Source organism: Physeter macrocephalus, chromosome 11, assembly GCF_002837175.3.
Source record: "Physeter macrocephalus isolate SW-GA chromosome 11, ASM283717v5, whole genome shotgun sequence".
Lineage (NCBI taxonomy): Eukaryota > Metazoa > Chordata > Mammalia > Artiodactyla > Physeteridae > Physeter > Physeter macrocephalus.
This window is the reverse complement of record NC_041224.1, coordinates 97,602,154-97,655,449: the sequence shown is the minus strand read 5'-3', so window position 1 is coordinate 97,655,449 and position 53,296 is coordinate 97,602,154. Positions and strand designations below refer to the sequence as shown.

Genomic DNA, 53,296 nt, shown 5'->3' with positions numbered 1-53,296 from the left:
GTGGCGCAGTGGTTAAGAATCCACCTGCCAATGCAGGGGACACGGGTTCAATCCCTGGTCTGGGAAGATCCCACATGCCATGGAGCAACTAAGCCCGTGCGTCACAACTACTGTGCCTGCACTCTAGAGCCCGCAAGCCACAATTACTGAAGCCCGTGTGCCACAACTACTGAAGCCTGCGCGCCTAGAGCCTGTGCTCCACAACAAGAGAAGCCACCACAATGAGATGCCTGCACACCGCAACGAAGAGTAGGCCCCACTTGCTGCAACTAGAGAAAGCCCGCGCACAGCAACAGAAGACCCAATGCAGCCAATTAATTAATTAATTAATTAATTAAAAATAAATCTATTAAAAAAAATAACTAATCATGCCAAGAAGCAGGACATGTGACCTATAAGCAGGAGAAAAAAATCAATTAATAGAAACAGATCAGATATGACAGAGATGATGGAATTATCAAATGAGGAAAACATGAACATAGTAATGAGAGAAATGGAAGACATGAGAAAGAACCAAGTGAAGCATCTAGAGATGAAAAATAAAATATTTTAAAGAAAAATTTTACTGAATAGAATTAACAGCATATTTGACACTACAGAAAAAAAATACCATTTAAACTTGAAGAAATAACAAAAGAAACTAGACAAAATGAAGCATGGAGAGAAAAAAACTGGTAGAAAAGAAAAGAACAGCATAGAGCTTTGGTGACCTGTAGGACCATATCAAGTGGTCTAACATACGTGTAATTGGAATCCCAGAAGGTGGATGCTGGGGCCAAATAATAAAAATACATTCTAATGATTAGAACTCCACTTCTAAAAAAGGATTAGTCCTGCTCCCAAAACCATTTTATATAATTTATGACATTAACTATACGTATATTGAACATAGGGTATGTATATCACTGAGAGTCAGATTGTCACTGCAGTCTGGTATTGAGAATATGGGCTCAAATCATAATCCAAAATATTCTTTCCCCCAAGTATTTTTTGAATTCTCAGAAAATGAGCAGATATATCAAACAACTCTGACCGAGGTGAACAAGTGTGGTCATCTTGTGACTCTGTATTACATGTGGTGGTTTCCTGACAGATGCTGCCTGATTTGACCCCTTTCTCTGCTCCACTCCACACTCTGTCCCCTTACTACTGATCTCTCTGCCACAGAAACCAGCAATCGAGTAAAGTTCAGAGATGAGCTAACAAATGTTTGTTTCACATTTCATTGACCATATATATATAAGTATATATATATATATATACACACACACACACACACACACACACACACATATATATATATATATATACTAGGTTTTTTTCCTTTGGCCTCACTGCTTGCAGGATCTTAGTTCCCTGACCAGGGATCGACCCTGGGCCCATGGCAGTGAAAGCTCCGAGTTCTAACCACTGGACCGCCAGGGAATTCCTGACAACACATTTTTAAAGTTGTAAGTTTAATAGATTGTTTCTTAAAATGCCATCACATCAAAAGGGCTGCATCAAAATGCACGGTATCATGTAAGCTATAGGAAAGGAATGTTTCAAAACTCTGGGGTGGTCAACAGTGTCCCCTGCTGATGTGTACACTAGATTTAGCCCCAATATGGTGATTGGTGACTTTGCCAAGAGGTCTCAATAGAGTGGTGGGAACAGAAGTCAGAATCCAGTGGTTTGAATGGTGATAGGAAAGGAAAAAGTAAGTAAAGCCTCTGAGTTGGTACAAATCCTTTAAGGGGCCTTGTAAAGGAGACAGGAAATAGGAGATGGTAACAAAAGGGGGGCATATTGTTAAACAAAAGTCTCCTTAAAATAGGAGAAACTCATGAGTGTTTAAGTCCCTGCTTAGAAGCCAAATCCATACTCCATTTTTGGACAACAGGAGCTCCAGGCCCCCAAGTCAGTTTGTTTTGTTGAACCCAGACTTGGCTTTTCACAAGACCCTAAAGCAGGCTGCACACCCAGTGAGAAGAGGTGGGGTCCTCCAACAAAGGAAGGTTGGGTCCCACTAAACTAAACTAAACAAATAGTGACACAACCCACTCCTGGAACCATTCCCAGTGGTGCTACCCAAGGTGGGCATGTGGTGGGGAGTCCCAGTGGGTGGAGAGGGGCTCTATGAAGGAAGAACTGAGGCAGGGTAAGCCTGGAGACTGGGTTGCCTCAATCTCTGCCCAAGATGACCAGCCACCTGGGGTTTCCCCAGCCACTTGCCTGCTTCCTGCTGAAAAGGGCAGGGATTAGAAGAGGAACTGCCACCTGGCACCTTTGGACAATTGCCATGACAACTGTAGACCAGGTATTTTATTACAATCATTGCCTGGGAGCGGTCCTCCCACATGTCCTGTTTTCCAATGTTATGAGCTCATTAGTTTACAGCTTTTCCCCTGCCTTGATCTCTGCCCTGAGGTGTCTGAGATATGAGACTTTTTATGTAAGGGAACAACAGTCTGAAATTGAAACTGATCCAGAGAGGGAGGGTGCTGGCAGGAATGAGGGCAGTGGAGATGTCCTGCAAGGTGAGAGTACACATAGGCCAAGAAAGTTTGCCTCTCCTGCTCCCAGTTCTAGGGTATCTCTCTCCCCTCTGCGAGTGGCCCAGGATGCTGCCAGGGACACCGTCAACACCTGGACCAAACCAACACATGACACAGTGAAACTCACAAGACAGACTGGGCCACAGGCATCACTCTTCCCCTCCCCCAACCACAGGACCACTGACACAGCACTTACCTGGAAGAATCACAAGCCCTTGCTGCCCCCAAAAGAAAAGACAGGACCTGAGTAAGGAAGGAGATAAACAAGGACCATGGCATGTGGACAAGGAGGATTCTGGTCTCTGGCTTGGTGCGTGGTTCTCGCCAGCCACACGCTACAATCAGCAGTGGAGCTTATGAAAAAGACCAGTGCCTGGGCCCCACCCTAGTAGACTGAAATTCAGTTGAAATGCAGCTGGGGCATCGGATTATTACTGAAGTACTTCAGGTGTGGAGAACCACTAGCAGCTTGAATAAACGCTCAGGCGCTACAGGCAGAGCCCCAGCTGCAGCTTCTGGTCCCTGGGCTTCCTAGTGGTGTGACCTTGGGCTAGTTACTCAACATTTCTAAGCCTCCATTTCCTCCACGGTAAGCCGTACCTACCTAATGGACTTGTGGGGAGGGCTGCATGAAATAACACAAGTCAGGTGCTGGGCACTGTGTCTAGTGCAGAGTTAAGTGTTCAAAATGTTATTCTTTTTTTTTTTTTTTTTTTTTTTTTGCGGTACACGGGCCTCTCACTGCTGTGGCCTCTCCCGCTGCGGAGCACAGGCTCCGGACGCGCAGGCTCAGCGACCATGGCTCACAGGCCCAGCCGCTCCGCGGCATGTGGGATCCTCCCAGACCGGGGCACGAACCCGCGTCCCCTGCATCGGCAGGCGGACTCTCAACCACTGTGCCACCAGGGAAGCCCCAAAATGTTATTCTTGTTGGAGCAGCATTTGTTACTACACTAGGATCCCAATTAGGAGGTATCTAGGTAAAAAAAAAAAAAAAGGGCTACTGTCTCAGGGTGGGGTTGAGGGGAGTCAGTCAGAGCCAGGGCCAAGGCTAGGTCAGGCGCTGGTATTAGCGTTCACTATTGGTCACTTTGACATTCTAGTCCAGCACTATCTGTTCTGAGATGATGGAAATGTTCTGTATCTGTGCTGGCAACTTGGTAGCCACTAGCCACCTGGATGTATGGGGCACTTGAAATGTGGCTAGTGTGACTGAAGAACCGAACTTTTAATTTAATTTTCATCAGTTTAAAGTTAAATAGCTACACATGGCTGACAGCTACAGGAATGAACAATGTCGCTCTAGACGTGTATGTGTGTTGAGGTTGAAAGTAAATAAAGACATAAAATAAAGAAAAATAACCCCTCTACTATCTCATCTGAGCCTCAAAAAGTCCTATGAAAGGGATATGACAGGCATTGATAGCCCCATTTTATAGATTAGGAAACTAAGTCTCAGGGATGTTAAAAGACCTGCCCCAGATTATGTAGAGAGTGAGAGGCAGAGCCCAGACCAGAGGGAGGCAGATTGCAGGACTGCAAACCCATGCTTCACCTGTGGGGAAAAGCTTTGTCTCCATGGGAGCATCTCTCATCTGCCCTCCAGCTCCTCCTGAGCCCTCGGAGCAGGCTCTCTCCCAGTCCCCCAGCCTGCAGTGTCTTACCCACCTGGAAGAGATCCTGAACCTGGGCGTCCACCCACTGCTCCATCTCCAGCCAGCTCTGGAGCTGCCCCCAGTCATACTTCACCGTCAGCCGGCTGAGTTTCGGGGACCTGGACGCTTTGGAGGGGTCGGACTGGGACTTTGAGTCTGTGGATGACGTCCTCCTCCTCCCAGAAGCCCACTGGACCTTCTTACTTGGATTCTCCTTGTCCAGGTTGGGAGATGTGCAGGAAGCAGGGCTTGAAGACAGCATGGAAGGATTTGTTTGGTCAAGGAGCTGGGAAAAACTGCCAGTCAGAGCCAGAGAGCCAGGGAATGAGGAGAAAGAACAGAGGGCGAGGCCGGCAGGGAAGAAAGGAAGGCGGGCAGGAGGGAGGGCCAAGGCTCCTGGAGTGGTGGGGGTCAAAGATCAACAGGCCTTTGTCTAGTGCTGGGAATGCCAGTCTTTTGGCTCCTGGCTGCTGGTGAGTGGCACTCCTGAGCTGTGCCCTGGCCTCCCTTTCTGCAGCTGCTGGGACCGAGTGATATACCAAGCAAAGGTCAAGAGGATGCCATGCCTCTGGAGGAGGAAGAGGCCCTTGGGTCCTGAGGGGTGGGGGGCTCTGACCTGAGTCATACTCACCTGAGAGCCCTCAGCATCCCACTTTCCTGGTCTAGATCCACCTGGGCCCCCAGAAGCTGTGGTCCCATGGATCCTGCAGGAGTGGGGTCCCTGGCTGGCAAGGGCGTCTGCTCAGAGTGGTGCTGCTGATGGCAGAGTCGCCTCAGGGATAATTAGAGGGGTAGTTATCTCTGGCCCTAATGGGGTCAGTATCCTCTTGTGTCTGAGTGTGAGCTGCCTTTACGGATGTGAGGGAAGAGGCACTACCCTGGCCCTGTGTGTTTGCAAAGGCAAGCTTGTCTCCCAAGCCCATTCCCCAGGGGCAACTGCTTAGGAAGCCATGTTTATCATCACATGACCCTCCCCTGACTCACGTCCTTCCTGACGCAGAGGAACCCTGCAGACCTAACATTTACTGAGGTGTCAAGGACTATTACTTCTAGGCCTACTTGCATTCTAAAGGAAGGGTGTAAAAAAATAAATAAATAAATAAAGGAAGGGTGTTTTTGGACTTCCCTGGTGGTGCAGTGGTTAAGAATCTGCCTGCCAAGGCAGGGGACACGGGTTTGAGCCCTGGTCCGGGAAGATCCCACATGCCGTGGAGCAACTAAGCCCACGTGCCACAACTACTGAGCCCGTGTGTCACAACTACTGAAGCTCGCTTGCCTAGAGCCCGTGCTCCACAACAAGAGAAGCCACTGCAATAAGTCCACACACTGCAACAAAGAGTAGCTGCCACTCGCCACAACTAGAGAAAGCCTGCACACAGCAACAAAGACCCAACGCAGCCAAAAATAAATAAATTACAAAATAAATAAATAAAGGAAGGGTGTTTTTGTTTGTTTAGTCTTTTGTAACAAAAATTTCAAAACTTTTTAGAAAAGTTACACAACAGAATACTACTATAATTTTTGTTTTTTTAATGAACAGCTCAGAAGGACAAATGAAAAATGAAAGTGTCTCCCTTCTCCCCAGTTCCACTCCCTAGAGGGAACCCAACCAACAGCTTCTGCTTTTAGTTCTTCTGAGATCACCATTATCCCTTTGTGTAATATCATAAATTTGTCCATTTTAGACAGTATCTCTTCTCTCCTCAGTATGAACGATGAGAGATTTAACTCCCTCACTCATGCTCCCTCATCCCCTTTCCTTTGCACATTCTAATTTTTGTTTATGTATTTCTTTTTTTTTCTTTTATGTACTTCTTTTTAGGTCTTGTAGTGGTTGCCTTTATGATGCTGAGTTTCTGTTTCCCAAGTATCAACTTCATACACTGACTCCTAAAAGAGAGTTTTAGACACAGGCCAATGGATGAGTCTTTAATGATGAAATTTTAGGCCCTAAGTTAACAGGGTGAGGGAGATGTTTGAGGGCTGGAGGCCAGGAAGGTAGCCTGGAAAAGCCCAGGCTTCAGAGGAAGGCTGACAGATCCCAGTTCAAACCCAGCTTTGCCCTGCATTGGTTTAATAATCCTCAAGTTTCACAACCTGAGTCTGTTTTCTCATCTGCAAAATGGGGTTTTGGAGAGGATTAAATGAGATGATGTATGTAAACATTCAGCCTGATATCCAAAACAGAGTCCCTTCTCAATAGACATCCCTTCCCTTCCTTTCTTTGCCTTCTCATCCTCCCTGCCTTCCTGGTGAGGCTCTGTCCGTCAAAGGCTGGCTCTGGAATTTCTCTGCAGTGGCTTCCTTCCTGGTCCTCTTTGGAAGAAGGTGGCAATGAGAAGGGGGTAGGGAGGCCTCTAAAATACAGCCTGTAGACTCAGCTCTTACCTTGATGACCTGTTACATTCTGTGATAGGCATTATTATGGCTGTTCCCTCCCCATTCTGTTTCTGTCTTCTGAAGCGTTTGGGAGCCCTTTCAGGAAAAGGAACCAGATCAGAAGAGTCTATGGGTTTTGTTCATTCATTAACTCATTCATTTAACAAAGATTTTATGAGCTCTTCTTGTAGGCCAACTATTATACTCAGTACTGGCGATTGGTGATCCAAAAAAGACACAGTCTCTGTTTTCATGGAACTTACAGTCTAGTGTAAAAATAAACAAACATTAACCAACTAATCAAATAAATGTAAAACTGCAACTGTATTTAATGATCTGAAGAAAAGGTAAGAGGAGATATAGAATGTCCAGTGTGGGTGTGACCTAGCAAGTAGTAACATTTGGACTGAGTTCTGAAGGATGAGTAGGAGTTAACTATGTACAGGGGCCAGCAGGAGTGGAATTGGCAGAAGGCACAGCATATGCAAAGGCCCTGTGACAGGAGTTAGAGGGTGAGTACAAGAGACTAGAGAAGGTCAATGGAGATGGAACAAAGAGATGAGGGAAGCAAAAGCGAACCATGAGGCAGACAGGGTGGAGGTATCTACATAGGGCCCTGTCAACCATGTTAAGGAGTTTTGTCTCTATCCTAAGAGCGTTGGGAATAACTGCAAAATCTTAAGCAAGGGTGGTTGGGTAGACTGACGAGTTCAGATTTAAATTTCCAAAATATCACCTTAGCTATTGAATACAGAGAGGATCAGAGGGCACAGAAGTCCTGGAGGTCAGTTGGGAGGCCATTGCTGTAGGGCTTGACTAGGGGAGGTAGCATTGGTGATAGTGAGAAGTGGACAGATTGGAGAGCTATTTAGGGGGTAATATTTAACAGAAGTTGGCGATGGATTCGAATATGCAAACTTCATGAATGCCTACACAGGAACACAGACAGGTTCATGCATGGGGCCTCTCTGAGCATATTTCCTCATCTGTAAACTGGGGGTTGGTGAGATTCTGCATGAGCACACAACATGGCCCCAGTGAAGCTCGATGGTACACAAATGAGTTATGCCCATTATTTACAGTGTAAGCCTCCTTATTTACATTCTTCCATCTCAGCATTGCCCTGCAAGTGTCACTATTCATCAGTAAGTTTGCCCAAGATAAGGGAACTCAAGTTTCAAGATAAGATGTGAAGAAAAACCACCAGGACCACAGGGTCATATCAGGGTGGGGAAATAAAGAGGGTGCAGGCCTGGGCAGAGGCAAGGGTGTCTGCCCTGCTCTCCTGGTCTGGCCTGGGTCCAGTGGTGGGATAAAATAAGCAGCAGGCAGACCCCATCAGAACTCGACAGGATTTTTGTTTTTATTTTTATTTTTTAATTTTTCAGCCACATCATGCAGCATGTGAGATCTTAGTTCCCCCACCAGGTATCAAACCCATGCCCCCTGCAGCAGAAGTCTTAACCACTGGACCACCAGGTAAGTCCCTAAACATTTTTTTTTTTTTTTTTTTTTTTTTTTTTTTGCGGTATGGGGGCCCCTCACTGTTGTGGCCTCTCCCATTGCGGAGCACAGGCCCCTCCGCGGCATGTGGGATCTTCCCAGACCGGGGCATGAACCCATGTCCCCTGCATCGGCAGGCGGACTCTCAACCACTGTGCCACCAGGGAAACCCCCTAAACATTTTTATAATAAAAGAAAAGCATGTTCATTTTAGAAACATTTCTAAATTTTCTAAAACATTTAAAAATTCCCATAATCCTGACATACAAAACCACCACTGCTAGCATTCTGGCAAGTCTCTTTCTATTCTCTCTTTTTTTTTTTTAATGATTTTTAAAAAAATTTTATTTATTTTTGGCTGCTTTGGGTCTTTGTTGCTGCACGTGGGCTTTCTCTAGTTGCGGTGAGCAGGAGCATTCATTGTGGTGCACAGGCTTCTCATTGTGGGCTTCTCTTGTTGCGGAGCACAGGCTCTAGGAACACGGGCTTCCGTAGTTGCAGCATGCGAGCTTCAGTAGTTGTGGCTCACGGGCTAAGTTGCTCCGCGGCATGTGGGATCTTCCCGGACCAGGGCTCGAACCCATGTCCCCTGCATTGGTAGGCGGATTCTTAACCACTGCACTACCAGGCTATGCATATATATTTAACATAGTTGAGAAAATGATATATAATATATAATTATTTAGAAAACTTTAAAAACTATCATTATTATTCAAGAAATAAGTTTAACAGAAACAGACTCACAGATATAACAGACTTGTGGTTGCCAAGGGGAAGTGGGTGTGGGAGAGGAATGGACTGGGAGTATGGGGTTAGTAGATGCAAGCTATTACATATAGAATGGATAAACAACAAGATCCCACTGTCTAGCACAGGGAACTATATTCAATATCCTGGGATAAACCATAATGGAAAAGAATATAAAAAAGAATGTAGGGCTTCCCTGGTGGCGCAGTGGTTGCGCGTCCGCCTGCCGATGCAGGGGAACAGGGTTTGCAATGCAGGGGACACGGGTTCGAGCCCTGGTCTGGGAAGATCCCACATGCCACGGAGCAAATAAGCCAGTGAGCCACAACTACTGAGCCTGTGCGTCTAGAGCCTGTGCTCCACAACAAGAGAAGCCACGACAATGAGAAGCCCGCGCACCGCGATGAAGAGTAGACCCCGCTCGCCGCAACTAGAGAAAGCCTGCGCACAGAAACAAAGACCCAACACAGCCATAAATAAATAAATAAATAATAAATAAATTTATTTAAAAAAAAAAGAATATATATATGTGTATAACTGAGTCACTTTACTGTACAGCAGAAATTAACACAACATTGTAAATCAACTATCAACTATACTTTAGGGACTTCCCTAGTGGTCCAGTGGTTAAGAACCCACCTTCCAATGCAGAGGACACTGCAGGTTCAATACCTGGTCGGGGAACTAAGATCCCACATGCTGCGGGTCAACTAAGCCTGTGCACTCCATGCGCCACAACTAGAGAAGCCTGTGCACCACAACGAAGAACCCACACACCGCAACAAAGACCCTACTGCAGCCAAATAAATAAATATATATTTTAATTTATTTATTTTATTTATTTATTTTTGGCTGAGTTGGGTCTTTGTTGCTGCACGCAGGCTTTCTCTAGTTGCAGTGAGCAGGGGCTACTCTGTTGTGGTGCGCGGGCTTCTCATTGCGGTGGCTTCTCTTGTTGCGGAGCACAGGCTCTAGGAGCGCAGGCTTCAGTAGTTGCGGCATGCCGGCTCAGCAGTTGTGGCGCACAGGCTTAGTAGCTCCGCAGCATGTGGTATCGTCCCTGACCAGGGATCTAACCCGTGTCCCCTGCATTGGCAGGCGGATTCTCAACCACTGCGCTACCAGGGAAGCCCCAAATAAATATTAAAAAAAAAAAAACCTATCGGGACTTCCCTGGTGGCACATTGGTTAAGGCTCCAAGCAGGGGGCCCAGGTTCAATCCCTGGTCAGGGAAATAGCTGCCATGTGCATGCCACAACTAAGAGTTTGCATGCCACAACTAAGGAGCTGGTGAGCCACACCTAAGGAGCTCACTTGCCACAGCTAAGACCCGGCCCAACCAAATAAATAAATAAAATGTTAAAAAAAAAAAACTATCAATACTTCAATTAAAAAAGTTTTTAAAAAGACATGTTCATTGTAGAAAATTCTAAAATATAGATATAAGAAGTATAAACGATATGTTTGGTGTATTTTCCACTTTTTATATAGAGTTACTTATTTTGGATTTTCACGAAATTGGATCATTTTGTAACATATGTGTGCTATTTTGTAACTTATATTTTGAATACTCTTTGTGTCATTAAGTAATTTTATACACATCTTTTTTCAACACTGCAGATTTTCTCAAAATTTGGACCATGACTCAGAGTAAGAAATTCATTTAACCTCATGACACACACACATACAAACACAAAATGAAAATTTCTTATGAAGCAAAACTTACCTTTATTTTTTCAAGTGCTGACGGCAAGTCACTTTGCTTTCAAGACTCACTAATAGTTTCCAACCGGTTCTGTTAGAGGCAATTCCATGATCTAGTTACTCAGTCCCCTGCTGTTAGATATATAGATTGCTACCAATTTTTTTGCCATTACAAATATTGCTGTTCTGAACATCCTTGTAACTATTCCTTTTTTTCGCATCGCATGCTTCCCACCCCCACTCCCCCCTCCCACACTTTAGCGGATTTTCTAGAGGCAGAACTACAAGGACAAAGGAAGTGTGAACTTGTAGGGGAATTTGATGTTATGACCATATTAGCTCCCTGAAAGGTTGTACCAAATAAACTGTTTATAGTTTGAGACCCTAATTTTTTTAGTATGTTAGTTTTATATTGCTGCATAACAAATTATCCCCAAATTTATCAGCTTAAAACAGTAGGCATTTATTATATCACTGTTTTAGTTGGTGGCTTAGCTGGCTCTTCTGGCTCAGGGATTCTCAGAAGGATGCAAGCCAGGTGCGGGCCAGGGCTGTTGGCCAGACATCTGTTCCCTGCCATGTGGAGCTCTCTAGAGGGCTACTCACCACATGGCAGCTGGTTTCCACAAGAGCCAGAGCACTGAGGGGCGGGGTGGGGGTGGGGTGGATAGGCAAGACGGAAGTCACAGTCTTTTTTTTTTTTTTTGGTTGTCAAATAACCCTTTATTATTTTTCTTTGCAGTGCTTAACTAGCTGGGCATTCCACAGCACCACTGTGGATGTCATCTATGATGTCGTGAGGGTGGCGGCCATCAACATTGCAGCCCACAGACTGGATGGCCCCCAGGATCTCTTTAATGGTTCCAGAGAGTTCTTTAGCTAAAGATTGATGCCGCATCTGCCGGGCAATGTTGACAATCTCATCAAAAGTCATGTTTCCACTGTGCTTAATGTTTTTCTGCTTCTTCCTTTCTCTTGGTGATTCCTTGAGGGCTTTGATGATCATGGCAGAGGCAGAAGGTATCACCTCAATCTGGGCCTGTCGGTTCTGAATGGTCAGCTTCACTGTAATCCTCAGACCCTTCCAATCACCAGTTGCCTTGGCGATGTCATCACCAACTTTTTTTGGAGACAAACCCAGGGGGCCGATCTTGGGGGCCAGGGCAGACGTGGCACCGACTGCCCCACTGGTGCACCTCAGGTACACGACTTTGATCTCGTTGGGGTCGAACTTAGGCAGCATGGTGGAGGCAGCTGGTGTCGGATAAACCCAGATTTGGGACGACCAAAGAAAGTTGCACCTTGGCCTCCTCCGATCCGAAAGACAAAAGCAAGTCACAGTCTTTTTGTAACCTAATCTAGGACGTGACACCCCATGACTTTTGTTGTATTCTATTCATCAGAAGCCAATCACTAGGTCCAGCCATGCTGAAGGGGAGGAGATTACACACACAACAGCATGAATACCAGCAGGTGTGGACCACTGGTGACCATTTAGAGGCTATCAAACACGCTGAAATATTGTGAGCATTTTTTTTTTAATTTCCCAAGCAGCTATTTAACTTTTTTTTGTTGTTTTTTTTTTTTCGGCAGGCGGACTCTCAACCACTGCGCCACCAGGGAAGCCCTATTTAACTTTTTAAATATTTATTTATTTATTTATTTGCTGCTCTGGGTCTTCATTGCAGCACATGGGCTTCTCTAGTTGTGGTTCATGGGCTTAGTTGCGGTATGTGGGATTTTAGCTCCACGACCAGGGATTGAACCCCGGCCCCCTGCCTTGGGAGCAAGTAGTCTTAACCGCTGGACCACCAGGGAAGTCCCATGAGCATTTTGGACATTAGCAAAATTCTTCAAAAATTCCCCTTTGAGGGAATTCCCTGGCAGTTCAGTGGTTAGGACTCCATGCTTTCACTACCAAGAGCCTGGGTTTGATCCCTGGTCAGGGAACTAAGATCCCACAAGCCTCAAGGAGTAGCCAAAAAAAAAAAAAAAAAAAATTCCCCTTTTAGGGCTGCAGCAGTGTGTATCTGAGGGGCCTTGTCTCCTTTACATAAAGATTGAACCAGTGACAGCAGCCTTGCCTTGAAAAATAGTAATGACTATTTCAAGGGTCATTACTTTCCCCAAAATTCCTTATCAAAAATCCTTGGGCTTCCCTGGTGGGGCAGTGGTTGGGAATCTGCCTGCCAATGCAGGGGACACGGGTTTGAGCCCTGGTCCGGGAAGGTCTCACATGCCACGGAGCAATAAAGCCCGTGAGTCACAACTACTGAGCCTGCGCTCTAGAGCCCACAAGGCACAACTACTGAGCCCACCTGCCACAACTACTGAAGCCCACACGCCTAGAGCCCGTGCTCTGCAACAAGAGAAGCCACTGCAATGAGAAGCCCGTGCACCACAACGAAGAGTGGCCCCTGCTCCCCACAACTAGAGAAAGCCTGCGCACAGCACGCAGCAACGAAGACCCAACGCAGCCAAAAATAAATAAATAAATAAATTTTTAAAAAAATCCTTGACTCTGCATTATCAAGGGAATTAGAAGGCTTTTATTTAGATCATTAAAACTAAAATTTATAAAATTTATTTATAATCATTAGATAATTAAAACTAAAATTTGTTCTGTAAATATATTATCCTTCTGTTTCAGTTATTATTGCCGCAAAACAGTTACCCAAAAACTGGGTTCGCCTCTTGGTGGGTGCTGAGCCAACAGATACGATCAAGCCAAAGACTGGGAAAAGGAAGGATTCATTATTACTTGCAGTAAGTAAGGAGAACACCAGGGATCTTTCCCAAAGCAGCCTCTCACCGAACAGCAAAACTGTGGAAGTTCTGAGCTAAGGGTACATGCATAGTCATGAAGAGGCTTGAGCAGAGGAGAATTCAGCATAGAATTATGGCAAAGGTTGACAGAGTCCAAGTCTTGGTGGATTGAAGTCAGGAGGGTCAACATCATCATTCCGTCCTCCACCTGGGTGGGGGCCCTAGTTCCTGCTGAACTCAAAGACATATAATTGTGTATTGAATATATCCCTTGAGGAGGAACTAGGACTTTGTTTTATCACTGCACTATTGTTTGACTGCCTTCTCTGTTCTGACATTCCTTTGTTCCCTCAAGATCCTTGTTACTGAGACCTGTTTGAGGGCAAGCATTGTGGCCAGGCTTAGATCACAAAATGGCTTCTCTCTCTTTTTAAAAATTTGTCCCTGTAGCGCAGCTTGTGGGATCTTAGCTCCCCAACCAGGGATCGAACTGAGGCCCCCGGCGGTGAAAGCCCGGAATCCTAACCACAGCACTGCCAGGAACTTCCCCCCAAATGGCTTCTCTTATGTCAAGAATGCCATTCCTGATTATCTTTCTCCAGGGACCCGCTAACCTAACTGCTTACGAAATCACACCAAAATTTAAAGGCTTAAAACAAACACATTTGCTCACAATTCTGCAACTTGAGCAGGGCTTCACAGGTGTAGCTAATCTCTGTTGGTGCAAGTCGACTGGGGTAAGGATGCAGGATGGCTTCACGAAGCTAGTCAGCTGAGGTGACTGAGAGATAGCCAGATGCCTCTCTCTCCCTTCTCAGTCTCTCATCCTCCAGGGTCTTGCTCTCTTCCGGTGGCCTCTCTCTTCCTCAGGGTAGGCAAACTTCTTTACATCACAACTGGTTCTAAGAGGGGAAAAAGCAAGCCACAAGGCTGAGGCCTGAAAGTCATGTGGCACCACTTCTGCTCTGTCCTACTGGTCAAAGCAAATTAGGATTCAAAGGGAGGGGAGGTCCTGTCTACCATCTTTGATAGCCATCTTTGTAGACAATCCATTATACCTACTTACAGAAACCACCAGACCACCATCCAAGACAAGGCACTCAGTGTTTCTTTTCTAGTAGTGGTGTTAAGGACTGAATGTTCTCACCAAAACACCAACTCCTAAGATCAGTGGTTGGTACTGGTGTTATGGCAAATATGAAGGAAACCTGTAGCATAAACCTGGCTTTCTCTTTTCCAAGTTCATAGAGAGGGAGTGAGCCACGTGGTCTAACAAAAGAGATAACTTACCCAGACAGCTCTCCTTGGGCCTGCAATGTACAATTAGAAAACAATATCATCTGGAAATGCTTTGCTGGAAGTCAGGTCAGAATCACAGAAAGGACCCAAGATTGGCATTCAAGAGACCTGAAGTCTGGAAGTGGCCTCTGCCACATACTATCTCTGTGTCTCTGAACAATCAAGGACAAATCTCTGGGCCTCAGTTTCCTATATGTAAGGTAAAGGGCTTTAACTAAGGTCCCCAGTACCTCTGACGCTCTCTACCTCTCCACAAACCAAACTTTATGAATCCATCAAGAGGATAGCTGGTTCTGTACACACTGCTAAAGAGGGTCTTGGGGGTCACTGAGGATCTGAACAGGTGAAGGACAGATAAAGGCAGGGCTGGAGTGTTACCGAGTCCAAGCTCACTCTGCTGACCAAACAACAGGCCAATAAATCAGGAGACGAGCTGTTGAGGCAAGGAATACGACTTTATTTGGAAAACAGGCAGACCGAGAAGATGGCAGACTAGGGTCCCCAAAAAACCATCTTATCGGGCTTCCCTGGTGGTGCAGTGGTTGAGAGTCCCCCTGCCGATGCAGAGGACACGGGTTCGTGCCCAGGTCCGGGAAGATCCCACATGCAGCGGAAAGGCTAGCTCTACAATGGGAGAGGCCACAACAGTGAGAGGCCGGCGTACTGCAAAAAAAAAAAAAAAAAAAATCTTATCTGGGTCTGGATGCCAGTTTCTTTTATAGAACAGAGAGGGGGGAGGAGGTGAGGAAGTAAAGTAAAAAGGCCATTTATCTTGCAAAACATCTCCTCCTGTGGCCTGCATCAGGGAGGGGACATGTTAATTTCTTCTTTGCAGCCATTCACAGGTGGGCAGGGTCAGATTGTCTCCCTGTGAGCTGAACAAAGGCACTTTAGTTTAACATTCAGGCACAGGGGCAGGGTTCCCTAAGGCAGGCCATTATGTATGATTATAATAACAAAAACAATGAAAAGCAAAGGTTAAATTCAAAGAAACAAATCCAACATGGAGTCAAAATTGGCTCTTCCCTGGGGCTTCCCTGGTGGTGCAGTGGTTAAGAATCTGCCTGCCAATGCTTGGAGACATGGGTTTGAACCCTGGTCTGGGAAGATCTCACAAGACATGGAACAACTAAGCCCGTGTGCCATGACTACTGAGCTCACGTGCCACAACTACTGAAGCCCGTGAGCCTAGAGCCCGTGCTCAGCAACAAGAGAAGCCACAATAAGCATGCACACCACAATGAAGAGTAGCCCACACTCTCCACAACTAGAGAAGGCCCGCGCGCACCAATGAAGACCCAATGCAGCCTAAAATAAATGTTATTTTTTTAAAAAAAGAAAAGGCAGGGGGCACAGATGACTCCAGAGTGACTGGGACAGTGAGATCAGGAGAGAATATGGAGAGAGAAGCATTTGGGGGCTAAATATGATCAATGTGGAGGTTGTGATGATGTAGTTTTCTCTTCACCATGGAAGCATTCCATGCTCACTAAAGAAAACTTCGGAAATAATTTTTAAGCTAGGAAGAAGAAAATGTTACTTCGAATTCCCATCATTCAAATGCCATCACTTTCACCACTTTGGTGGACTATCTTAGTCTTTTCTTTCTTTCTTTCTTTTTTTTTTTTTTTTTTTTTGCGGTACGCGGGCCTCTCACTGTTGTGGCGTCTCCGTATATAGTTTCCTGCATAAAAACACTTGAAAAAGTACAGGTAATTATAGAACCCAAAAAAGAAAGTGACAGTAAAGCCCTTCCACTTCCTCCTCCCTCTGAGATCAAGGTTTTTTTTGCAGTACGCGTCCTTTTTATTTCCCCCAACTTTGAGTTTCCAAAAGAGCAGGGCCAACCAAACAGACTGCTGGATAGTGATTTTCCTCATCTTTTTTTTTTTCTCGCGGTACGCGGGCCTCTCACTGCTGTGGCCCCTCCCGTTGCGGAGCACAGGCGCCGGACACGCAGGCTCAGCGGCCATGGCTCACGGGCCCAGCTGCTCCGCGGCATGTGGGATCCTCCCAGACCGGGCACAAACCTGTGTCCCCTGCATCGGCAGGCGGACTCTCAACCACTGCGCCACCAGGGAAGCCCTATCTTAGTCTTTTTTCCCCTCGTGTGTAGGTTTTGTCTTCTGGATGTAAGAAGCAGCATAAAGTAGTGAGAAAAGTGTAGTTTTTGATGTCAGAGAGACTTGAGATAAAATTCTGGCTCTGTCACTTTTTTCAGGTGTCAAATGTTTTATCTGTATTAACTCATTTAACCCTCATACTAACCCTGTGAAGCCCCACTTCACATACAAGGAGGCTAAGGCACAGAGGGGCTAAATAAGTTGCCAAAGTCTACAACTGATAGTAAGTGGCAGATGAAAGAGTTAAACCCAGTAGTCTTGAATCTGAAGCCCACAAGCTGAACCCCTACACAGTCTTGCCTCCCACTCTTCACTGCGTGACCTTGATGGAGTTTAGTGAGCCTCTCTGCAAAGCAGGAACTATTCTCAGAGCTGTTGTGGGAATCAGAGATCACAGATGTCGAGTGTCTGGCACACAGCAGGCATCTCAAATGGGGGCTGATCATCACTTGAAAGTTTGTGTTTCAGGCAAGTTGAATCTGAGGTGAGGGTGGAATTTCCAGCTGAAGTCAGAATTCTAAGTGGAGTAAAGCAGTGTTTAGGTGCTGAAGCAACAGACTTGGCCTTCCTGGACTCCAATCCCTGCTCTGCCACCTAACTGCCACGTGACCTGACAAGTTCATTCACCTGTCTGAGCCTGTTTGCTCATCTGTAAAAGGGGAATAAAAATAGTACCTACTTTCTTGGTTTGTTTTGAGTATATGGGGCAATGCGTGGAAAATACATAGGGTTCGGGCATTGTCAGGGCTTAACAGATGTAGGTTTTTGTAATGGTGTATATGATGGAATGGAAGTAATGTGTAATGTGTAATGGTGTAATGGAAGTAATGATTAATCTGTAGTAATATTACCATAAGGTAACAGTCTCCTGTGTTAGGATTCTTGTATGCATAAGGTATTGAAGGAGGCAGGAATCAAATCTCAACAAAATCCTTTCTTTCCAGTAACTGCACAATCATATGCTTCATTCCTGGTGTACCATCATTGCTCTATGTTCCCCACTGTGCCTGGGACACTGGAAAAACCCAGAAAATCCAGAGAAGGGGAGACAGACCTCAGATTCCCACCCCCAACACTCATAATGTGGGCAGCTAGGGAATGTTGCAGTTTAGCCAGGAAAATGATTGAAGGGTTGGCTACAGGACCTAGTAGGTAAAGCTGCTCTTGATAAGAAAGTAGGAAGACCGTTCCCATTGGGCTGGGGTTTGTTAAGTCATCATGAGAAGGTGTGGAATCTCTTTTGGGGGAAAGCATTAATAGGACAAATCTTGCTCTGTAAAGAATGGACTTTAGGGGCTTCCCTGGTGCTGCAGTGGTTAAGAATCTGCCTGCCAATGCAGGGGACACGGGTTCGAGCCCTGGTCCGGGAAGATCCCACATGCCGTGGAGCAACTAAGCCCGTGTGCCACAACTATTGAGCCTGTGCTCTAGAGCCCGCGAGCCACAACTACTGAAGCCCGCGCACCTAGAGCCCATGCTCCGCAACAGGAGAGGCCACTGCAATGAGAAGCCCATACACCGCAAGAAAGAGTAGCCCCTGCTCACCGCAACTAGAGAAAGCCCGCACAAAGCAGCGAAGACCCAACACAGCCAAAAATAAAAAAAATTTTTTAAATTAAAAAAAACACCCGGCTGATCCGGTGTCTCCTCCTCCGTCCCCTCCCCTCCCTCAGGTCCCTATCACCCTCAGAGCTCAGGGGCACAAACTGTGAAGGTGACCCCCATGGGGAGGAGGGCGACGGTCCCTGGAGGGATGATGGCCGGGGCCCGCCTCTCCCAGGCTCAGGACTTAAGAAGGAGTTCTTCTCTCAGGAAATGCAATGAGCCTGGCTTCAAGGAGTCCATGGCTCTGTGAAGGTCATTAACTCAGCTACTTTGGTAAGCTGAAATTTCTAGCTTCCAAGGATGTTATTTCACTGAAAGAAAGCAGCCAGCTCCTGACCAGGAGCACCCCACGTGGTGAGAGAGGAGAGGGATTCTGCTGAGATGGGATCAACCCACCAAGGAGGCTAACAGGGACTCAGCTCCGACAGTGACCTGAATGTAAACGTTAGTACAAGATGAGGAAGGGCCTCAAACCAAAAGGAACCACTGCAGATCAAGCAGGGACGCCTGGCCACTGGAAATCTCCTGTTTCTCACTCTGACAGAAAGGAGGGCTTCCCGAGCTGGCAAAGGTGGTGACCACGGAGCAGGCATCTTGGATTCCAGTTACCAAAGGTACAGCCACGCAGTTTCTGGGATCTCTTCCTGCCACAAGATGGAAGTGATTTCCCGAGGGCTGACGACGACAGCGAGATCTTTTGCATAGGACTTTCCTGCATTTCTTCTCCGCCAGTCCCTTCCCAAGCGCCTCAGGCCTGGGTCTGGGAATGCCGGCCCGGACCGGAAAGGGAGGCCGGAGGCAGCCGCCCCAGAGCGCCCGACCCACCCTCGGGTGCCTGACTTCGCTGAAGCGTCTTCCTGACCTGTCCGAGCCTCCGGAAATAGGGGTGTACTTCTGGGGTGTGGGGAACCCCGCGAGGCTGGACTCGGTGTATCCAGCGGCCCGGGGCACGGCGCCCCGGCCTCTGAGCCCCTTTGGGCACAAGGCTGAGGGAGAAGGGTCGGGGATCCCGGGGATGCGGATAGGCGGTCCGGAAGCTGGGGCTGGACAGGCGCACCGGGCGTGGGCGGAGCCGGCGGCGCTGGGGTTAATGTCCGCCCCGCCCCGGCCGCGCTGACTCAGTTTTACCAGAAACTAGGGGGGAGGAGGTGGCCGATTCCCAGCGCACCAGACACCGGGGCGGAAGCTGCGGCCCGAGCCGCGCAGGAAGCCGGGACCGTAACCTCGGCTGGCCCGGCCCCACCCCACTCACCTGAGCAGGTAACTAGGGCCGAAGTGAGCGAGGAGGAGGTGAAGCGGGTTCTGAGCATGTTTGGCCCTTTGTTCTCTGCTCGTGCGTGTGGCCGGGTACGTAAGCTCCTTAGACGTCCGTCTGGCCGTCCGTCGGGTGGTCGGGTCACCGGAGTGTGCGTGGGAGGACCGGGCCCGCATGCCCCTCTCTACTCCCGGGGTGCTCGGTGCTTCCCGGTCCTCCCCTTCACTTCCTCCCGGCCCGCCCCCCTACCTTGAAGTCTCCCGGCTGAGCCGGTGTCTCCTCCTCCGTCCCCTCCCCTCCCTCAGGTCGCTATCACCCTCGGAGCTCAGGGGCACGCACTGTGAAGGTGACCCCCGTGGGGAGGAGGGCGACGGTCCCTGGAGGGATGATGGCCGGGGCCCGCCTCTCCCAGGCCCACATCCCAGCGGTCGCCGTGTGGCTCCTTTGCGCGCTTGGCCTCCTGGGCACCGAGGCCGGGCCGCCACCCGTGCCCCCCAGTCTGCTCACGGCCGACAACTGCCTGGACCGCTTTACCCCCGGGGTGCCTGCCTTCGTGCTCGACACCGACGCCTCGGTGAGAAACGGCGCCACCTTCCTGCGCTCCTTCACCGTGCGCCGCGGCCGGGACTGCGTGCACGCCTGCTGCAGCTCCAACGACTGCAATCTGGCGCTGGTGGAGTTGCAGCCCGATGGCGGGGAGGACGCCATCTCCTCCTGCTTCCTCATCAACTGCCTCTACGAGCAGAACTTCGTGTGCAAGTTCGCGCCCAGGGAGGGCTTCATCAACTACCTCACGCGGGAGGTTTACCGCTCCTACCTCGAGCTGCGGACCCAGGGCTTCGGAGGTAAGGACGAGGGTGCCAGGATTCGGGGAGACTCAGAGAAGGGACTGGTTATGGAGTCCTGCGCGAGGCATCAGAACGCAGTTAGGAGGAGAGCCCCATTCGACCCCAACTCCTCTTTAGAAGTAGGCGGTACAAACAGTAAATAAAGGACAGGCTACAGGAGTGGGGAGGGCTAACACCCTAGAGCCCAGACTGGCTCCTGAATTCAGGATGTTGAGTGGGTTGGTGCTCTGGGATGTGTGTACAGGAGAGAGGACGCAGCTTCTCCGGACTCTCACTTCTGGCCCCCATAGGCCAAGTCAGGGAGTTAGCTGTCTGGAGGCCACCTGGTGACTAGATAGATAGAAGATATGCCTGGAGCCTTGGCGGAGCACTGTCCTAGGCACCTTGGTGCCCTGTCAGATGAACCTGGTGACGGATAGGTTCCTTCTCCACTGCTGGGCTTGGGATTGGTTATAGCATCTCTCTGTATTCTTCCCCCCATGAGCTGATTTTTTGGTGGGCTGGGGGAAACTGCCAGGCCCCCAGTCTAAAGAACAAGCCCAGTCTGGGGGTGACCAACTCAGGAGGGGGCGGTATTGAGGGCGCAGTAGCCTAGAGGCTCTGGGGTGGGGGTGAGGAGGGTTGCTGGGTGAGTCAGCCCACTGGTATGTATACCTGGTAGAGAAGAGATGTCAGCTGTCCAGGCGTGTGTGTGTGTGTGTGTGTGTGTGTGTGTGTGTGTGTGTGTGAAGAGATGTCAGCTGTCCAGGCGTGTGTGTGAGAAGAGATGTCAGCTGTCCAGGCGTGTGTGTGTGTGAAGAGATGTCAGCTGTCCAGGCGTGTGTGTGTGTGTGTGTGTGAAGAGATGTCAGCTGTCCAGGCGTGTGTGTGTGTGTGTGTGTGAAGAGATGTCAGCTGTCCAGGCAAGTGTGTGTGTGTGTGTGTGTGTGTGTGAAGAGATGTCAGCTGTCCAGGCAAGTGTGTGTGTGTGTGTGTGTGTGTAAGACAGGTAGGGCTCTCCCTGCTTAGGATCTGTTAACCAAGCTGTCTGCTCACCTTGTTTACTTCCAGAATAAGGGCAAAGTCAGGCCCAGGGCTCCTTCTCTTTCCTCCTGGGACTGAGCAGTTAGCTGGGATCAGGGCCCCTCCAGAGACCTTCATTCCCCATTCTCTCCACCTGCTGTTCTGGCCAGGTGGGGCTCCGGGGCAGGGATGGGTCACTCTGATAACCTCTGTTAGCTCTCTACAGTTTGCTGATTGCTATGCCACTCAGCCTCTCACTTAGGCATCATGACAACCACCTCTGAAAAGGGTGCTATTAGTAGTCATCCCACTTTTAGATTAGGAAACTGACTCCCATGTTAACTAATTTGCCCAGGATAACACTGCCCACAAATGGGAGACCTGGGACTCAACCCCAGGCAGGACCTCCAAAAGTCCTGTGCTGTTCCTCACACAAGACCACCTTTCTGGTAGAAACCTGTCTCTGATCCAGGACAGCTCAGTGGACAACAGAACCAGAGACTGGGGAGCCCAGGGGCCAGGATTGGACTGGAGCTGGGTGGTCTCAGTTCTGGAAAGTAGAAAAGGGACTTTCCTCTCCAGCCTTTCCTCTTCTCCCTATCCTTCCAATAGCTCTGGATCTCTGAGGAGAGGTAGGGTGGAGATTCCGGGAGGGGGACACTGTCTCTGGGCCAGGCTGGGCCACTGAGTCCCATTGGGCCAGGGCCTGAGCCTGTTCCACAAGGAAGCAGCAGAGTGTAGGTGGTGATGACTATAATTGACCTGAGCTGCCTGCCCCCCCTGCTCTGCCAGGACCCCTCACTGTAGGGCTAGCGCCTGAAACTCTGGGGTCTGGTCAGGAAGCTGAGCTGGATGGGGCCTTCCTCATCTGGAAACCTCCCCACCCCCTGACTGGCCTGGTTGGCACAAGACAGGATGGAGTGGGGATTTCCTGGGACCTGTGGGGAGCTAGGTAGAGCTTGGACTTAGTGTGGGCCCCAGGCCATTTCAGGGCACCGCAGCGTTTTGGGGAGTGGGGGATGCCATGTGCATGTCAAGGAGTCCATTCTCAGCTGAGTCCCATTAGAGAGGTTGGAAGTGCAAAGAGGGTACAAAGAGGGTCAAGCCACTGTGGCATCCTGGAGGCTAGGCTAGGGTAGACCGAGGCAGGCAAAGCGGGCAAGTGCTCAGGGCTTCTCAAACCTTTCATTTACTGGGGAGAATCCTCCCCAGGGTGGGTTGATCTGTTCCCCCTTTCCCTGCCTATGGCCAGGCCAGGCCAGTCCAGTCCAGATTGCTAGGGCCTCCTAAGCACCCTGCTCTTTCCTCCTCTCCCCTTCCCCCTCTTTCCATAGGAGGAGTGGCTTAGAAGGTGGAGTCTGTGTTTCCCTTGAGAGTCCTGAGGTCTGGCAGCTGGGGGAGGGGCTGGCTTTATTGCTACTCTGGCCCTTTGCTCTCTTCGGGGTGGGAAAAAGGGAGTGGTAGGGCAGGGCATCTGCTCCTTGCTACTGGGGGCTGGGGCTTGGAGAGGACCAGCTGTGTGGGGGTGGACATTGCTGATTTGACCCAAGGTCTGCCGTGCCACTCAGCTTGCCACTTCCACCCTGGTGGCCAGTGGGGCTAGCCTATCTTTCGGCTAGTAGACTTCCAAGTCGTCTGTCTTCTTTCCCCTTTCGACTGCTGATTACTTTCTGAAAAATGCAAGGAGGGAGGAATGGGCTCCTCCCAGCTCACTGCCCCCTTGGCTTGGCCTCTCACCTCAGGGCCTGGGGATGGCCCCTGTTGGGCCCTTAAGCCACTGGGCTGGGGCTTGGTTCCAAACAGGTACTTTCCTGCTCTCCCGGTCTTATTTCCCCTCAACCGAGGTTCCCTTTTCTCATTCCCGTAGCCCTCTGCACCATTTGATGTGTTCCTCTATGGAAGTTCTCCCCTCCCATCCCTTTGCTGTCACTGTGTGTCCTGGTCTTCTCACCTCTGGGACCACCCTCTGAGAGTTCCCTGTTGGCTCCGCTTTCTCTGCCTCATCAAAGAGGAATCTCTGTGACTCAGCTTCCTACCAGCTGTTCTTATCTCTTTACCTTCTCTTTGAACTCTTACACTGGATGTAACCCTCTGCAGAGCCTCTGTGGAGGGCAGTTGGGCAATACCCACGCAAAGTGTAAATGCACATAACCCTCAACACGACTCCACTTGCAGGAACTCATCCTGTGGCTATGCTTAAACATGTGTAAAACAACTTACCAGGCAATCAGTCACTGTACCATTGTTTATAAGAGCAAAGAATTGGAAACAATCTCAGTGTGTGTCAACACATCCTATAATTGGATACTGTGGTGCTGTTTTAATCATAATAATAAACCCTGAGGTAGCAAGGGTTAGTCCTTAGTAGGGAGGGAGGGAGGGAGGAAAGAAGGAAGGAGGGAGGGAGGAAAGAAGGACCTACATCAAGAGAGACTGATGGACTGGTTAAATGTTGTAAATTTTGGTGTATTCATACAATAAGTACTATGCAACAACAATAAAAAAGGGAAGAAGAAGAAGTTCTTTATATATTGCTATGACTGATTTCCAGTATATATTAAGGGAAAAGCAAGATGAAGAACTAGCATGCTTGTGAATATTCTGTATACTCTCTTGATACTCATACATACACACACACCCAAACTAGTAATTGAGAATGCCTCTGGAGAGAGGAACCTGGGGGTTTAAGAATTGGGGACTTAATTCTCACTACCCTTTTGTATTTTTTGCATATTTCATCATGTACATGTATTACCTAAGCTAAAAACAAAACCCAAAGATTATAAAGATTATTTTAAAAAATCACACTTCTGGGGCTTCCCTGGTGGCGCAGTGGTTGCGCGTCCGCCTGCCGATGCGGGGGAGCCGGGTTCGCGCCCCGGTCCGGGAGGATCCCCCGCGCCCCAGAGCGGCTGGGCCCGTGAGCCGTGGCCGCTGGGCCTGCGCGTCCGGAGCCTGTGCTCCGCAACGGGAGAGGCCGCAGCAGAGGGAGGCCCGCATACCACAAAAAAAAAAAAAAAAAAAATCACACTTCTAAACACATATGGCCTGCAGCTTGGTGTTTTGATGTTTTGGAGAGCGCATGAATCAGACCAGGGTTCAAACCCCAGCTCTGCCATTTTGAAACTGAGCCACCCTGGGCAAGTCATTTAACCTCTCTGGTGTCAATTTGCTCATCTGGAAAGAGGGGCGAGAATGCAGCTGTGGCAGGATCTATCCAGCCCAGCCGGTCTCCTTAATGTCCACCAAACCAGTCTTGCAAATTCCCGACTCCTTGCTTTGGCTCATCATGTTTTCTGCTGTCATCAACAACACTGAACATTCTTCCCCACAACCAAACAAATAAAAACAAAAGGATCAAAAAATCCTTTCTCGGGGCGTCCCTTGTGGCGCAGCGGTTGAGAGTCCGCCTGCCGATGCCTGCATCGGGTTCGTGCCCCGGTCTGGGAAGATCCCACATGCCGCGGAGCGGCTGGGCCCGTGAGCCATGGCCGCTGAGCCTGTGCGTCCGGAGCCTGCGCTCTGCAGCGGGAGAGGCCACAGCGGTGAGAGGTCCGCGTACCGCAAAAAAAAAAAAAATCCTTTCTCCCTTCTTCACAAAGCCTTGCCTTTTTCCTCTAGCTTGCTGTGGTCTTTCCCTTCTCTAAACATCCACTTCCTTTTCTTGTACATGTATCACATGTACAAGTATGTAACACACATGTGATACATGTGTTGTTATCATCTTGTTGGGTCTTTCTCCCATTTTGCTTCCTGTTTTTGGGTCTTACCTGCCTAACTGGACCGTAGTACTCTCAAGGGCAGTGTGTCCATTTCCTAGGGCTGCTGTGCCATGTCACTACACCCTGGGTGACTGAAGACACTAGAAATGTACTGTCTCACAGTTCTAGAGGCCAGAAGTCCAAACTCAAGGTGTCAGCAGGGCCACACTCGCTCTGAAGACCCTGGTCGGGGGAGGGTATGGTTGCCTTGCATCCCCTTGTAACTGGAGGCAGAGTCTGTCTGAGGTGGCAGAGGCATCCTGCTCCTGTGCCAATCATCGTGGGACACCAAGGATTGACGTGGTGCTGCCCGGGGCTCTGCTCAAGGTCTCTGTCCGGATGGGCTTCTTAGCAGTGATATGGGCTGCAGAGCGAGGGGTGATGGTGTTAATTACACATTGACTTATTTGGCTTTTCAAAAGTATCGTTACTCTTAACTTTTTAAAGCAATTAGCACAAGTACCTGTTTATTGTAGAAAACAGGAAAAGTCCCCCTTCCAAATATACGTGCATATATTGATATATATATATAGTGTATATATATATAGTATATGTATATTGATATATATAGATATATATATCAATATATATTGATATACTGATATATATCTATATATTTTTTTCTTTTTTTCCTAAATGGGATCAGATGGCAATGCTGTTTAGTTATTTGCTTCAGAAAGTTGGTTTTACAACATAAAAATGTCTTAAGTGTAATATATCTGAACAGAGGGCAAGAAGATGGTTTAGTTGTGAAATCGCATCTGTGTCTCAGGCAGGCTGCCGAGTCCTAGGTTGGTCTAGTTGCGACCCATAAGGCACCAGCCCCCCACTCCAGGAGAGATCCTGTCCATTCAGTGAGAGTGGACCTTACCTCACCTTCCTCCCAGGGTCCCGGATCCCCAAGGCCTGGGAAGGCACAGACTTGAAGATACAGCCACAGGAACCCCTGGTGCTGAAGGGTGTGGAGAACACAGATTGGCATCTACTGCAGGGTGACACAGACGTCAGGGTAGAGGTGCGACCCTGGGCTGGCTCCCTGACCCCCACCTCAGCTCTCCAGGGCCCCCTTTCTGGGGCCGTAGGCCAAACTGTGGCTCCAGACGGGGTGGGGTGGATAGAAGCTGAGGATCCATTTAATACCAAGTCCCTCGGCTCCCTGCATTGGGGCAGCGGGGCTGACTGGGAGGACCTGGGGCCAACCAGGGGCATCAAGGGGTCCCAGCCTGATGGCCACTCCTGTGTTTAGAGGAATGATCCAGACCAGGTGAAGCTGTGGGGACTCAAGGAAGGCAGCTACCTGTTCCAGCTGACGGTGGCCGGTTCAGACCAGCCAGAGAGCACGTCCAACATCACAGTCACTGTGCTGTCCCCCAAGCAGACAGAAGGTGAGGAAGCGGGGCAGGGAGGCAGACCCGGGACTCACCCACCCCCTGAACCCTGCTCCGGCTCTGTTGATTGGCCCTCGGAGCTCCCTCACCAGCTTTCCTTCCCCCAGAATATTGCCTCGCATCCAGTAAGGTGGGCCGCTGCCGTGGATCCTTCCCCCGCTGGTACTACGACCCCACAGAACAGATCTGCAAGACTTTCGTTTATGGAGGTTGTCTGGGCAACAAGAACAACTACCTTCGGGAAGAAGAGTGCAAGTTCGCCTGCCGCAATGTGCAAGGTGGGCCTTTGTGAAGCAGTGTTGGGGCTCAGGTGACATTCCCCCAGGGTAGGTGTTCTCTCGTCACGGGTCAGGGAGGTGGGCGTGGGAATCCCCCATCCCCAGGCCCCCTATCAGCTCATCCCTGCTGGGGCCTGGCCCTGCCTTCTCTCACTTCTCTGTTTTTCTCTCCCAGGCCCCTCAGTGGAAAGGCATCATCCAGGTGGGCTTTGCTCCTGTCCCTATTCCCCTCACCCCTGCCAGCTCTCCAGCCTCTGTCAAGTCCAGGCCCCTGACCACACTGCCCTGGCCCAACAACCCATTCCTACCATCAGGATGAAGGCCCCCGAGTGCCCCAGCCCTTGCAGCCCAGGATCCTCCTATCAGCTTCTGCCCGTTTTGTGTGTAGGAGGGTATAAGGGACAGGGGTGGAAAGGGAACCGGGGTTGTGTCATGATGCCACCTTGGGGTAGAGAGGGCCAGGTAGATGATGGACTCTTGGTATTTGCTGGCCGATGCTTGAGCCTGACCTCACCCCGTCCCACCCCCACCCAGTGTGCTCTGGTACCTGTCACTCCAGCAAGTTCCGCTGCAGTGATGGCTGCTGCATCGACAGCTTCCTAGAGTGTGATGACACTCCCGACTGCCCCGACGCCTCCGATGAGGCCATCTGTGAAAAATGTGAGGCCTGGGGGATGGAGGGTGGTGGGTGCAGCAGGGGAGACTCACCCCACACCTCTGGGAGACTCTTGTCAGGTCTGTGCCTATGATCTTTCATCTTTGCAGATACCAGAGGCTTCGATAAACTCCAGAGGATCCATTTCCCCAGGGACAAAGGTGAGCTTCTGCCCAGGTCCCCTGGGTCAGGGCTGGCACTGCTATCCTCACTCATCCCATCAATGGGCCGAAGGCCTGCTGTGTGTACCAGGCTGTGGGCAGAAAGCTGGGTGGGGGGTGTCCTGGACTTTCCTTCTATGTTTCCCAAGCATCATACATCCTCTTAACACGTTCAGAAATTTAGCCATGCCTACATATCACTGAGATGTTACTGATTTAACTTAATGTATTAAAAAGGAAATTTCATGTCACTACCGTAAATGAAAAGCCACTATTATATGCCACGATCTGAGACTGACTATTAAAATAACTATAATAGGGACTTCCCTGGTGGCGCAGTGGTTAAGAATCTGCCTGCCAATGCAGGGGACACGGATTCGATCCCTGGTCTGGGAAGATCCCACATGCCGCGGAGCAACTAAGCCCGTGCGCCACAACTACTGGGCCTGCGCTCTAGAGCCCATGCGCCTAGAGCCCGTGCTCCACAACAAGAGAAGCCACTGCAATGAGAAGCCCACACACTGCAACGAAGAGTAGCCCCCACTCACCGCAACTAGAGAAAGCCCGTGCACAGCAACGAAGACCCAACGCAGCCAAAAATAAAAATAAATAAATAAATAAATAAAATTATTTTAAATAAATAAAATAAGTATGATAAAACATGGTAATAAATTTTAGCTGGACATTGTTGTCTGCCAAGGCTCAGACCCTTAGCCTTCTTTGTTAAAAGGTAGACTATCCAGTGCTAGAGAGAAAACCAAGACCTTGATAGAATTGGGAATGCTGAAAGAAAATTGAAAAATAATTATATGAGTCAGTCTAGGGTGATTCTGGGCCTAAGCTTACTCTCCTGTATTTATCTTCCTTGCAACATTTTAGATGGGCCAGATATTTCTGGGGCCCCCAGGCCCTCACTGAGTCACAGCCATCCTCAACATGAGGAGGAGGGTCAGGAGGTGGTAGGCAGCAACGATGTCCACATCGTTGGTGGTGGCAGGGAGGCCCCGTGGACACTCACCCCTTTGCCTGCTCCTTACTCCCCAGGCCACTGCGTGGACCTGCCAGACACAGGCCTCTGCTTGGAGAGCATCCCCCGCTGGTACTACAACCCGTTCACTGAACGCTGCGCCCGCTTTACCTATGGCGGTTGCTATGGCAACAAGAACAACTTTGAGGAGGAGGAGCAGTGCCTTGAGTCCTGTCATGGCATCTCCAGTGAGCAGGGCAGTGGGGGGCGGAAGATGGGGAGGGGAAAGGCTTAGCTAGAGCATTTGGCTCTGTTCCAAGGCCTGGGCTGGTCACACCTCGTCCTCAGAGCACCTGGAGTAGGGGTGGGAAAGGATGGCATTGGGTCTGGGGCACTGCTGAAGAGCAGCTGTGTCTTTGAACCCTTCGTATTGATTTGTCTCTCCACGACCCCCACCCTGATCATTTTGTAGAGAAGGATGTGTTTGGTCTGCGGCGGGAAAGCCCCATTCCCAACACAGGTAAGCCCCCATCTGCCCTGTCACCACTGAGTAGGTATCAACTCACGGATCAACTCACACAATTGGTTGTGACTGCCTAAGCCAGTGTTGAGAAGGATCCTGAGGTTGGCTAAAGGGACAGAGTGCCACGATCAATAGTGATATCTGCCAGGGGCAAGGGAGAGAAGCATAAAAATGCATGCCAGGTGTGTGTGCCGTCAGCATCCCGGGCCTTTCCCCACACTACCTGCAAGTAGAGCAACCTGGAGCCCAGACCCGAAGCCCATCAGAATCCCTAGCTGCTCACATGCCCGAGGGCCTTCCACGCCTGGCATCCATTTGCCTCCTCCCTTCCATACAGAGTGGGGGTCAGAACTGAGCAGGGAGCACCTCATTCGGCTCCTTCTTCCCCCAGGCTCCGTGGAGGTGGCCATTGCAGTGCTCCTGGGCACCTGCATCGTGGTGGTGGTAGCCATCCTGGGTTACTGCTTCTTCAAGAACCAGAGGAAGGGCTTCCACAGACACCGCCACCACCACCCCCCACCCTCTACCCCCACCAGCTCCAAGGTATCCACCACTGAGGACATGGAGCACCTGGTCTACTACCAAACAACCCGACCCCTCTGAGCCTGGGGCTCTAGAGGGCTCTCTCGTCAGTTCTCACCTGGCCCTGCTTCCTCCTTGCCAAGATGGAGGCCTGGGCTGAGAAAGACTTTGGGACCAGACTCCTCCAGCCTGTTCTTCAGGCTGATCTGCCTCTAGGACCAGGGCTCCAGACCCTCTTGGAGGTGTCTCAGCTAAGCTCAGGCTACTTGTTCCTGAGAAAGCTCAAGGGTCTGCAAGGAGCAGAAAACCTCTGAGCCACGAGTCCCACGCATGGTTGGACCCGTCTGCCTAGGACTTCAGAGGAAGCTGGAATTTTGCTTCCTGTTCAGAGCTGCCTGCCCCCATCCCATGACCTTGGGAAGGGGCCTGGGTTGGCGTCAGAGGCTGGAGGCCCCAACTCCGTCCTCCAGAGCTGCCCCTCCCACCCTGCAAAGTCCAGGGCTGGGGTGCGGGGGAGGACATCCCTGTATATTCTGTGTTGTACAGAGCTGCTTTCTGTTTATTTAATGCTGTGGCGGGTGGGTGAGAGGAGTGGAAAGTGGCTCTCTGGCTGCCGCCGCCTATTCTCCTTCCCCGCGGAGTGAACCCCAACCTGGCCTGGCTTGGCACACACAGCCAGATCCTTGGCACCCCCCAGGGCCCTGCAACATCACACTCCCTCCTGCTCCCCTACTTCCCACCGGCCCCAGTCCACCCACAGTGTAATAAAGTGATTTGTCCTGTGAGTCTCCTGCCTCTGCTCTGTGGGTCAGAAGAGGGACAGAGCTGCAGGGGGAGATGGGACTGCCCCGTCCTACCGGTTCAGGCTTTGGTCACCCTGTTTAGCAGGTTTTCCCGCCCTTCCCGAAACTGCCCTAGCCCCAGCCCCTGAGGGTGGGGAGAAGTGCCAAGTCTGACCGCCATGGGGTGGGGAGGCGAGAAAGGGCCGTGGGAATAGGGGGCCTAGGGAGGCCACGGAGCGCTGTTTCTTCCGGGTTTGAGCCTGCAGTGTGTAGTGGAGGATGGGGCGGCAGGGGGCGGTGCATAGGCTTGAACCCTGGTTCTTTTTTTTCCCCGCGGCATTTGGGAATCTTAGTTAGTTCCCTGACCTGGGACGGAACCCAGGCCCCCTGCAGTGGAATCACGGAGCCCTAAACACTGGACCGCCAGGGAAATCCCCCGAACCCTGGTTCTTATCTCTGCTCCCTTTGGTGTGGGTGCAGGGGTCCCATGTGGCCACCCACAGAAGCCTCTGCTTCTTTACCGGAGTGTAGTTGCTCCCCAGGCTCTGCGGGACAGAGGAGGAAGGAGCCTTTAGCTGAGGTGCTTCTCTCCAACCCACACCCCTGCATTTGTTTGAGCTACCTGCCTCTTGGTGCCGCCCCCCCCAAAAAAGAAAAAATAATCCCTTTAATTCATTTCTTCATTTTCTTTTTTAACAAATTTTTTTTTTTTTGGCCGCATCACACGACATGTGGGATCTTAGTTCCCCGACCGGGGATCTAACCTGTGCCCCCTACAGTCAAGGCACAGTCTGGACCAGCCAGGGAAGCCCCCATTTCTTCATTTATTCAACAAATTATTGAGCTCCTATGTGCCAGGCACCGCCAGTCATTAGAAATTTGGTTTTGTAAGATAAGCACATAGGAAGTACTATGTAAGTGCTTTACATATCTCAAGTGATTGCCTGAGCACACAGCCCTGGGATGAAGGTACTATTATTATCCTCATTTTACAGGTGAGGAAACTGACTCAGCAAAGTTCAGTTCCTAGGGTCCTAGAGCTGGTACCGGAAGACTGATTTAAACCCTTACATTATGGCTCCAGAGTCTAGCCTTACAAAAGAGACACTTTTAAATTGTGATAAATGCTATACAGAAAAATCAGACGGCAGTGTGAGAGGTTGGGAGATACTTTTAAAGGATTGAAGGGCAACCTAGGTGAATGTCCATATTTGAGTCCTAAGTGCACGGCTCAATGAATTTCTGTAACTGAACACACCCAGGAGCCAAGCACTCAGATCAAGAAGCAGAACCTTATTAGCAGCCCAGGATGGGCCTACTTTTGATGGGTAACTTTCTCACACCTTTGTGTTCGTGCACCTGTTGTCCTCCACCTGGACCACCTCCCCCTTTCTCATCTTTCAACCTAAACTCGAGTTCTCATTCCTGAAATCCTCCTGCATACACACGGCTGGGGGGCACTCCCTACTCTACATCCCTGTGTCTGCTAACAGGACCTTCAGCACAGAGTGCCCCCTTTTCCTTTCTATTTACATCTGTCTTCCCACTGGGTTGTGGGCTCCTGGAGACACAGATGGTATCTTAAGTCATCTCTGGGTCTCCAGCACCCCATACCCCCTCTATGACCTTAGTAAATGGTAGTAGTTCAATAAACATGGAGTAGATGGCAGGGGATGGGTCCCGTTACGGTGCTGTGGCTATTCCTATTTCATCAGGCACTGTATTTTTTTTTTTTTTGGCTGAGACACGCAGCTTGTGGGATTTTAGATCCCCAGCTAGGGATTGAACCTAGGCCCTCGGCACTGAGAGCACAGAGTCCTAACCACTGGACTGCCCGGGAATTCCCAGACACGGTATTTTTGCTTCCTACCTTGCCAGCCACTCATACATCCTTCAAAGCTCGAAATGGGCTCTATTCCTCTTCTGGTCTCCCCAGCACTGGCAACAACTTTCATTATCCCTTGGTTCTCTATGAGCACTTCCGGGCTGAGGTCAATTCTGTATCCCAATGCCCAGAAGAGTAATCAACACATAATAAAAGCTTAATAAGTGTTTGTTGGACCAAAGGGAGCATCCTCCTCTTAGGGAGAGGTGGAGATGAAGTGAGATGATGGCAGACAAAGTGCCTTCCCTAGGAAGAGCTGCTGGGAGGGAGGGGGGCAGGGCTGAGTCAGCTGGGTGACAGGAGGTGGGAGCGCGGAGGAGCCGCTAGGGGGCGCGCTCACCACTGCTGGGCGCTGTCTTTGCTTCAAGGGTTGGATCCAGAGTACACAGTCCCAGGCAGGTGTCAGGTGTGGAGCAATAAAAGCTGAGACGCAGTGCCTGTTCTTCTGCAGCTTACACTCTGGAGTGCAGACGGAAGGAATGCAAATACTGTAACAAAACAATATGGCCCCCAAACTACTGAGATGTCCCCAGCTGTTCTCTGCTCCATCCCCAGCCAAATGACTCCCTTTCTCAGAACTTTCATGCCTCCCAGGACTTCCCTGGTGGTCCAGTGGGTGAGACTCCGCTCTCCCAATGCAGGGGGCCCGGGTTCGATCCCTGGTCGGGGAAATAAGATCCCACATGCGTGGGGCAACTAAGCCTGCATGCTCTAGAGCCCGCATGCCACACCTAGAGAGCCCGCGTGCCACACTACTGAGCCCGCGTGCTCTGGAGCACCCATGTCGCAACGAGAGAGCCCCGCACGCCACAACTCCAGAGCCCACGTGCTGCAACTACTGAGCCCGAGTGCTCTAGAGCCTGCACACCACAACTAGAGAGAAGCCCACGCGCGGCAACGAAGACCCAGCGTGCTGCAGCTAAGACCCGACGCAGCCAAATAAATAAATAAATAAATATTTTTTTAAAAAAAGACCCGGCACAGCCTAAATAAATAAGAACTGTCATGCCTCCTTTCTTTGCACAGGCAGTTGCCTCCACCTCAAATGCCTCTTTACCCCCTGGAAAGCTCCTACTTACCTCGTGATCCAGCTCAAAAAGCCTTCGCTGTTTCACAGCTGCCCTCTCCATTCTCTCACAGCTCTGCTGCATACATATGACCCATGTTAGCATAAGTCTACCCTCATAGGGACAAGGCTCCTCGGGGGCAGGGATGGGGACTGGGTCTTATCTATCTCAGTATCAACTGTGCTAGGACCTGCTTGTGCATACAAGGTATCCCACAAATGGCTGTTGAATAAAACAGAGGCTGATCAAGCCGTGGAAATTAAGAAAGAGGTTGAGAAACGGCTTCATGAAGGAGGTATAAAATGAGATGAGCAGGTGGGTGTGGGTGTTCCAGGTACAGCAAAATAATAGTGAGCAAAAGCTGGGCAGGGGAGATCATGGGTCTTGTTTTGACTGGGGTCCAGCAAGCTGCTCAGTTTGTCTCAGGCCTTGAGAGGAAAAGCTGGGAGGCTGGTGGGTAGAGGTCACATTGGTGGGCACTTGGGGATTTGAACAGAGGGACAGGGGAAGGGGTAATCCAAACTCGGCTTTAAGGAGTGTAGAGGTAAACAGGCCATATCGCTAGAGGTCACAACACAGGGAGAGGGGAAGGAGGAGGAAGCCACACCAAGTAAATCAGGGAGAGTAACCTATGTGAAGTACACAGTAGATGTGCAGTAAAGGCTAGTTGGCAAGGTTGCATGCTGGCAGCCAGTTGGGCTGTGACCCAAACAGTGGTTTAATTTCTTTAATTACTTACTAATGTTTAAAGAGTCAGGAAAGTTTATTTTTTTAAAATCCCATATCTCTAGCTTCTTGTGAAAACTTGGGAGACTGGCAATGGGGGGGCCCACATTCCTGCAGCAATTTAGGTCTTAGATCCTCCTGAGCGCCTCAGGCCCTAACCCTCCACATCCACCCTGCCACTCCCAAGGTTAGGTGCTTGCCTGGGCCCTCCAGGCATTCAACCTTGGGCCTCCCATCATCTTATCCCTTATAACCCATCCCCCTTTCCTCATATGGGGGAGTTTTATTCAAAACCTATTGGTCCCAACAGTTCAAATAAACACGGACAAAAACTGGGTTGTTTCTCCCAAACCCATCCCTGCCCACTTAAACAAAAAGCCCTGAATAAGGAGTGGTTTGCCCTATTGCACAAGACCGCTTCCTTCCCCGCTACCACAGCTAGACTGAAGCCTGGGAAGGCACTGCTCAGCTCCCCCAGCACCCCACTCCAAGGGTTGTGGTCAATGGCACCACCTAGAAACCCCAAACCCGGAAGCTTGCCTTAGCCCTGGGAGTGGCCCAGACTCCCCCGCAGGCTCTCCTTCCCCACCTGCTCCTAGGGTTCCATCAGCTGAGCCCAGAACCAAGAAGAACAAGAAAATAGACTGGGAAGGAAACTGAGAAACCCCCTGTCGTGAGGCTAAAAAAAAAACACTTTTTTTTTACACAAAACTGGAAAAAGATATTTACGCAAATGTCCACAGTGTTCTCTTGTCGTTGATAAAATTACAGGTGGTTTTTACTGTCTTCTTTTTGTTGACCTGCATTTTTAAAATTTTCTACAGTAAATATTTATTGCTTTTGTAATATGAAAAAGGTGTTTTTTGAAGAGGTATTGAGATCTATTTCAGAAAGAAACAAATCATCAGACGAGGAGGCTCCCAGGTGGGATAGAGACCATGGAGCTGGAAAAGGAGAGACAGCATCCTAAGCTCTGGGGAAGGGAGAAGCTCTGAGACCTGGTGACTGACTGGCTCATGCAGAGGGAGAAGCTGAGTCAGTGGGGCCTTCAGGTTTTCTGTCCTGGGAGCCTGGCAGTGCCACCAATAGAAACAGGGCTGAGGGGAGGGGGGTAGCTTCAGGAGAACCAGGCAGAAGGTGAGGGATCATCAGGTACCAGATGGAGGCTAGTTTTATTGATTTTATTGCGGGTTACTTAGTTTTTGTTTGCTTTTGCCTAGCCTTACTGGGGAGGGATTTAAAGGCAGTTTAAAAGCATCTATAAACTATGAGACAACCTGAGTATAAAGTAGGACCAAGATTTTTAAAAAAAGAAGAAGAAGGAACATAAAATAGGGCTAGGAACAGGGCAAAAACACATGTGTCTTGTAGTCTTTGGGCCACACACTTAGCTCTGTGTCCCAGCTGTGGGTGCATCCTGGTGAGGCCCCCGACACTCTGGAGGTGAGCATGTGGGCCTGGTGGAGGGACCGAGCCATGTGAGGGTGAAACGGAGGAGTGGGGAGATTACTGGAAGAGGGGGAGAGCGGACCCAGAAAGGAGAGCGGAAAGTGAGGACAGAGGCTCTTCTTGGAGGAAGAGAAAGCAGAGGAGGATTAGTCGGAGGGGCGGCGGGAGACCCAGGAAGAGAGAGGCTCAAAGGCGAGGGGTTTCAAAGCCTGCCAGGGTCAGGAAAGGAGAATGCTGGGAATGAGCCAGCTGACCGTCATGAATGGTTGAGGAGCCAGGTGGGAACCTAGCGGGGCAGGGGGCAGAGTCAGGTTGGAGACTGTTGTAGAAGTGGGGAAGGGAAGGAGAGCTGTGGGTAAGGAGTGGCCCGTGCTGCATTTCAGGCCTGGAGGGAGAGGCTGAAGGTACAGTGACAATGGAACACTGACGGAGTACAAAGGAGTACATTGCTGCCCCACCAGCACTTGGGGTTGTCTTCCCAGTGGATTTTCTCTGACCCACATACCCTCTCTTGCTTGATCGTCTTTGCAACCAGTTTATGACCTCAGGTTAACCAGGGTTAGTCTGTGGCCCCCAGAAACCCCATAGTGGTCTATGAAAAGCAAAGGACTTGGACTAGATGGCGAGATCCTTTCTATCCCAAAACTATGGTTACAAGTTACAGGCTCTAGGACCCCCTGAATGCACAGTTGGGGGAGGCTGTCAGAGCCAAGCTGTTGAGGCCCAGAGAGGGGCAGTGACTTGCCCACAGTCACATGGCCAGTGGTTGGGGACAGAGTGGACTGGGAGGCCTGAGCCCCAAACTTCTTGCTCTGACGTCTCATCTTCTCCAGACAACCAGACTCTTGGGTTCAGTTTCTGTCCTTTCTCTGGAAGTGGGACAAAGGAGCCAGGAACCAGGCCAAGAAGCTGTCAGGGCTGTTCCCAAACCTCAGGAGGCTGGGATCCCAAGGTCCACACCCAGGTAAACACAGTCCAGCGCTCATACCTCTCGCTTGGCTCTTGATAGTTTCCTCCAAATCAGTTCCCCACTATTATCTTGCTTATCCCTGCAGGCCCCCTGGGAGCCAGGGAGGGGCAGAGAGTACTAGCCCCACTTCACAACCGGGAGAAACTCAGACAAGGAAGAAGGCAGTAATTTGCCCAAAGTCGCCCTGCGCCCTGCGAGTCAGGGATAGGACTGGAATAGGAGAACTTGTGGGAGGGATGGTCCAGTGGTTAAGACTCCATGCTCCCAATGCAGGGTGCCTGGGTCCCATCCCTGGTCAGGGAACTAGATCCCGCATGCCAAAACTAAGACCCTGCATGCCGCAGGTAAAAGATCCTGAACGTGGCAACAAAGATCCCATGTGCTGCAACTAAGACCCGGGGCAGCCAAATAAATAAATAAATATTTTTTTAAAGAAAGGAGAACCCATGGGAGGAGGGGTGGTCAGCAGAGCACATAGCCTGTTGGGCAGCGGTGGAATGATGCCATAGGGAGAAAAATGCACACAGCCTCAGAAATTGAGGGTCCCCTGTCTCACCAGGAGAGTGATCTCGCCATCCCAGGAGGGAGACCTCTGAGGACAGGCTCTGCTTGCTCCCCACCTGGTGCGGGGTCCTGGGGGTGGGGAATGGAAGATGGGCAGAGCCAGCGGAACATGGTCACAGAGAATACAGATCTGAGGGAGAAACTAAACATGGGTCAGGCTACTTGCTTCTCTGCCAGATTCAAGGGGCCCCAGGGAATCCCTATGCAGCACAGCGCCCAAGCCTCCCCTGCTGGCCCTCACTGCCAAGGGGCCAGGGAGTCATCTGGACACCTGGGGACAGAAGCAGATTGGTGCAAGCAGGGGTCAAGGAAGCCACAGAGCTGGCCAGTTAAGGAGGCCGGTGACTGGCTCTGCTTTCCAGAGGGGTTATGTGTAGGGTGACCATAAACCCAGGTTATTAATAGAGTTTGCATACAATCTCAAAACTATCCTGAGTCTGACAATGAATTCCATTGTCATCCCAATTAGGGGACAAATCTGTCCAGTGGAGGAAGCCTTGAGAACATTCCACTAGGAGGGCAGGCCTGGTTCAATGCTAACATCTCTCCTCACATCCCACTTCCAGCCCTGTCTCCCCCTGCCCTGCTCCCGAGCCTAGGAAAACCTAATCTGTCCCCTAATCTATGCCTCCCAGCGCTGCCCTCTGAGAGATCCATTTCTAGGGGGCAGAACCCCCCAGGTGACACACCAGAAAGAAGCCTGGACCCAGGGTAAGGACCCAGGTGCAAGCCCCATCTGCTTCACCTTGGTCGTGTGGCTCTGTGCTTCAGTCTCCTCATCTGAAAATTGGAGTTAATAAGAGCCGTCTGGCCCATCTTGAAGTTCGGTTGTAAGAATGGAAGGCGATAATGGAGGAGACCAGGCTGCCTAAGCATTGCCACGTACAGGGACAGAAAGCAGTGGTTTCTTAGGACAGCCAGCACTGCCCAGGCCTGGGAAGTCACTCCCTACTGTTGCCATAGAGTGACTAATGTGGCTCCTCGGCTGGCTGAGTTCCGCTCACCGGAGGATTTGGCCCAGGCCCAAGGAGGGCGCTGACAGTGCAGCCCTGCTGGGAGCTGGGTTTCCTGGCAGCCAGGCACAGTGGGCAGGTCTGACCTGTGAGAGTCTGGTTCCCGCCTGGGGCCTGGGCTGGTTGCAAAAGGGGCCAGTGCTCCTGACGCAGATTGCTCTCGGTCTCACTCACGCTCCCAGTCTGGTTCCCAGGAAAATGAGGAGCTCAGAGGGTGTGTCACCTCTGCCCTGGGCACCACTCTGCTCCCAGGGGGAAAGGAAGCCAGACCCAGCTCCCTCAGGTGTGCACACACTTACACACCAGCCTAGCACGCATGCCCAGAACAAAGATGCACGTGGAGAGAGACCCCTCACACAGACCCACACAGAACTGAACCTGGGCACACACAGACACATAGACATACAGCCCCCAAGAAACGAGGCCCAACCTAGATCTGCACCCACAGGCACAGAGACCAACTCACACACCCAGACACACACAGAGTTGTGTATAATACACACTCCTAAGGGCAAACGTTGTGTGGATACACTGACATACACGTTCAGAGCTATACACATCTCACCTAGACACCCACATTTACAGACATGGATACCCAGACTTGCACTTATATGGAATGATTCAGAGGTTTGCACAAAGGTAATACCCACTTGAAATACAAAAGAGCAAAAACAGGGACACAGAGGAATGTACATGAACACCAATATGTTATATATACACACCTTGTCATCATTTAGTATTTATTGAACACCCACAATCTGCTAGTCATGCACCAACAGAAAGAGCCCCCTACGAGTCACACAGACACAGAAACTCAAGTTCCCTCATAAGTGCCACTTGGGATTATATGGGGGCCCTGTCTCCAGGCCAAAGATGAAGGACATTTTTTTCTGTAGATGGGTCACCAACCCCTGGTGGAAAAAATAATCAACTGTGGATATAGTCTCATTTATAAAAGAAAAAAACTATTTAAAGGAAAACAACCTAAATGCCCCCAAATGGGGATCCAGTTGAAGAAATTATGGTCAGGGTGAAATAGTAAACAAACATACTTATATGGTTATGGATTCTGGTCAGAGTTAATAATGACATGAAAAAACGGTTAAAATTTTAAACAAAAAGAAACACCCCAAAATACAAAATTGTATTATACAGCATAATCACAAGAAATATTTCAAAAATATGCATAGAAGAAAAGACTGAAAGGAAGTACATCAAAATCTTATTACTGGGCTTCCCTGGTGGCGCAGTGGTTAAGAATCCGCCTGCCAAGGCAGGGGACACAAGTTCAAGCCCTGGTCCAGGAAGATCCCACATGCCGCGGAGCAACTAAGCCCGTGCACCACAACTACTGCGCCTGTGCTCTAGAGCCCGTGCTCCGCAACAAAAGAAGCCACCGCAAGCCACCGCAATGAGAAACCCGCGCACTGCAATGAAGAGTAGCTTGCGCCCGCGTGCAGCAACGAAGACCCAATGCAGCCAAAAATAAGTAAATAAAATAAAAAAAAAAAAGACTATTAGTACATTTTCAATCTTCTAGTTCTTCAGATTTTCCAATTTTTCTATAAGCATTTATTATGGAAAGAGAAAATAGACGTTTTAAAAAATCATCTAAGAGTTGGTTAGAGATATTAAAAATAATTTACATTAGTAAGCACTAATGTAAGACTGTATATGTAAGAAACATACACTTTTATCCATTTAATATAATCAATGTTCCTTTAAATTTAGATTCAAGAGCAGAGAAAGCAGGGGAAAAGAGGCAAATGAAAGAGAGATAAAGAGGTAAAAACAGTCCCAGAAAAGTAGAGAGAGGCCACATTATACAGAGAAACAGAAGCAGAATGAGACAATGGTTTTGGAAACAGAGGTAAATCCCTTTTGCTCTGCATACGCTTGGGCCCCCGTGCCTCAGAGGGCCTTTCCAGCAAGCCATTGCTCTTTAGGGCTGTCTTCAGGCCTCAGTGACACAAACCTGGAGATGAACTTTATCCTCAGGATCCCCTGCAGGGCTCACTGCTTGGCTCTTTTATCTTAGGCACTTAATGGCCAGCAGCAAACATTACCTGAGCTCAAGACCCTGTGGGAGCACATGGGCATGAGTGGGAGTTTTTCCTCTGCCTGTTTAGCTGGAGAGATGTAGCCTGAGCAAGTGACCAAATTCGGTGTCCCTTCAATGTGCCAAGAGAGCAGTGCGGACAGTAATACAGGTCCTGGAGAAGGGGAGTATTGATTGGAAGATGGTTAAAGGAGAAACAGGACATCTGGAGGATTGCGGGGGGTGGGGGGAGATGGGGGCATTTTCTAGAGGATTTGGCAAAAGCAGAGACTTGGAGTCAGAAGTAAAAAGTTATTGGGGATCAGGGAGTGGGGATCACTGGGACAAGCTGGGCTTGTCCAGGTTGGTGTCAGATTTGAGGTCCTGAGTGTTGAAATGAGAAGCTGGGAGTTCATTGCAGGCAATGAGAGGTAGTAACAGTCTTGAGGCAGGGAGGTGCCAGAGGATAAGGAAGCAGCGCTAGGGGGACTGGAGTGAGAAGCGGCAGTGGCAGAGATGTAGGAGCGAGGCTGACAAGGCTCAGCGACCCAGCAGGAGAGGAGACATAGTGACATGGATGTGCTGGTACCATCAGAGAATTAGGGAAGAAGCTGGAGGTGGGGCGGCCCAAAGATCACCTGATGAGCCTTCCTCCCCTGACCCATGGCACCTCTAAGTCCCCTTGGAGCAGTTTGAAAACCTCTAATCCAGAGTCTTGAGTGTTTCATTTTGCAATGAGGAAACTGAGGCACAGAGAAGGAAAAAAAAAATTGCCTAAGGTCATGGTTGATGCTAGAGCCTGAACTTGAACCAGGAAGGGAGTGTGTCGGGCTGGGTTGAGGTAACGGCAGACCACGGAGCAGGGGTGTGAGACTCCCGTCAAGACCTGGCTGCAATGGTGCAGCTCAGGACCTCCACCTGATGGGGCAAGGGGACAAAAGGAGCCAGGTGGCTGGAGTTCTGGGAGGTGGGCCCAGGTGGGACAGAAGCTGGACAGTCTTGGCTAAAACTAAACTTGGGGATTATCTGAGGTTTCACTTGGCTAGGATTTCTGTCCCTCAGCCATGCTCTTTCTCTCACACACAACTTCCTGCAGAGGGAGCTGCGCAGGGACAGAGTGCTCACCTAGCCCATTAGTTGCCTAGCTGGTGTTCCAGGTGTCCCAGGAAATACCTCTCCACACGAATAACACTTACCCACGTACCTACTCTGGAGTTTGCAAAGTGCTCTTGTAGCCACTTAGTAATAATATCTCACTTGCGATATTACCGTTTTTCTCTGAGCCTCTCTTTCCTTATGGGTAAAATAAAGTGTTGCTCCCCCCATCCCCCAAAAATGTGCCCATTAAAGTTCCTTCCAGCTACAATTCCAGGGAATGTTCGCTGGATCCCTGCTCCTCTCCAAGTCCTCAATCAATGAATGCTCACTCTCAAAGGATTTCTGGGACCAATCTTCTATTTAAGTTGTTGACAGCTGGCATCCTGACCTTCACTGGGTCCTTATGTGGACTTTGAGTGCTAAGGCTGAAGACTGGGTCCAACCAACCCAAGTCCAAGAAGTCTGGCCAGTGGTTGAGGTTTAAGCTGTATATGGGGGTCCCTTCATGCTCAGGGTCTGAACCAGAGGGCCACCCCAACCTGAGACCCTGGGCCCTGTGGACTGTTGGAAGGATCAGAGCAGGAAGGTTAGAAGGCTCGGGATTGCCCCAGAGCCCAGCGCTGAGCACTGTGCTCTAGAAGGGAGGCGGAGAGGGGAGGGGCACCACCCGCCTGGTGAGGTCATGGGAAAGCAGCTCTGGCGCTGACACCTGGGGAAACCCGTTTCCAGGCTGCTTCCCACGCTAGCTTTCCTGGGAAACAGCTAAGCCCCAAGTGGGCAGCCCCCAACCTGCCCCCCCAGTCCAGTTCCCATCACACTGTCCCATCTAGTCCAGCCCGCACCTTTCGATCTAGCCTCATTCCTTTGGTACCCAACCTGCCTCCATCCAAACTGTTGGGCCTTGAGGGACCAATGTGCTGACCGCTGTAGGAAGTGACACAGAGACAGCAGCTTCAGAAACTTAAGGCTTTATTTGCAGACTCCGCACTGCCTTATCTTCTAGGTTGTGACCTTGGAGAAAGCCCCGTCTTCCTTCAGGCTCCAATTTGCAGCTCCTCCCCCTCCTCTTGCTGGGCCTTGTCTCTCACTTCCTGCCCCACTCCTGGCCTAGCCAGTTTGGGCAGTGCCTAGGGAGCACTGAGACCCAGTTCTTCCCAGGGACCAGCCCTACCCTCCCTGGCCTTGGGGGTTGAGGACAGCCCAGGTGGCAGCCTTGCTCCTCAGCTGCCCCACTTCTCTGCTCTCCTTCTTTCTCTTCTTCCTTCCAAGCTTAGCCCTCTCGTCTGCCTCCTCCTCCCCAGCCTGCCTCCAGTCCCAAGGCTCCAAGCCTTTACTTTCGGATCCCTCTCAATCTCTCACTGACCTCTGTCTTACCCAATCCATCCTAAACTTCTCTCCAATTCACGGCCAGACGCCTTCCAGCCCTCCAAGATGCCCAGCTGTTCCCCAGGCTCTTCCTCACCCCTGAGCCAAGGAGCGGGTGGGGACCACCAGGAGTGGTCCTAATTCAGCCAGATTGACCTGAGGGCCCATGATAAGAAACTGGGTATTGGATCCCAAACTGCTTGGAGGCAGCTGACACTGTTAGGATAATCCCATGAAAATCAAAGTACTGGGATTTCTCTGTACTTGACAAATCCAAGTCAGAGAAATCCACAGAAATCCAAGTCAGAGCCTTCCCTCCTCCAGGCCCTGGGCTCACCCTGGCACATTAGAGTGGGCAGTTGGAGGCTGTGTTGCCACAGTGTTCAGATGGGAACTGAGTCCCATGGGGGTGACCTGGCCCTGCCAGCAGGTCCCTCAAAGGTCCCGTGCCCCAGGTTCTAGAAGTCTGTGGCCATTGGCCTACTGATCATTTTGCTGCCACAGCTCTTCAAACAAAGCAGAAGAACTTCTTCCAGCGGCAGCGGGAGAGGGTGCGCACACCTTTGGCGTTCAGTTTCTTCTCCAGCCGGGCTTTGTGCTCAATGGCGCTGAGAATGGCCAAGTCAAACACCTCCTTCAAGTTCTTCTGCGTCAAGGCAGAGCACTCCAGGTAGCAGCAGGCCCGGATCTTCTCGGCCAGGCCCTGAGCCTGGGGTTGAGGCACGGGGCCTTTCCGGCCTCCCTGGTCCAGCTGAATCAGTACATTGACATCGTCCCTCAGGTCGGCCTGGGTGCCCACCAGCAGCACGGGCGCCTGGGGGTTGTGGGTGCGGATCTCTGGCAGCCATTTCTCTGTGATGTTTTGAAAGGAGCTGGGCTGCACCACGCTGAAGCAGGCCAGGAAGACATCCGTGTCCGGGTAGCAGAGGGCGCGAAGGCGATCAAAGTCTTCCTGGGATGGAATGGCCAGGCCATTAGTAGGCTTATTCCCTGCCCCCGGACGCGGGAATCCGCTTGTCACCTGAGGTTGGAGACTGAGACTCGTAACTAAGGGCCCAAGGCCTTCTCCATTCCTCATGGATCTGGGGTCCTCCCAGCCTCCAGCCCACCTCACCCCGGACCAGCAGAGGCCGCTCCCGACTCCTCTCACCTGTCCCGCTGTGTCCCAGAGCTCAATGCGCACCGGGGCTCCGTCAACCAGGACTTGCACTGCAGAGGAGGGGCAGGGGAAAGTCTGAGTTAGAGCGTCCTGGATCCCACCAGGCCTCACCAGCGCCACCTCGGGGCCTGCTCCCGTCAGCTCCCTGGCGGTTTCAATGCACTCGCGCCTCGGCGCCAGCCCCAGCCGCCGGTGCACAACCCGACCCCCGGCCACGCGGCCGCCGGGGCCGTTGAACTTACCGGAGAAAGTGTCCAGCGCTGTGGGCCGGTAGCGTGCGGGGTACCCATTGCAGGTGTAGCTGACGATGAGGCTGCTCTTGCCCACGGCGCCGTCGCCCACCAGCACGCACTTGATGCCCAGCTCTGGGGACGCGCTGCCCCGCCGCGACGGAGGGGTCGGGGCCCGCAGCGGGGACGACTCGGCCTCGCTTAACTCCCGCGGGGGCATGGCCCGCTCCGGGGACAGCCGGGGACCAGGTTCCGCTGTGCTCGGTGAAGCAGGGTCCGTAGGCTACCTCTGACTGAATCAGCCGAGACCCGGCTCAACCGCCAGCAGCTACCCGCGGGTATATGTGGGGGCCCCGCCTACCTCATCTGCATATCCAGTGCGGCCTCGGGCCCCGCCCACCCTCCAGGCCTCCTCCAGGACCTCCCTCTGCAGCAAGAGGTCAGGCAATCTCTCACACCCTGACGAAGAGAGGCAGGCCAAAAACTGACGCTCGGAGAATCACACAGGTACGAGGACAAAGACTTGCCCAAATGAGGCAGATCTAGGTATCTTGGCAGAGAAAGATATCCAGGATTTATTGTTAGGAGGAAGAAGCAAATTGCAGAACACATAATGCAGCATGTTCAGATTAAACCTTTGTTCAAATTAAAACAAAAAACTAGACATATGTTTGTACGAGAAAAAAAAGTCTGGATAATAATTTTACTAATTAATGAATTATTTTTTTTTAATATAGAGATCATGAAGAGGCAGAAGATAAACTCAGGCGTGAACTCAGCAGGCAGGAGTGTAACGACCCCCTTCCACCGAAGAGCTTCCTCTAGACTCAGCGTGAAGGGAGGCTTTAAACACCTTCACTCTGCTCCTCTAAAGGAACTCAGGGTGCTGGAGAAGCTAGCTGGGGAGTATCTTCAAGGACAGTCCTCCAATTGAATATTTTCTAAATCCGCAAAGTTCCTAATATTATCTTCATCATCATCATCATCAAAAGCACATAGTAATTACCTATTTGCTGATGCTGTTCTGGGCCGCCCACTGTCCTTGCCTTAGAAGGAGTTTACAGACAGAGACATGATATCCCAGGTAGCACTAAGAAGGTCACCAAGAGAGCAAGTGAAAAATAGCCTGATGCTAATTTCATCTCTTTATTACAGCCACACCAAGTGACACCAGGCCCAGAATCCTTTCTCTGAATTCCAAGCCTGTACAAAGATCTCAGCCTACACAAAGATCATTGAAAACACCTCATTCATGAGTTGAAGGGAGAGTGTTGGGAGGCGGATAGGGCAGTGAATATTAAAGAAAAGAGATAATCCAATTTCTCAAACAGTTGGTAGTATAAAAATCCCTAAGCCAAAATCTCTAAATCTCTTGAAAAAAGTCTCAGGACCCCTGGTTTTTATTTATTTTTCTTTTTTTCCCCCCACTGTTGGTCAAAAGTTGAGGACAACTAGAACATTGCTGATTTAACCATTTAAAGCTTGACTGTGGAGAAATGTTAGGATCCCCAGTATCCACTTCTGCATCCCAATGTCTACATCCTACATTCCCTATGTCCGAGTGTCTGGGGATGCGAATAACCCCTAATTATAGCCCCCAATGACTTCTCAGACACATCCACATAAGTTTATTCATCTAGCAAGTGAAAGAAGCCTCTAAGTGTTGTCTTGCCATTGTATCACCCAGGAGGTCTAAAAGCTATTCTTTTTACTCTCCTGGAAAGGGAGGCAAGAATGGGGATTTGAAAAGACCTAGACATCAAGAGACGTGTCCCAGTATTCCTAGTTCTTCAGCTCATTAGCTGTGTGATTCCTGAGAAATCACTTGCTCCATCTCAGCTATAAAATGCCAGGTGAAGCATATATATTTCTTAAAGTCCTTCTGGTGCTAGCAATCTGTTATTCAGGGAACCTGGGGAAGTTGCCTCAGCCCAGGTGTCTGGGACAAAGTTAACACACACACACACATACACACCCAACCCAACACAACACACACACACACACACACACACACACGCTCTTCTTCACAGCACTCTTGTCCTTTTACCCAAGCTTTAATAGTTTTATTGTAGCTGAAATTTGAGGGTAATTCTGTTTAATTCCTTCTGCAGGTAGAAGGGGTATAAATAATACACAAATACACAAATGGGGGGAGGTATCAGCTGGCTATGGTTAAAGCCCTAACTTGGCCTGCAACAGGCCATTCTTCACTGGCCCCTTGGGTGGGGACACTTTCTAACCTAGGTCGCTCTGTTGGAGCTGGTTTAGGGACAGTCTTGTCAGCAAGAGGGGGAGGGAGGAGACAACCTGGGGAGCTGGTGAGTCATCTATTTCTCAGCTAAGGGCTTGTAATTCTGGCTGCTGCTGCTGGGAGAGTCCCCTCGCGAGGGTGGCTTGAGTCTTATTCCTGCCCACCTGACGGATTGTCTGTCCCAACTTCCAGTCAGATACACATTTGCTAAGACTAAAACGTCACCTTGACTTTCTCCTTGGAGAAATGATTGATTTTAGGATTGGAGTAGGAAATATACAAGATGAGCCTGGAACATTTTGTAGCACAGAAAGTAAGGAAGTGCTAAACAAACAAACAAAACAACAGGAAGTTGGAGATAAGTTAGAGGACATGGGCCAACTGAAAGAGCTTCCAAAAGCCAAATCTGGGACAATAGGAGCGACAAAATAAACCAGTATTGGATTATAACCCCAAGTATAAAATAAATAGCTGCAAGTCTATTCTGATATAAATGATTGAATACATAAATAAATGGGGGATAATAGCCAAATCTCCTGTGAAGAATTCCAAATTATGTAGGTAGATACTCCACCTTGAAGGAGGAGTGTAAACCAGCAGTCTTGTGGGCTGTGCATAGTGATTTCCTTGCAAAGAGGACAGTCTGAAAGGGTGGGGAAAAAAATAACTTTACAGTGGAGAATCCTGACAAACGCTCCCTCAAGCAGGTGATCAAGATTAAGATCAACATTGATAAGTCAAGTTGATAGTATGTACCCTTGATGTGATGTGATGAGAATGACATTTTACCTCTGAAGAACTCAAGCCTAATCATGAGAAAAACATCGGAAAAGTTCCAACTGAGAGACATTCTACAAAATGCTGGCCCAGTACTCCTCAAAACTGTCAAGATCATCAAAAACAAGGAAAGTCTGAAAAACTGCCACAGCTAAGAGGAGCCTAAGGAGACATGACAATTAAATGTAATGTGGTATCCTGGGTGGGATCCTGGAAGAAAAAGAGGACATTAGGTAAAAACCAAGGAATTCTGAATAAAATATGAACTTTAGTTAATAATAATATACCAATGCTGGTTCATTAATTGTGACAAATGTATACCATACAATGTAAGATATTTATAATGGGGGAACCTGGGTGTGAGATACAGGGAAACCCTGTGCTATCTTCTCAATTTTTCTGTAAATCTAAACTGTTCCAAAATAAAGTATACTAAAAAACAGAAAAACTGAGCCTCCCTGGTGGTACAGTGGTTAAAAATCCACCTGCCAATGCAGGAGACACGGGTTCGAGCCCTGGTCCAGGAAGATCCCACATGCTGCAGAGCAACTAAGCCTGTGCGCCACAACTACTGAGCCTGTGCTCTGGAGCCAGTGAGCCACAACTACTGAGCCCCTGTGCCACAACTACTGAAGCCCACGTGCCTGGAGCCTGTGGTCTGCAACAAGAAAAGCCACTGCAATGAGAAGCACGCGCACCACAACAAAGAGTAGCCCCACTCGCCGCAACTAGAGAAAGCCCGCATGCAGCAACAGACCCAACACAGCCAAAAATAAATGATAAATAAATTTTAAAAATTAAAAAAAAACTAATAAAGAAAAGTATGGTACTGGAACAAAAACAGACACATAGATCAATGGAACAGAGTATATAGAGCCCAGAAATAAACCCTTGCTTATACAATCAATCTACAACAAAGGAGGCAAGAATATACAATGGGGAAAAGACAAGCTTTTCAAAAATGCTGTTGGGAACACTTTCTCACACCATATACAAAATAAACTCACAATGGATTAAGACTTAAATATAAAACTTAAAACCATAAAACTCCTAGAAGAAAACATGGGCAGTATGCTCTTTGACATAGGTCTTAGTAATATTTTTTTGGATCTGTCTCCTGGAAAGGGAAACAAAAGCAAAAATAAACAAATGGGACTACATCGAACTAAAAAGCTTTTTCACATTGAAAGGAACTATCAACAAAACAAAAAGACAGCCTATTGAATGGGAGAAGATATTTGCAAACAATATATTCGATAAGGGGTTAATATCCAAAATATACAAAGAACTCATACAATTCAACGAAGAAAAAAACCAAAACAAAACAACCCGATTAAAAAATGGGCAGAGGACCTGAACAGACATTTTTCTGAAGAAGACACATGCACGGCCAACAGGCACAAGAAAAGATGCTCAACATCACTCATCATAAGGGAGATACAAATTAAAAGCACAATTGTCAGAATGGCTATCATCAAAAAGACAACAAATAACAAATGTTGGTGAGAATGTGGAGAAAAGGGAACACTTGTGAATTATCAGTTGGATTATAAATTGATGCAGCCACTATGGAAAACAGTATGGAGGTTCCCCCCAAAATTAAAAAAAAACTACCATATGATCCAGCAATTTCACTTCTGGGTATTTACCTGAAGAAAACAAAAACAATAATTCGAAAAGATATATGCACTCCAATGTTCATTGCAGCATTATTTACAGTAGCCAAGATATGGAAACCACCTAAGTGTCCATTGATAGATGAATGGATAAAGATATGGTATATATGTACAAAGGAATATTACTCAGCCATAAAAAATGAAACCTTGCCATTTGTCACAACATGGATGGATCTACAGGGTATTATGCTAAGTGAAATAAGTCAGACAGAGAAAGACGAATGCCGTATGACCTCACTTATATGTAGAATCTAAAAAACAAAACAAAACGAAATAGGGACTTCCCTGGTAGTCCAGTGGCTAAGACTCCACACTCCCAATGCAGGGGGCCCGGGTTCGATCCCTGGTCAGGGAACTAGATCCCACATGCCGCAGCTAAGACCCAGTGCAGCCAAATAAATAAATACATAAATAAATATTTTAAAAAATAACAAAAAAAAATAAAAAGAGAGTCATAATTAAAGAGAACAAACAGGTGGATGCCAGAAGGGAAGAGGGTGGCAGGGAGTGAAATACTGAGGGGATTAAGAGGTACAAACCTCCAGTTATAAAATAAATAAGCCATGAGGATGTAATATACAGCATAAGGAATATGGTCAATAATATTGGAATAACTGTGTGGCAACAGATGGTTACTAGAATTATGATGATCATTTCCTAACATATGCAAATGTCAAATCACTATGTAGTACATCTGAAACTGACGTAATATTGTATGTCAACTGTATCAAAAAAACCCAAAAACCTAAGCCCTAAGTTAAAAAAAATTAGCTAGCTTAGGGAGAGTGTAAGATTAATAAAATAGTTTTAATTAGCAGAAAAACAAAACAAAACTAAAACGTGGCCCTGACATTGAATCACAGCAGTCATAACATTTTGTTTCCAAAGTGTCCAACACAAGGTGTATGGAGCTTTAGACTTGTAAAAGTGCTTTAGTTTGCCCTATCTCACATGATACCCAAGTGCAATTGCTGGGGTGTGTGAGGGGTGTTGGGGGGAGTATACAGGGGCCCAGAGAAGTTAGGGGACTAGCCTCAAGATCAAAGAAGCTAGTAAGTGGCAGACAGTCCCAGAACCAGCAATCCACAGGTTCACACTCAGGTATGGTCAAATTCTTAGGCATTTCTGTTAAGCCCATATCTTATTTAAAATTACTGCATACATTGGAATACCTACAGCAAAACCTCAACTCAATAAGAATAAACGAAAAGAAATCTACCCGTACCCCACCACCGTGATTTTCCTATTGCTGAAAAAGGGGTTAACGAAAAAGAAAGAGTTTACTCAAAAGTTCAGTGCACAGGCTCTTTGTGAGTGAAATGCACCTCAGGTAGTCTTTTTCTATTTCTTCTGCATGCTCTACTCCAAAGCCTCCGAATCAGGCCTGCTAGTCAGAAGGAGACCAGAGACTCAATGGGCAGGTCAGAAAGCTTTGAAATAAAAAGAAGATGCAAGAAAAAGAATTTTATATCTAACACTTAATTTCTTTGTCCACCATACTTCAATAAACCTGGGAAGAACACTACTTATTTACCAACATACTGATGATAATACAATAATTAGACTGCACACTCACCAAGCTTTCCAGTTAATTTATTGGGTTTTTCTCTACTCGGTGTACTTGTGTCCTGGGAGAGAGTTGGCGGCAAAGTCAGCGGCCTGGGCTGAGTCAGCCTCCTGGTGCCAGGGGAACAGGATCTTGCTAGTCGGCCTTCCAGCCCCTCCATGCCATCTGTCTCTAGGATCAGGCTGCCTCTGGGGCTTTGGCCCTGCCGTCTCCACTCCCCAGCATCCCGACTTACTTAGCCTTTGCTTCTCCCTGTCTTTCTCTCCACCCTGTCTCCATCTACCTGATCCCAACTGCTACTGCCCCCCTCAGACAACTCTTTCCTGCCCAGACTTTGCACTCAAGCCCTGGCCAGTATTTTTTTCTTTCTCTTTTCTTTTTTTTAACTGCCTTCAGGAGTTGCCAGCTAAAAACGTTCATGTAAAAGAACTCCCCTCTCCTTTCATTAACAGAGTTCCCCTTCTAACTTCCTTATTTCTGACCACGTAGCACAATTCTCTCAAGCTTATGAATTGGAAGGAGTTGGAGCCGAATAGTCTCCAAACCTCCCAATGCACTTGGACTCCCTCCTCTCTATCCGCCTCTGTCCTCAGTCCTTTTCGTGAAGTACTTGACGCCCCTCTTCCTTTTGGCATCCCTTGCCCAAAGAATCACCTCCTGCCTGCCTCCCTGGCTTTGTTTTGCTCATTTCTAGTGCGCTCAATTTTCCTAAGACAGGTTCTTCCTTTTGGCATCCCTTGCCCAAAGAATCACCTCCTGCCTGCCTCCCTGGCTTTGTTTTGCTCATTTCTAGTGCGCTCAATTTTCCTAAGACAGGTTTATTCTGTCACCCTCCCACTAAAAAACCTATAGTGAATCCCTGTTTGCCATCGGATAGACTGTACAAGTCCCTGCTGGCATCCCACAGCCTCTAATTACAGCACACCCCCAGGATGGGATAAATAGCCACTGAAATAATCCTTAAGAGAACTTCCAATGATGTAGGAAAATGTTAAAAATAATGTTAAATGATACAGAATTATATAAACAGTTTGAGCCCAAGTATTTTTTTTTTAAGTGTATAGTTAGAATAAAAGAGAGTCCTATAGGGGCTTCCCTGGTGGCGCAGTCGTTGCGCGTCCACCTGCCGATGCAGGGGAACCGGGTTCGCGCCCCGGTCTGGGAGGATCCCACATGCCGCGAAGCGGCTGGGCCCGTGGGCCATGGCCGCTGAGCCTGCGCGTCCGGAGCCTGTGCTCCGCAACGGGAGAGGCCACAACAGAGGAAGGCCCGCATACCACAAAAAAAAAAAAAAAAAAAAAAGAGTCCTATATGAAGGACATAGACCAAAACGTAGAGAGTCATTGCCATTGGGTGGGAAGCCTGATATATAATGAACACTAAACACATGTTAGCAATCAATATTATGTTGCTTTATCATCATTTTCTCTCCCTTTTCTACAATGAACATGTTATTTTACACCAAAAAAAGTTACTGGGCTTTCCTGGTGGCGCAGTGGTTAAGAATCCACCTGCCAATGCAGGGGAAACGGGTTTGATCCCTGGTCCGGGAAGATTCCACATGCCACGGGGCAACTAAGCCCGTGCGCCACAACTACTGAAGCCCGTGCGCCTAGAGCCCATGCTCCACAACAAGAGAAGCCACCGGAATGGGAAGCCCGCGCACCGCAACTAAGAGTAGTCCCTGCCCACCGCAACTATAGGGAAAGCCCACACAGCAATGAAGACCCAACACAGCCAAAAATAAATAAATTTTAAAAAGTTACTGAAATTAAAAAATATATTTGTCGTATATTTAGAAAAAAAGAAGAAATGCACCAACATGTCAATGACTACCTCTGAATGGCAGAATTATGAAGTTTGTTCTCATTCATTCCTTCATTCCATGAGGTTCTTTTTGAACCCACTGTGGGGCAGGCACTGTGGAAAGTGCTGAGTGCACGTGGATGAACAAAACAGGCCTCATCTCTTCCCCCACCTTGCTCTACCCAACATTAACCTCCCTTCTCTAAACTCATTGTCTGTTTCTCTCACTTCGAAAACATTATGTGTTTCCTGTGTGCATATCATATACTTCAAGCATCTGGGAACAGGGAGGGTCTCATACAACTTCTGGCTCTTACTGCCCCAGTCCAGTGGCATCCCACTTAGGAGGAGCTTATTAACTCTTTGTGGAATGAATAAATGAATGGTGAGGCATGATTTGCCAAATGATAAAGAGACTGATAAGCAGGCAGCCCCACCTTCCCTGATGTCACAAGCACTTGTCCAAATGGCCAAACCCTGGGTTTAGCCAAATCCTCAGTTACTTCTCCTCAAAGACTGGCTCCACTGGCCCAAAGCCTCCTCTTCAATAGAAGTTGGGGCCTGAGACCACCGAGGTCCACTCAACTCCCTGGGGTTAACCCCAGAGTATGTGTTTTCCTTTGATGATGAGGATGATCATTATGAACATTAGCAACTTTACAAAAAGAGGACCCAATAATCAAGCATTCAATTAACAATGACATCCAAATTCTCTTCTTGGCATTGCTTATATAAATTCGCATTTTACATAGTTTTAATCAGGGATGATATTTACATTGTTTAACAACTGGTATGGCTGCAGAGAGATGCTAGTCCTTGTGCTGGAGCAGCTTTTTAGGAGATCTTTAGTGTGCCTGATATTAACCCTTTAGTGGCTGGCTCCTGGGGAAGAGTGATGGGGAGGGGCACACTCAGGGAAGTGGATTTTTTTTTTTTTTTTTGGCCACATCGTTGCAGCACATGAGCTCTAGAGCACGTGAACTTAGCTGCGGCATGCGTGTGGGATCTTCGTTCCCCGACCAGGGATCGAACCTGCATCCCCTGCATTGGAAGGCAGATTCTTAACCACTGGACCACCAGGGAAGTCCTGGAAGTGGATATTTTAACAACTGGTGTGGCCACATCAGTGTGTACCTGCTGAACTTCATGTCTGGTTGGGTTTGGAGTGAGTGTGAACCAAGCAAAAAGGGCTTGG

General features: G+C 49.2%; 4 protein-coding genes and 1 long non-coding RNA gene across 12 annotated transcripts in view; 1 reads left to right on the top strand and 4 right to left on the bottom strand.

The window, feature by feature from the left end:
- Positions 1 to 4,068: 4,068 nt before the first annotated feature.
- On the bottom strand, positions 4,069 to 4,708 carry PPP1R14D (protein phosphatase 1 regulatory inhibitor subunit 14D). Its single transcript, XM_028495532.1, has one exon. It carries the CDS (start codon positions 4,452 to 4,454, stop codon positions 4,089 to 4,091), a length of 366 nt encoding a protein of 121 aa, XP_028351333.1. The 5' UTR covers positions 4,455 to 4,708; the 3' UTR covers positions 4,069 to 4,088.
- Positions 4,709 to 6,582: 1,874 nt separating this feature from the next.
- Positions 6,583 to 19,383, bottom strand: LOC112062675 (uncharacterized). The gene is made up of 4 exons (XR_002890854.2): positions 19,181 to 19,383; positions 13,965 to 14,193; positions 10,548 to 10,616; positions 6,583 to 6,667 (listed from the first exon to the last, which is right to left on the bottom strand). It is a non-coding gene; the product is annotated as an uncharacterized lncRNA (long non-coding RNA).
- Positions 11,211 to 11,946, bottom strand: LOC102992961 (60S ribosomal protein L12-like). Its single transcript, XM_055088319.1, has one exon. It carries the CDS (start codon positions 11,766 to 11,768, stop codon positions 11,271 to 11,273), a length of 498 nt encoding a protein of 165 aa, XP_054944294.1. The 5' UTR covers positions 11,769 to 11,946; the 3' UTR covers positions 11,211 to 11,270.
- A 91-nt stretch (positions 19,384 to 19,474) lies between the features above and the next one.
- SPINT1 (serine peptidase inhibitor, Kunitz type 1) lies at positions 19,475 to 33,119 on the top strand. Of its 6 annotated transcripts, none has more exons than XM_055088313.1 (11): positions 19,475 to 19,578; positions 19,879 to 20,418; positions 26,072 to 26,199; positions 26,431 to 26,569; positions 26,680 to 26,850; positions 27,026 to 27,052; positions 27,385 to 27,510; positions 27,616 to 27,666; positions 28,711 to 28,881; positions 29,106 to 29,153; positions 29,693 to 30,459. In XM_055088313.1, exons 2-11 carry the CDS (start codon positions 19,959 to 19,961, stop codon positions 29,836 to 29,838), a joined length of 1,467 nt encoding a protein of 488 aa, XP_054944288.1. In that variant the 5' UTR covers positions 19,475 to 19,578; positions 19,879 to 19,958; the 3' UTR covers positions 29,839 to 30,459. The 6 variants fall into 6 exon arrangements, with proteins under 6 accessions (XP_054944288.1, XP_007111751.2, XP_054944290.1 ...); XM_007111689.3 differs by having other exon boundaries at positions 29,548 to 30,459; XM_055088315.1 differs by lacking the exons at positions 29,106 to 29,153; positions 29,693 to 30,459 and adding an exon at positions 32,987 to 33,119.
- Positions 33,120 to 42,222: 9,103 nt separating this feature from the next.
- The window catches only part of RHOV (ras homolog family member V), a 27,412-nt gene continuing 16,338 nt past the window's right edge, over positions 42,223 to 53,296 (bottom strand). For 2 of the 3 annotated variants that reach the window (XM_055088318.1, XM_055088317.1), the window contains exons 3-5: positions 44,037 to 47,262; positions 43,786 to 43,844; positions 42,223 to 43,587 (exon numbers count right to left, since the gene is read on the bottom strand). In XM_055088318.1, coding sequence (XP_054944293.1) covers positions 43,144 to 43,587; positions 43,786 to 43,844; positions 44,037 to 44,244 — 711 coding nt within the window. In that variant the 5' untranslated portion in view covers positions 44,245 to 47,262 and the 3' untranslated portion in view covers positions 42,223 to 43,143. The remainder of the gene's footprint in view (positions 43,588 to 43,785; positions 43,845 to 44,036; positions 47,263 to 53,296) is intronic. The other variant, XM_007111694.2, reaches the window with a different exon arrangement.

What these genes read in the sequence shown, in the direction of transcription:
- PPP1R14D (XM_028495532.1), bottom strand. Translation starts at nt 4,454, where the DNA reads ATGCTGTCTTCAAGCCCTGCTTCCTGCACATCTCCCAACCTGGACAAG.
- LOC102992961 (XM_055088319.1), bottom strand. Translation starts at nt 11,768, where the DNA reads ATGCTGCCTAAGTTCGACCCCAACGAGATCAAAGTCGTGTACCTGAGG.
- SPINT1 (XM_007111689.3), top strand. Translation starts at nt 19,959, where the DNA reads ATGATGGCCGGGGCCCGCCTCTCCCAGGCCCACATCCCAGCGGTCGCC. An exon ending in TGAGGCCATCTGTGAAAAAT is followed by an intron (nt 27,511 to 27,615) that starts GTGAGGCCTGGG and finishes TCATCTTTGCAG; the next exon opens with ATACCAGAGGCTTCGATAAA. An exon ending in GTCCTGTCATGGCATCTCCA is followed by an intron (nt 28,882 to 29,105) that starts GTGAGCAGGGCA and finishes ATCATTTTGTAG; the next exon opens with AGAAGGATGTGTTTGGTCTG.